The sequence below is a fragment of the Eublepharis macularius genome, chromosome 5 (genome assembly GCF_028583425.1).
Source record: "Eublepharis macularius isolate TG4126 chromosome 5, MPM_Emac_v1.0, whole genome shotgun sequence".
NCBI classification, from domain to species: Eukaryota; Metazoa; Chordata; class Lepidosauria; order Squamata; family Eublepharidae; genus Eublepharis; species Eublepharis macularius.
The window spans coordinates 153283541-153344488 of NC_072794.1; the positions used below are offsets into that span (position 1 = coordinate 153283541).

At 43.4% G+C, this 60948-nt stretch overlaps 1 protein-coding gene across 1 annotated transcript; it reads right to left on the reverse strand.

Moving 5' to 3' along the window:
* Positions 1–24374: 24374 nt before the first annotated feature.
* On the reverse strand, positions 24375–58378 carry CBLN4 (cerebellin 4 precursor). Its single transcript, XM_054981465.1, has 3 exons — positions 58088–58378; positions 49304–49420; positions 24375–24572 (listed from the first exon to the last, which is right to left on the reverse strand). Exons 1-3 carry the CDS (start codon positions 58376–58378, stop codon positions 24375–24377), a joined length of 606 nt encoding a protein of 201 aa, XP_054837440.1.
* Positions 58379–60948: the final 2570 nt, after the last annotated feature.

Genomic DNA, 60948 nt, shown 5'->3' on the forward strand with positions numbered 1-60948 from the left:
AATGGTTCTCCTCTCCTCCATTTATAACAATCTTCTGAGGTAAATTAAGCCAAGACAGGATGGCTGGCCTAAGGTCCACAACTGAACTTTATGGCTGAGTGGGGATTTGTACAACTATAGCCAATCCTTTGTCTGAGCAACACCACATCTTCAGATGGCCAACTACCACTCAACATGAACACCACTGCACTGCTAATCTGATAAGAGCGATGGGATTCAGTATGAGAAGAGGAAGTTCCTGCACGCCAGCCCATAGGACATAGGCAGTAGAGGTAAAGCAACACTTTGTGGGAATTTGGACTGGGATGCCCTGGAGTTTACTTACCTGGTACAAAGTTTCTTCTCCCTATCCATATGCAGGAATGTTGATAAGTAACTTGTTTTTGAGGGTGAATGATGAAGGATGGATTCCTGGTCAACCTGGCCATTTGATGGCCATTTGTATGGACCGGGTTGGCATCTGTTCATTTCCCTAGGACTCAAGATAGACTTTAAAATGTTTACTCCTCATCAAATATCCTCCTAGAGGTTACATACTAAAGAAAAATAATGGAGTCAGTTTAAGTTCATTCCAATGCAAAACATGGTATTTATAAAATATGCGGTAAACAAATAACTCAGATTCTATCCATCTGTTAATTATACCGGAAGTTGGAGATGCTCTGCTTTTGTTTCCTTGTATTTATACAGAAACACACACACAAACATGCACAGAGAATACTCTTAATCTCAGTTTTAACCTCATTTTAAGATAAGAAGTTGGGAACTTTATTCTGACCTGAAGACAACAAGCTACACTTCTTTCTTCTTAGGAACATGCAATCAAACAATAATTTTCATATGCTTAAGTGTCTCCAGGAAAAAAAAAAAGAAGAATTCACTTGGAGTTATATTTGTGAGACTGATTGGTTAATATACAAAATGTATACACTGCCTGTTCCAAGAATCTTCTTGAGGCAACTCATAAAGTCAAACATGATAAAATAATGAAACAGCATAAACATCGTGAAAATTAACAACTATTAAAAACCCATCCATGCATAAAAAGATCAGAAAACAGTAGTCTAAAATGATCTTCATTAAGCAGTCCCTAAGCTAAAAACAGACAATAGATTCAATTTAGTTGCCTGGTAGTAACAAATTGACCAGACCTTTAGATCAAAACAACGATGAGGGGAGGAGCTGTGGCTCATGGCAGAGCATCTGGTTGGCAGACAGAAGGTCCCAAATTCAATCCCTGGTGTCTCCAGTTAAAAGGACCAGGGAGTCGGTGATGTGAAAGACCTCTGCCTGAGATCCTGGACAGCCACGCCCAGTCTGAGTAGACAATACTCACCTTGATGGACCGAAGGTCTGATTCAGTATAAGGCAGTTTCTTGTGTATGTGTATGTTCTAACTAAGGTAGCTAATCCTTCTCCTTTGATATCAATGTAATTTGATTTAGCAGCAGATTCTGCAATGGCAGATGGAAGATTATTCTTGAAGAATGGGCAAGGAGGGGAAAGTCATCTGTGATGATGAGTAGTTGACTGCTCTGCGCTGACATTCAGAGTGAAGTGGGAAAGATGCCAGGTTCCATTTAACTGCCTTGTGTTTAACTATACAGAAAAGTGCAGGTGCGTTTTCCTTTTTTAAAAATTTTTTTGCAGCCCTCGTGCTGTTTAATTGCATGTTCCTAAGATGAAAGAAATGTAGCTTTGCTGTTTACCGAAAGCACTGCTGCACAAAAATTTATTTTAAGGACAATTGCTTGCTATATGCATCAATAGATATAGGTTTGTGTGTGTGTGTGTAATGTATGTAACTCGTTGGCTGTAATGTCTTATAGGTTTATTATAAATAGATGGCCATTAGAAAACTGATAAAGAAGTGTCCTAAGCAAAGCCATAACCGTTATTTAAGGCATAATGCTGGAATATTAACATATAAATGGGTAGAAGTCGAAGTTGTGTTTATAGAGTCAGTATTTTTGATCAAACTTAGAAACAGACCCAAACTCTCTCTCTCTCTCTCTCTCTCTGTCTCTCTCTCTCTCTCTCTCTCTCTCTCTGTCAGCCAGTTCCCCAAGTCTCATCATATTTCAGTGTGATCAAGAACCATAATTAAAGAAGGGGATGTGCAAATGAATGCAGATAAAAATCAGGCTTGATTCTCAATGGATGAGTTCAGCAAGGGCAGGATGCAGGTGTAGCTACTGTCCCACCCCAAAAAAGTGTCTCTTCTATGCTACTTTTACCTTCTCCAGTGTATTTGAATGAGGGGAAATAGACACCCCTGAGAATGAGTGGTGCAACCCCCCCCCCAACACCCTGGGATGATGCATTGAGAGAACATCTACTTTGCATGCAGAAGACCACAGCAGTGGTGGACTGGCCATTGAACTTACAGGGAAAATTCTTGATAGGTCACTACTTTAGAGAGGTGCTGGTAGCCAGGAGCAAGGAGAGCTGAACCTCAGGAGCCTGCCTCATGCCCCCGTCAGCCATGGCAGTTGGTGTCACCTCACCAATTGTTTCCAGTTTTGAGGATGATCCGGTGGATGAGCTAGGGTTTCCAGGTCCCTGTATCCTCCTGGCAGGAGTGGGGGGATGTGGCACTTACCTCATGCCTCATCTGTGCTCTTTTTCATGCAAGCTTGCTCCTGGCACTTGCATGATGATGTCACTTCTGGGAAGTGCTGTCATCATGCCAGACACAAGAGTGCTCCCATGCTTTGTGCAGGGCGAATTCTGCCCCATTTGGTGTCAAAATTTGTCCCAACGAAGTGTGGGAGCAACCTCATGGCCAGCATGACAACGTCACTTCAGGAAGTGATGTCATTGTGCCCCCCCCCAAATGTGTACACCACATGTGTTCCCAGGTGCCTACTGGTGGCGGGCAGGCTTTGAGTGGCCCAAAGCCTCCTGCCAGTCACCAGCTACTGGCAGGCAAACAGGCAAACTGCCATGAGATTGCCTGCCACCAGCGGGCACCTGAGATACCTAGGGTGAGCTAATGCCCATTTTGGGGCCCCCGAACTGAGTGGCCATCTGGCTTGTAGTCTGGCAGTTGTGACTCAGCTTGACTTGCTCCAGGGGTGTTTTCAATTCCCACTCCTCTTCTGGGCCCCAGGTTCTTTTTTTATTTTTTTTTTATTTTTATTGTAGAAAAGTTTTTAAAAAAGAGCAAAAGAAAGTAAAACATAACAAAAACACAACTACAAAGAGCTACCAATGGCCTACATACCTATCTACAAAGTAAAAAAACAATTAAAAGCATAATGAACATATTATTAATCCATTACAGTTTTTTGCCTACAACACTTCCTCCTATGTTATCAATCAGCTTGTGGTCTAATTAATATCTTTTTTTCCCTGTATCTTATCTTCTTGATATCCCAGATCTTATTCTTAAAAATCGAAACCACAAATCATTAATTCATTTTTCTTCATCTCTTGCAGATAGTCCATAAAGGGTTTCCAATTTGCCATGAATATAGAGAGCGTTTTGTCTCTGATTAACAGTGTTTGGCCATCTCAGCTAAGCCCATCATCTTTCCAGTCCAATCTTCCAATGAAAGCAGATCTTTGCACTTCTATTTTTGAGCATATAAGAGCCACGCCACTGTTACCATATATAAAATTAAAATACCATACTCTTTTTCCAGTTTGCTATCCATAATTCCCAACAAATAGAACTCTGGTTTAAGCTGTAGAATAACCTTTAAGTTTCTCTGCATTAACATATGTACTTGTAACCATTTTTTTTGCTTTGTTGCAAGTCCACCAAAGATTATAAAATGTTCCTTCCGGTTATTCACATTTCCAACATTTATTTGAGACGCCTTTGGCCATTTTCACAATTTTGTCTGGAGATATATACTACTGGTACATCATTTTGTAAAAATTCTCCTTGAGAGTGGAACACAGAGTAAATTTGAGGCCCTTAACTCACATATTTTCCCATTGATCCATGTTTATGTATGTGTCATGCCCTCAAGACATAGCTGACTTATGGTAACCTCTGGTGGGGTTTTCATGGCAAAAGACTATCAGAGGTGGTTTACCATTTCCTGCCTCTGCAACCCTGGTCTTTGCTGGAGGTCTCCCTTCCAATTACTAACCAAGGCTGATCCTGCTTAGCTTCTGAAATCTGACAAGATCAGGCTCTCATAGGCTATCCAGGTCAGGGCATCCATTTGTATAATATACCCAAAATTCTTTGCCCATTTTGTTATACATTCCTTTTTCACTTTGTTTCCTGGCTCCCAGGTTCAATCCCCGGCATCTCAAATAAAAAAGGGTTGACTAGTAATGAATTGAAAGACCTCTGCCTGAGATCCTGGAGAAATGCTGCAGCCCAGAGCAGACAATACTGACCTTGGTAGAACAATGTTCTGATTCAGGATAAGGCAACTTAATCTGCACAGAGGGCGGAAGGTGTCTCTGAGTGCCAAAGTCTCAGAAATGGCCTTCCAGAGCACCTTGCAATGCACAAGCTCTTTACTCTTTCTCTCTCTTTCACACCTGTAACAGCAAGTCAGCTAGAATATAAATATTATACAATCCACGCTGAATCTTCTTGAGAAAGGCAGGGTATCAATGCTGTAAAAATAAACAAACATCATTGTAAAAGTAGATAGAAAAATACATTTCATTGGTATATATTGAGAACATAAGAAAAGCCCGACTGGGTCAGGCCAATGAGCCATCTAATGAAACTTCCCACAGTGCCCAGACTGATGCCCTAGAGAGTCAACAAACAAGGACACAGATGTCAAAGCTTGCACCTGTTGTTCCCCATACAACAACTAGCATTCAAAGCTATACTGCCCCTGAACACGGAGGTTCTATTTGAGTATTTCATTGACAGATCTGTCCTCCACAAATTTGATTCATTCCCCTTTAATAACAGCATAAGAAGAGTCTTGCTGGTTCAAATTTATGGTCTCTCTCTAGGCCAGCATCAATTTTCTTGTTGTCACGAAACTGGACCTTTTGCTGTCACTAAGAATGGAAGAGGGCTGGCTGAAACTTCTCCGAGTTTAATCTCATGGCTCTTCCAACCTGGGCAACTGCAAATTTTTCATTAGTTTGTGTTGACATTTTGTCAGAATCTGCAACAGCTGGGGGAAGGGCTGAAAGGATGTGAAACAGCTTCAAAGCAACAAATGTTTGTTGAAGTGAGTATATTTCCTCTGTAAATGTTTCCGCTGCTTTGAATCTGCTGCTGTTAAATGCCCATGTTGACATCATTCAGGGCAACCTTATGCAAAATCTTAATTCAAAGTTGTTTAAATACCACATCTGGCCACATCATCCTTGCTACCAAATAGTTTACTGTACCCTGCAAGGAGAAAGACCTTAAAAAGATGAATGATCGGAAGGACTGTAGAAAGAAAGACATTTAGAAAAATATCTTCCGTCTGTTGCAAGGTCTGTTTTACTCTGCTGATTGGAAAAGTCCCCTGACAGTTTCATTCTTTCCTCCCTCTGGAGGCCTTACTATATTTTACGAGGTCATGTCTGGTTCCAACACATATACTAGGAACTGAAATCCTAGGTATCAAGAACCCAATTTTGGTCAAGATCATGGCAAAGGAAAAAAAAGAGTTATATTCAAATATACTCCCCCTATGCATTTTGCTGGCACTTCTTTAGAGGAATCTGTATAAATGTTCCCACAGCATGTTTCTCCAACAGACTCTCTGAAATGCATAGGTGCCATATATTTGAATAAAACACCTCCTTTTCCTACGGCATCATCAATTTTTTTTGTTCTTTGCGCCTTCCTTGGTGCAGCCCTCTTCTCGGGCAAACATGAAGAGGGTTCTTGTGCCTTGCCTTTTAGGGTTACCAACTCTGGGCTGGGAAATTCCTGGAGATTTGGGGGTAAAGTTTGAAGAGGGGAGGGACATGAGCAGGGCATAATGCCATAGGGTCAAACCACATGAGACAAAATACACTTGAATTACACTCAAATACACTTGAATTACAAAATACACTTGAATTGCCCATGTAATTCGAGTGTATTTTGCCTCATGTGGTGGGACCCATAGAGTCTACCCTCCAATGCAACTATTTTTCTCTTGGGGAACTGATCTCTGTAGCCTAGAGATCAGATGTGATTCTCCATGTTGCACCTGGAGGTTGGCAATCATAGCCTTTTTTGCAACCTAAGACAACTTGGGCGTTATATACCCCATTGGGGAAACCCTAACTCTATATGTGGAACCTCAAGCATGGCAAATAGGGCTTCCAGAATCATTCAGGTAGGGCATAGGTATTCCGGCCTTGCTCACTATAGTCCAAATCTGAGCTGTGCCCTATCCACCCATTCACAGCTGGGAACTGAGTTCCCAACAGGAAACTCAAAACTGATGTCTCATTGAAAGTCCTCGTGGAAGAACTTGGACATGGCCTGAGAACTTTGTATAGTGTACTTAAACCCCTGATCTGATCTCACTGAACCAGACAGCCACCATTATTAACTGATAGTTGTGAATGCCACTTCCAATTAATTCTCACTATAATAATGGCAATAACAAATAGAACTTTTTCGTTTCAAGTTTATTAGTCCATAAATGAATGCACATTACTGAGAGTGATATAGCTTCTAGAGCTAACTCAATAGGATAGCAGCAGTCCTATGTTTTAGAACAGAATAGTAAAGAGTCCAGCAGCATCTTTAAGACTAACCAACTTTACTGCAGCATAAACTTTCAAGAATCACATTTCTCTCCATCAGATGACGAAGAGAACTGTGTTTCTCGAAAGCTTATGCTACAGTAAAGTTGGTTAGTCTTAAAGGTGCTTCTGGATTCTTTACTATTTTGCTACTACAGACTAACATGGCTAACTCCTCTGGATCTATGTTTTAGAACAAGGCTCACTGCTGAACAGACTGGGGGGGGGGCATTTTTCTATGGAGAAAAAAAGGGAAAGAGGGCCATACTCAACCTTTTCCTGTGGCCAAGTCACTCTTTCTCAGCTAGCATTGCCCACTCTGTGTTTAGAAATTGCTGGAGATTTGAGGATGGAGCCTGGGGACAAAGGAGTTGGGGAAAGGAGAGAGCTCAGCAGGATTGTGGTGCCCTAAAGTCTACCCTCCAAAGCAGCCATTTTCTTCAGAGGAACTGATATCTGTAGTTGGGAGATCAGCTGTAATCCCCAGCATTTAAAAAAAGCTCCACCCACAAATCTCCAAGAATTTCCCAAAACAGAGTTAGCAACCCTACTATCATCATAGATCCAGAGGAGTTAGCCATGTTAGTCTGTAGTAGCAAAATCGAAAAGAGTCCTGTAGCACCTTTAAGACTAACCAACTTTACTGTAGCATGAGCTACAGTATTCTGTAGCTTATTCTCGAAAGCTCATGCTACAGTAAAGTTGGTTAGTCTTAACGGTGCTGCTGGACTCTTTTCGATTTTGCAATTCTACTATGGTATGTATCCAACCATCTACAGACTTCGTGGGGCAAGACTCCTCCACTTCTCCCTCCTGCTATAGCCTGCAGATCCCTACCCCCAAAATGTTTTTCAGCTGACTCTAAGAACTGGTAATGTTTTAATTATTATTGTAAGCCATCTTGAGCCAAAAGAAAAGGCGGAGTATATATATTTTAATGACATAATAATAAGAACATTCAGTTTATAAACTGCCATTCAGGACAACTTAATGCCCACTCAGAATGGTTTACAAAGTGTGTTATTGTTATCCTCACAACAATCACCCTATGAAGTGGGTGGGGCTGAGAGAACTCTAAGAAGCTGTGATTGACCCAAGGTCACCCAGCTGACTTCAAGTGGAGTTGGGAATCAAACCCGGCTCTCCAGATTAGAGTCCTGCTGCTCTTAACTACTACACCCAAGTGGTGTTTTGATTAATACATAAGAAATAGCATAGGGGAGAAGTGGGGGTATGCAGTGGGAGCAGGAAATTGGTACAAATTGTCACTCCCCTTCTGCTAAAGGAAATGTCTTTCCATCAGAGGAATTGCATGGTTAGATTCAGGCCAGTCAAATTTTCCAACATGATATCCACATAGGGAAGAGTGTTCTTCATAGTCTGTGAAGCATTATAAGAATTTCCTTCTTACCCCATGTACAGTAAGCAACCATCCATTGCTCAGACCAGCAATATGAATACTGTGTTTCTAGCACAGACTGCACTCCAATCAACACAGTGCTCTTTTGCTATCTAGTACCTTTTTATCCCATTCTTCCTCCAAGGCAGTGGACGTGGCTCTCCCTTCCCCATTTTATCCTCACAACAATCCTGCAAGGTAGAATAGGCTCATGGTCAATGCTGGGAATTGGACCTGGGACCATCTGGAGGCCAAGCAAATGCTCCATCAATGAGCCACAGCCTCAGAAAGAGAGCAAGAGAAACAGCAGGCATGCCAGAATGGAGCTGCCCTCCATTCTAAAGAATGGAGCTGCTCTCCATTCTAAAAAAGAAAGACTTAGTGCCAATGAAAGTGACATGTACATAAATGTCTCTGGTTTTATATTTACTTGCAGAAGATTATAAATCCCTTTAAATGATTGGTTCACCTCTTTAAAAGAAAGTTTAGCTACTTTTAAAAAAAAGCCCTGCTGGATCAGACCAATAAGAGTCCATCTTGCCAGCGTCTGGACGTGAACCAGTTGCCTTGGAGGGCCAAGCAAATGGGGCACAGAGAGACTCCTCTCTGCTGCTGCCTCCCAATCCAAGGATTCAAAGGCCTTCTGAGTGGGGCATTGCCGGGGACTCTCAACAGTATAGCTATTCCTTAACGGTGGAGGGCCTGAGCTGGTGATCTTCTCCTTCTCTCCTCCCCAGCTAGGCTTTCTGGCTCCTGAGGAATCCTCCTTCTGCTCTCTCATGTGAATCACAGCGAGCCTGCAGTACTCCCTGCCACTGGATGTGGTGATGGCATACAAAGAGGGTGAAGCGACTTCCTGAAGAAGAGGCCCTCCAGGACACCCGGGTGTCTCCTATCTTGGAGGCAGCAATGACTGCTTGAGGGCCTCTGGGGAAGCCTCTTGAGATGCCACTGGGAAAGAGGCACCCAGGGGGGACCCTGCAGGACTCTTCCACTTTCCCTGGGGGAGGGGAAGAGTAGGTTACAGTGATGGTGCATATGCTAATGCTTGTGGGAATGCACTCCCCCCACTCCTGTGGCAAGGTGAGGGCAGCAGCAACACCAGCATAAGGTTTCCAGTTCCCTATACTCCTCCCAGTGGGAGAGGAGTGGACCAGGCATTTACCTTGTGCCTTCCACCTCTGTATGTGTCAGGCAATCTCCGGGAGGCCAACAAACAAACAGGTAAACTGCCGGGAGATTGCCCACCACCATCAGGCACCTGGGATCTCTACTGACCAGGCAACATCTGCATCTCGCCCTCCTCTGTGCTCATTCTTGCATCATGCCTACTAATGATGCCAGCAGATACAATGGAGAAACTATATTGGCTGCTGCAGGCAGACACAGGCCTCTGGCCCACCTGCTACCTTTTCCTTCACCAGCCTCTGGACTGCAGTCCAACCTCCCTCACCTCCTCTGACCAAGGAGGTGCCAATATGCTATGATGGTGCATACTGGTACAAAAAAAGCTTTGCTTCTCCATCAAAAGAAGAAGAAGAAGAAGAAGAAGAAGAAGAAGCACTTTATGCACTTTTGGAAAAAAACATTTTCTGGAGATTTACTTTGATTTATGAGTCCGTCTTTTTTTTTACACTCAGCTGAACCACATAGGGAATACGGCCCCTCCCAGCCTGCAGCTCAAAGCTGCGTAGGATGGGGGCCGCATTTGCAGCCCTGGAGGGAGAAAGCGGCTGCTCTTGGGAGGGAAGAAAACGCAGGCTTTCTAAGGGGCGGAGCCAAGCCTTGCTAGGCGGCTCCGCTCTCTCTGCCCTGCAGTCGGCTTCGCGCGCTCGGCCCACCCACCCTCCCTTTACCAGTGCAGGAGAGCCGGTCGCTGTTTATCAGGGCCAGGTAGGAATTTTTTCTCCCTTCCCCTAATTGGCGAAGGGGAGGGGAGTTTTTCGCCTACCTTGCACTGGGTATTTGGTTGTGTGGACTTGTAAATAGGTTTGTCATTTGGCAGGATAGAGTTGGGAAAAAGGGAGCGGGCCGGCGAGCACCCTTGGCATATCCCCAATAAGGGGGATTGGAGTCTGTCTGATTGGCTGGTGGGCTTCATGGCGACCAGCTAAGAGGGCAGATTGCCTCTGGCACTCACCCTGTAAATGTCCTTCACTCGGGCTGTATGGCGGAGTGGTTGGAGCTTCGGGGTGTGGTAACCATTTGCCTGGCCAGACGGGTTGCAGCCATGCATGTGGATGGCTTACACCCGGGGCAGTGGGGCTCACCCAGACAGGTCAGGACGGTAGTCCTGGCGCGGACACCGTGCCTGACCTGTACCGCAGTTAGATCCCTTGCCGTATTTATATTTTGTTAAAGTTAAAATAAAGTGGCCCATTAATATCCAAAATGCTTTGTGTCTGCCTCTTTATTCCAGACTGCGGGGGCAAAGAAACACAAGGCAAAGGTAAACAATGTAACCGGCTTTTCCTTCCCCCAAATTGTGAAGACAGAGATAGCTTTCATCAATGTGGCATTCCCAGCTAGCAGCTTGCTGCTTAAAGCTGGGGGCCGTTATTTGCCGCGCCGACGGATGAGGCCAACGCCGGCTTTCCCGGGCATCCGGGTAGTGGGGAGAGGCGGAGCCAAGGTTGCTTGTCCGGCTCCGCCTTGTTCCCTCCGTGCAGTTGCCTTTGCTCAGGGTAGAAGCAACAGCTTTCTCCCTGAGTTCATGGGCAAAGGGGCTGCAGCGGCGCGGCGGAGGCGTTTGGCGCGGCGGACGGGTTGCGGCGGCGGCAAGGAGCCGACGGAGGCACTTCCTTTGGCCGACGGGCATTTTGGGGCGCTCTGAACGGCGACCCTGCAGCGGAGCCCGCGGCGGCTGGAGGCGCGGCTCGGCGATAGTGGAGTTCGCCGCGGCTGGAGGCGCTTCCATAGCCCTCGATAAGGCCGCGGCGCCGCATCCCTTGTCTTGGCTTCCCTTCCGAGTGGTTTGTTGCGCTGTTTGCAGCGCGGTTTGGGAGGCACTTGGGAGGCGGGGAGGCTGCGGTTCGAGCCGAGTGTTGGCTGCATTGCCGCTGTAGGTGTGGTGCCTGGCTGAGGGCAAGAACCCAGGGACTCATCATAGAGGAGTGTGGGGGGAGCAGCTTTGGCAGTCTAACTGCCTATTACCCCCCCCACATTATTCTACAGTAGCCTGCTTCGTTGGCTGTTTTTTTCTGCCCCTACATAGCTTGCCCCCCCCCATCTTCCTTGTACCTGCTGCGGCGGCCATTTTGAATTCCACTGCCTGTATTTCTGGGCAGCTATTCTGAACATTCACTTTGCTAAGAGTGCAGCAGTTGGGGTCAAGTATGCCACCAAAGAAAGGTGGGGGTAAATCGAAAGGCAAACAGCCTGCCAAACGGCCTGTTCAGCAACAGCCAGTGCCTGCTTCCTCGGATGAGGATGACATGGCTGGCATGCAGGAAATTTTAGACCGCATTGCTGTTTTGGAACAGGCCAGAGGGTCTCAAGGGCAAGGAGGTAGTAAGGCTAAGAGGCAAAAGGCGGTCAAGGCCATGTCGGCAGCGACCTTTAGGCGTGAGATTTTGACCCGTCTTTCTGCCTTGGAAGGTGCACCTAGTACTAGTGGTTCCGGTGGTGGTACAACGCTGGCGGCCGAGAACGAGGACACCGGTGGTAGAGCCGAGGAGCCGAGTGGGCTGCTGGAAGACAACGCTTTGGCTGTGGTCGGCCCTGTTGCGATAGCGGTGGATCCCGTTGAGGCAGAAGGTAAGCCTAGTGCCACACCTCAACACACTTACCCTTGGCCATGGGGGCCTTGGGGTCCTGCTCCTTCACCAGGTGTTGGGGCTCCTTCATATGCGCTTGGTAGCCAGCCTGGGACATCTCAGGGCGGTGGCCAGCCAGCTGCTTGGCAGTCTTGGCCCCAGCAAGCGGTACAAACTCCATATGCAGGGCTGGGGCAGGGATCCCCTAGTGTTCCTTGGCACCCCGTTACTGGTTCTCCATGGTTTCCCTCTATGGGCGGGCCTTCGTTCTATGGTTCTGTCCCCTTCACTGCTTTACCTTTTGGGGATGTAGCACTTCCTTTGGGTGATCACCTCACCCAGGCCACGAGGGACAAGATCCTTAGGGGGGAGAATATAGACGTCTTTACCCTTCTCTTCAGGGAGCTGGAGAAGAAGGACAAAGACGATCTTGATGATAGAGACAAAGAAAGGCTTAAACGCCGTAGAGTTGATAGAATGTGGGCAAACTGGCTTCCAGGTTTTCTCATCTATGCTGGGGTTATTGCTAGAGCGCAATCTTGGAGGGCTCCTTCCCTGTTCCAATATTTGGACATTATCTATAAGGGGTATAATGACTTTACTGGAGGTGCATGGCTCCAGTATGATGAAGAATTTCGGATGAGGGCAGCCATTAATCCTGGGATGCCGTGGGACAGGATACACCAGCAATTGTGGCTGCAGGTGATGTCCCCGGCTAAGCCAAATATGGGGGACCGCTCGGACAGCGGCCACCTGGTGCACCACATGACGTCCAATCCCACGGCCCGCACCTCTGCGGGGCAGTCGGTTCAACCCCGGCTGCTCTGTTGGGAGTTTTCCTCCCAGGGTGTGTGCAATAGAAAGTTTTGTAAATTTGGGCACGAATGCCCAATCTGTGGCGGCCCCCATGCCTTTACGGCCTGTAGGCGTCAGAAGCCGACATGGAAGCGTGGTAACAGGGCCGGGGGCGGCTCACAGCAGCCGCCTGCGGGAAAAGGGGCCCAGCCCCATAAATCTGAAAGTGCTTAGGCGGCTTTTAGCACCCTACCCTCGGCGGGAGGATGCCCGTTATCTGATGGAGGGGTTTATGTTTGGGTTTCGTATCCCTTTTCAGGGTCCACGTACCCCTTTCATGTCAGCCAACTTGCGATCAGTGGTTGGCATGGAAGGGGTGGTAAGGGACAAAATTGCTAAGGAATGTTCTGAGGGGCGAGTTTTGGGACCGTTTTTGTCCCCCCCTATTCACAGTTTACGCGTTTCACCATTGGGCGTGGTGCCCAAAAAGACACCTGGCGAGTTTAGGATTATACATCATTTATCCTACCCGCGGGGGGGCTCGGTAAACGATGCCATCCCTGATCATTTGTGTTCTGTTCGATACACTTCGTTTGACCAGGCAGTACTGATGGTCCGACGTTGTGGAGTTTCTGCAGAGATGGCGAAATGTGACATCAAGTCTGCCTTTCGCCTTCTCCCAGTTCATCCAGACGATTTTGAATTGCTAGGGTTCACTTTTGAAGGGCAGTATTATATGGATAGGGCCCTTCCCATGGGCTGTTCTATTTCGTGTGCTGCCTTCGAACGCTTCAGTTCTTTTCTTGAATGGGCTTTGTCTCACCGGCTGGGTAGCCGCGACATGGCTCATTATTTGGATGACTTTATTTTTTCTGGGGCTGCAGGATCTGGACAGTGTGCCAGGCTCCTTGCTGGGTTTGTTGGCCTTACGGGGGAACTTGGTGTCCCATTGGCTCACGAAAAAACTGAAGGCCCAACCACTAGGTTGACTTTTCTTGGCATTGAGCTGGACACTGTACAGCAGGTGTCCCGTTTGCCTATGGAAAAGGTTAGGGACCTTAGGGCCCGCCTGGACTTGGTGAAAGACCAGGACAAGATTTCCCTTGTGGAGCTGCAGAAACTTGTTGGCCATTTGAATTTCGCGTGCCGGGTAGTTGCTCCCGGGAGGGCCTTTTTGCGTCGATTATGTGACGCTCTTGGTACCCTCCGACTCCCTCATCATCGCATGAGAATTAATAGGGGTATGAGGGAAGATTTACAAGTTTGGAAGCAGTTTCTTGACTCGTTTAATGGGGTAACATTCTGGAGAGGCGACTTGTTGTTGGAGGCAGACCTGCAGGTGACTACGGATGCTTCTGGGTCTTTGGGTTTCGGAGCCTATTTTAGGGGCCATTGGTGCGCTGAGCAATGGCCTGCCGACTGGTTTGATAGGGGTCTTAACAGGGACCTAACATTTCTTGAGTTATTCCCAATTCTGGTGGCGGTCCACCTTTGGGGAAAGGAGCTAGCAAATCACACAGTTCATTTCTGGTGTGATAACCTAGCAGTAGTGCAGGTGTTGAATTCTCTTACATCTAAGTCTACTGCGGTTATGAAGCTAGATAGGCCGTTCACCCTTCTCTGCTTGCAGTTAAACATTTTGTTCAGGGCCAGGCATGTCCCGGGTTTGGACAATGGGGTGGCTGATGCCCTGTCTCGCTTGCAGATGGAGCGTTTTCGGCAGCTTGCCCCCGCGGCCGATTTATTTCCGGCCCGGATGCCCCAGGAGCTGTGGGAACTTGGACGATGGAGGCATGTAGGGCAATGCGTCTAGCTATGGCACCTAGCACGATGAGGGCTTACGACCGGTCGGTACACCAGTTTGCAGGGTTTAGGCGTGAAGCGGGGCTGCACCAGGTATGGCCGGTTCCTGTGGAACACCTGATGCAGTTTTGCGTTGCTCAACGAGGTAAGGGTTTAGCCGTAAAGTCTATCAAAGCACAGTTGTCAGCCCTGGCTTTTGCCAGTAAGGCCCGGGGCCTTTGTGAGGCCACGGGCGATTTTAGAATTCGGAAAATGCTGGAAGGGTGGTCCCGTGAAGCAGGGCGACGGAAGGATGATAGGCAGCCCATTTCACCTGAGGTTTTAATGGGACTGAGCTCAATTTGGGGTTGTATTTGTAATTCTAGTTTTGAGCAAAAGCTGTTTCATGCAGCGTCGTTGACTGCCTTTTTTGGTGCCTTGAGGGTGAATGAGTTAGTGGCGGCATCCCTTAAGGATGAATCTGGGCGGGCATTGTCAATTCGGGATGTCAGTTTTTCTGGTGACAGCGTCACAATTTCTGTGCGTACCTCCAAGACTGATCAGTCACGGAAGGGAGCCTCTATTCTTCTCGGTGCTTGTGGCACCAAGGAGATTTGTCCTGTCACTGCCTTGCGGCAGTACGTATTGGTTAGGGGACATGAGGCCGGGGTGTTGTTTCGTCATCATGACGGAAAGCCCCTTACAAAGTATCAGTTCTGGGCAGTGACTGGGCGCGCGCTGGATAGGTTAGGTTTGTCGGGGGTCAGGTTCGGAACCCATTCGTTTAGAATTGGAGCGGCCTCTACGGCCGCAGCTATGGGTTACCCTGTCTCAACAATTAAAAAGGTGGGCAGATGGCGATCGTCTGCTTACCGCGCTTATATTCGCCCTCTTAGTCAAATATAATTTTGTATTGTTTTCCTTCCAGGTGCTGTGTTGTCTCGCGGGAGGCTGAGGATCCTCATTGTCGGGCACAGCATGGTGTTCTGGGCCGCCCACCAGGCCAAAAGGACGTCGGTGGGGACCCAGCTGGGTTTGAGCGATCGGGCTACGGTGGAATGGCAGGGTCGCCGTGGCCTTAGATGGCCCGGTTTGCTTCCACTACTGTTTGAGGGGCGGTCTTGTCCCCCTCCCCACGTTTTAGTTATTCATTTGGGCGGGAACGACCTTGGTCTTATGGAAGGCAGAGCCCTATCGGTCCAAGCCGAGGCAGATTTACGTGTGGTTAGCCAACGCTGGCCAGGAGTGTTGATAGTGTGGTCTGCCATGCTCCCACGTCGTGTTTGGCGGGAAGCTTGGGACCCGAGAGCAATCGAGAGGGCACGGCGAAAAGCTAATCGAGCCCTATTTAGAGCTCTGGAAGGTGGTTTGGGGATTTATATACCTCACCCACAAATTCGGTCGGAATTTGTTGACCTCTACCGTGGGGATGGGGTTCACCTTTCTGTAAAGGGCAACAGCATTTTTCTTAATGACTTGCGGCAAGGGCTTAGGTTGGTGGTTGACCACCTGTGGGGCGCAAGGGCATAAGCAGAGGCTTGGCCCTAGCGGTGGCAGGATAGGGGTTGAAAATCAGCGGGACGGTGAGCACCCTTTGGCACTTACCCATTGAAGGGGAAGCGGGGTCTGTCAGGATCTCTGGTATTGTTTGACGGCTGCCAGCAGAGAGGGCAGACTGCCGCGTGGGGCCTCCTGTACAAGTACGGCCCCTCATGTTTGACGGCAGGGGGGTCATAGGCTTGGTGGAGGTTCCACACGCCTGGCCGGCCGGGTGCCAGCCATACCTGTCATGGCTCGCCCTCGGGGCTGAGGGGCTCGCCCAGACAAGTCAGGGCGGAGGTCCATTAGTGACCCCAGGGCCTGACCTGTACCGCTAGTTAGGCCCTTGCCGTTAATTTTGTTCATGCTGTTGTCAATAAAATGACCTTTAGTACCCAATAACTGCGTTTGCCTCTTTATTCCGCCTTGGGTGGCAATGCGGCATTCCCAGCTAGCAGCTTGCTGCTTAAAGCTGGGGGCCGTTATTTGCCGCGCCGACGGATGAGGCCAACGCCGGCTTTCCCGGGCATCCGGGTAGTGGGGAGAGGCGGAGCCAAGGTTGCTTGTCCGGCTCCGCCTTGTTCCCTCCGTGCAGTTGCCTTTGCTCAGCCCACCCGCCCACCCTGTAGCAGTACAGGTTAGCCGGTCGCTGGTTTTCAGGGCCAGGCAGGAATTTTTTCTCCCTTTCTATTTGGCTGTTTGATTGGGAGTTTTTCGCCTACCTTGTACTGCTTGCTGAGGTTGTGGTAATTGGATTTGGTGGAGCTGTAATAGGGTTGCCCCTGGCAGGATAGGGGTTGAAAATCAGCGGGACGGTGAGCACCCTTTGGCACTTACCCATTGAAGGGGAAGCGGGGTCTGTCAGGATCTCTGGTATTGTTTGACGGCTGCCAGCAGAGAGGGCAGACTGCCGCGTGGGGCCTCCTGTACAAGTACGGCCCCTCATGTTTGACGGCAGGGGGGTCATAGGCTTGGTGGAGGTTCCACACGCCTGGCCGGCCGGGTGCCAGCCATACCTGTCATGGCTCGCCCTCGGGGCTGAGGGGCTCGCCCAGACAAGTCAGGGCGGAGGTCCATTAGTGACCCCAGGGCCTGACCTGTACCGCTAGTTAGGCCCTTGCCGTTAATTTTGTTCATGCTGTTGTCAATAAAATGACCTTTAGTACCCAATAACTGCGTTTGCCTCTTTATTCCGCCTTGGGTGGCAAATGCCATAGATCATAGCTTTTGTTAAACAGACTGTTTGGGACACTCGTCCCTTTATTCTCTCCTAACTTATATAACAGCATCTGATTTTATCCTTGCACTTTGTATCTCTTGTCTCGTAGTCCTTAAGGGATAATAGATAAATAACATCTTAGCCTAGTGTCTGAGACAATATGTTTCCTCAGAAGAACTTTCTGTGCCTGGACAACATTGTAGAAAGATGATATTGTCGAAGCACAAATTCTGTTTCATCTCTACTGGGAATCGTATTTACTTGCGCTGCACCTTCTGTTTCAAAGTTCTCTTCAAACCAAATGTCTGAATGTTACAAAGAATTGTAGCTACAAGGCAGGGAGCCATAATAAATTGTGAAGATAAAACAAAACATGCATGATCTCAGCCATTGTGAGAACTTTCAATTTTTAGAGAATTTGTGAGTCAAGCTGCAAGCCAGATAAGGCTGTTTGTGAATCATACTGTTAAATGTCCTCTGAAGAGATGATACGGAAATGTATTTTTTCACAAATAAAACTGAAAAAAAGGATCTCCTTTTGTAGTGACGCTCTTTTGAGAAATGGTTACACATATACGTCCATAGCTCTGATTTGCTCTCCCAGTAAGTTGTCTTTTCATGTCTTCAATGATATCATCACGTAACCACTCTTAGATGGTTGTATATAATATTATTGTGGCGTCATCCAGTTCAATATGTGATCCTTGATTGGCTGGGTATCCCCTGTGACTAGTCTAGGAAATATTTACCTCTCACAAGCGGCCTTCTTTTCAATGACATTATAATATAGATGTATTTGACTGCATAATGCCATCATGTTGCTTCATTCACTGTGTGCTCACCAGGGCTTTTTTTTTCAGCTGGAACACGGTGGAACGGAGTTCTGACACCTCTTGAAAATGGTCACATGGCCGGTGGCCCCGCCCCCTGACCTCCAGACAGAGAGGAGTTTAGATTGCCCTCCATGCCAGTGGCATGGAGGGCAGTCTAAATTCCCCTCTGTCTAGAGATCAGTGGGTGGGGCCACCGGCCATGTGACCATTTTCACTGAGGGTGATTTAAACTTTAAAAAACTCCCCCCTTGTTCCAGCTGACCCAAAGTGATGTCATTGTGCGGTCCTGAGTTCCACTACCTCTTTTCCCAGAAAAAAAGCCCTAGTGCTCACTGATTGATTAAGATCACCTATATGACTGACCCAGAAAGCACAAAAAGAATTAGCCTAGTAGGAGAAAATGGTGATGAAGGAGCAACACTTTGGAGAAAAAGTGGCATTGCATAAAAAATCATTATAAAAGGTGCCTATTTGATCCATCACTTAACCCTGAGGAAACATTTCTATCCCATTGAAAATACTATTTGAGTCTTGAAAATCAAAACTGGAGGCTTTTAGTTGCAGCACTAATGGAAACATAGTGTAAATCAAGTAACACCTAAATTCTGAGTAACATCCAAGTTTGTCACATTATCCCATTTGATGCCTAACTTTTTTGCTTGAAGAATTTGACTTGAGTGTACGCTACCAATGAATCCCACAGTTCATCAACTACCTGTAATAAGAGACATCTTACATTCGGAGGTAGATGGCCATTTAGTTTTGGATTTTTGTATGCAGTTTACAAGAATTTCTTTAGATTCCCCCCCTCCCCAAAATTATTTTCATCTGTTTTATAATATCTATTCTTTCTTCTTTTTCTGATCTCCTTTCGGGCTGTGATGTTCCATAAGGCTGTTCCTGCAGTAGTCAAAAAATTACCATATTTCATTCAATTATGTATTGCAATCCTATTTTAATTAACATATATCTTTTTAGAACTCAGTGATAAAGTCTGATGAGCTGTAATTACAAATGTTTCAGTATATTTCTTTTTGCAAGATGTAAATCACTTCAAATCAACTCAGTTTCTTACCCATCTAGCTGAAGATTTTTGCTGGAAACGAAGCATGGACTTATTTCCCACCTCTGCGAATAAATCTGAATTATACTCTTGTTCAGATGATACAACACAGTGTACAACCAAATACGGATTAGTCAATACATTGGTCAAGCCATACATATATGGTAATTGGGGAGAGAATAGTCAGTATGGGGAATGTTCAATCCAGTTGAAGTGAAGTACGTAGAATTAAGCCTCTGAAGTCAGAGCCCAGCTACAAGTGATGCCTGACACAGGTTGGACACTTGTCAGCATCCCTCAAGTTTTGATGGGAAATGTAGGCATCCTGGTCTTGCAGCTATAATGGAGAGCCAAGCTGTAAAACCAGGATGCCTACATTTCCCATCAAAACTTGAGGGAAGCTGACAAGTGTCCAACCTGTGTAAGGCGTCACTTGTAGCTTGGCTCTTAGATGAAACTGTGCAGAGGTTCTGCTGGGTTCTACTGGTCTTACTGCTGTGATATTGGTATCCTCCCAGCCTCTAAGTTTACATTAATTTTTTCAGAATATTTATTACCAAATTTTCTCCCATGCATCTCAGGATCCAAGGCAGCATACTGATACTGAGCAGTGTCCTAAGAGGCACAAGCATTGCTGCATTCATGGGAGGGACATTTCTTGCTTCACATAGTCTATTCTCACATAGTCTATCCATCTGGGTAGCCATATTAGCCTTCAACAGAAATATTAAACAGTGGCACCTTCAAGATTAAAAAAAAAATGTTCCAGCATAATGCAAAGCACATTCATCCATTAGCATCTATTGAAGTGGACTTTGCCTTCCAAAACCTGGAATAAATTGTATTAGTCTTTAAGCTGCCACTGGACTCCTGTTTTATACTCTATTGTCTTTCTCCTGCCAACCAGAACTCTGCACCTGAGAGTTGGAGGCATTTGAGAACAATGTTAGATGCAGAACAAGGGCTGTATCTGAAGTGGGAAATGTGTGAAAATTGTATACCTGCTTGCACAAGTGGAAGTACCTCCTACTCATGCAAGGACACTTTAAGGTTTAACCCATTGATACCGGTGAACTGAATGTGAGTTCATCCATTAATCTTGCCTTTCTACTGTCCATCTTAGAATTTTTTTAAAGCGGCAGATGCAAATTTATTTGATTATCCAAGTGTCTATTATTGTTTAATGCATGCACAGAGAAAGTTTACAAGGTGAGTGATGTTTCAGGAACTGGCCAGTCAGCACTGCATGCTGCCAGCTTTCACCCAAAATTAATCCCTCGCAGAAAGGTGCAGGAGAGAGGGAAACTACACCTGGAATGAATATAATTTGGTAAGACCACTTCTACACCTGCTCATCACTCCATAAATGTCACATTTGCCTTTATCCTAATCATCATATATCTAATTCTCAAGTGGCCCCGATGAGTGGATACTTAAACCCACCTAGCCAGGCCATTTGGGGACAAAACAGATGTTTCTGCAATCTTAGGGGACCCCACAGCATCGGCCAAAAATCTGAAACCTGGAGAAAATATTAAGGAGGATTGAATTCCCCCCAAAACAAAGTCTGTGCATGCACTTAAGGAAGGCAGGCAAACAGACAGTTCAGGTGGCAGGCAAGGGAAATATAAGGCTACCAAGCGGCAGCAGTTGCCATCCTCTCCCCTCTATGAGTGACTGGAGGACCCCACAAGAACCATATAGTAGCTGGGCATTCGAAATGACCCAGGAATTTTTTTAAAAAAACAGCTGGCTCAGACAGGGCATGCCGCCTTTGCTGCTGGAGAAGTGGGGCCCATCTCCCCAGCGCAGACACTATTGCTCATCTGCCACAGCAGCAAGCTGCCACAGTCCCAGAAGCTGTGCCAGTGAGCCCCTATAGGACTGTCAGCTCATGCCTGGCCACTGCTGCAAGTTACTACTGGTTCACATGCTATTCTGCAAGCCCCTACATACCCAGGCTCGGTGCTACCACTGGTGATGGTTTGAGAGGGGGGCAGGGAGCCTAGCATAGCCCCCTCAAATCCCCCCCCCCGATTTTCACAGCCTCGCATGTTTCAATTTAATCCTGTGAATATGCACCTGTTCTGTATCCCCTGCATGCAAATACCAACTACAGGTTTTGTGAATTTCTGTAGAGAACAGCAACAGTTCAAGGACTGTAAAACCCTAGGACCTGCCCTTCAACTGACTATGCACAGAAAGAACCAATTACTTCTGTATAAGATGCTTAGTGATGCCATTTATAATGCCTAGATGAATACCTAGTTACAGCCTGGATCTGGAAACAGGTATACGTGCAAGCAGCAGCTACATGTGGAATTCCCACCACTCCAGGATGCATCCAGGCTACCCACAGAAAACTCCATTCAAGTATCACCGATCCAAGACTGACATAGTAATTTGCAACATTACACTCTTGTTCTGGAAGGGATATTCTTGTGGACATCTGCTAACATATGCCCCTAAAGCTGGATCAGGGTTCTGGACTTCAATCAGCAGCAATGGTAGTCAAGTGTACCATCAAAGTATTAGACCATCCCATTTGAGTGTTCATACATATGTAAACAGTGCTGCCTGTAGTTCTTTGACTGTATCCATTCAACGGACTGCTGTCTATTTTCTGGCTGAGCAGAATGCAATCAAACATCTCACGGGATTATAGGATAAGCTTTTTGCCATTATCAAGCCCCTCTCTATACTGCCTTGGTCAGGCCGCACCATATTGTGTGTAGTTCTGGAGGCCTCACTTCAAAAAGGATGTGGACAAAATTGAAAGGGTGCAGAGGAGAGCGACGAGGATGATCTGGGGTCTGGAGACTGAGCCCTACGAGGAAAGGCTGAGGGCCTTGGGAATGTTTAGTTTGGAGAAGAGGAGGTTGAGGGGGGACATGATTGCTCTCTTTAAATATTTGAAAGGCTGTCATTTGGAGGAGGGCAAGGAGCTGTTCCAGTTGGCAGCAGAGGGTAGGATGCGAAGCAATGGGCTTAAATTACATGCACAAAGGTACCGGCTGGATATTAGGAAAAACTTTTTCACAGTCAGAGTAGTTCAAAAGTGGAATCAGCTGCCTAGGGAGGTGATGAGCTCCCCCTCATTGGCAGTTTTCAAGAAGAGGCTGGATGAATATTTGTCAGAGATGTTTTAAGCTGATCCTGCACTGGGCAGGGGGTTGGACTAGATGGTCTGTATGGCCCCTTCCAACTCTATGATTCTATGATTCTATTAACCCCTGACTCTGTTTTGTTTGTGTCCATAAATGTTCTGCACCACAAATAGGCTATCCATGATTTATAGGATTGCCATATCCCTGCTTATGGCATCCAATCTCTGGATGATCAGCTCTGTAGCCCACCACTATTCCAAGTGGCAGCAGGAGAATTCTTTTTAAAAAAGAAGTTCCTTTATCTAGGAATCACCAGAAACTCTGTGGTAAACCATAGAGCTTACCATAGTGTTTCTGATGATTCCTAGAACTACTCATTGTCATTTCTGGGTTGTACTTGGAAGTGATGTTGTAACATCAGCAACATTACCAATGTCGCACACTCCTCCACATGCCCTCCCCCAAACCTGACCTGGCAACCTTGATGATTTTCAACATTTCAGTTCAACAGTGTAGTCTTAAACAAAGTTACACCCTTCTTATCCCATTTAATGGAATTAGAAGGGCGTGACTCCACATAGGGTTGCACTGATAGTTTTACTTCTCATTTGGCCTCCTTTTGTCGGTTAGGCCAAGTCACTAGCATTCTGCCTCAGTTTTCTTATATGTAAAATGAGAACAAGAGGGCTGCTACATGAAAAATAGCTATAAAGCAGTCTTTAAATTAAAAAAAAAATAGTGATCCTGTTGATTGTTTACTGGTTGCTTTGTAGTGCTTAACACAGAGAACTAGAGCAAACCCAGCCTGCTTCCTATAGTTGTTATTTAAACTTTAAAAAATTCTGACATCAAATCAAAACCATAAGATTGTTTTTCCCCAGAAGCCCAAAGGTTAAACAAAAGTTTACACTAACATATATTAACTTTTATTATGTAACAGCAACATAATAAATAAATTTATGAATTCATATGGCCTTTACAAAAAGACAGAAAAGATATTGCACCAAGTTCAGGTACCGGCTATTTGGACTGAATATTTGCTAAAATGATGAGGTACAACCCAACCTAAGTTAAGCACCTTTAAAAGTCCCTTTGATCTCAGTGGAAGAATTAAACATCCCTCTTGTTGACCTCATAGGACTTTAAATGCTTAACTTGGTCTGGATTATGCCCACAATATCTATTATCATTATATACATTTGCGGAGTTAAGGCAAAACCAGATGACACCTCAAACACAACAGAAGGCTTGAGAAACGGACATAATTAAAAAGAGGGGAGAGCTTCCTTCTCCAACTAATGAATTTGCTGTGCCTAAGGAATGACTCCCTTCGGTTTTTAATAAAGTGGTTATTATCAATCATGTTAATTAAAGGTGAAGAGCAAGTGTAAAATTTCCTACGGAGCAAGGCTGTTTTGCAGAGGTTTGCCAAAAACGATCCCATTTAACCCAGGTAAGCAATTTTTTTAAGCAGGATAATCTCTTCTCATTATTAGAAAATACTTTCAGTAGAATATAAATCCCCTCCATGTGCAAATAACTTCCAACCGTGACTTATTCACTTTCAGCAGGGTGGTCTTCCTCGAGATTAATTAGTTGAAGAAAACATCTAAGTGAACCATCCCGCACACTGTACAAAGAGAAGTAATGAAGTCAATTGCTTATCAATAATCATTATCTATTCTTTTCCCAAATTAATGGAATGGATTTATGTTAATTTTTTTTAGATCAAGGGGAACAAAGGCATAACATAACTAATATATCAATGAAAGGTTCTTTGGCAGTTATGTATTAATCTTGATTGAAGACTGAACTCAAAGATTTTGAAACTATAGACCTGGTTGCCAGTCTTTTAAAAAAAAAAATTATTGGGGGGGGGGAATAAAAAGAACACCATAATCATCCACTTCTCCCAACAATCCAGTATGTCCAGTAAGGAACTCAAAATAAATCTTGCAGGCTGCTGTATTCTGTAACATTAATCATAGATACTTATTGTCCGATTAAGTCTTATTCCAAATTCACCGTATTCAAACACATAAAATTCGGTGAAATCTCAGAGTAGTTCAGATAGGCCAAATGCCGTAAATAGAATCCATATTCACCCATGAGAAACCGAGAAAGAAAACATCAATCCAAAGGATGAGGAGATGATCTTCAAAGAACAGAAGCAATGACCGGTCCGCACCTGGATTAATGTCACAGGGAAATTGACCTTACAGGGGGAAGACCAGGAAGCCAGAAAATGTTGAATACTGCCATCCACCAACCAGATTACCTTTCTCCAGTTTCAGGTAAACCTTATCTTCCTTGTCTAGATAGAGTAGAACTCCATTTGTTGCAGCTTCACGAGTGACATCTTTGTCCCCAGCAAATGCAGAAATGACCGGTTTCCCATTTAGCATCAAGTTCACCTTCAAGGGAAAAAAAAAGCACTGAAGAAATTCAAGTCAACAGAGTCCCATCTAACTTTAATTAATTCTATGCAAAATGACCACTAGAAGCCACATGTAGCCTGGGGACTATTCACCAATGTTTCAACATCTTTTTCAAAAATAGCACTAATGAATAATCAGCCAATTTGCAAGTGGAGGGAAGAAACAATATAAAATACAGGGCTTTTTTCCAGCTGGAACACGGTGGAACGGAGTCCCGGAACCACTTGAAAATGGTCACATGGCTGGTGGCCCCGCCCCCGAGCTCCAGACAGAGGGGAGTTTAGATTGCCCTCCGTGCCGCTGCGGTGCGGAGGGCAATCTAAACTCCCCTGTGTCTGGAGATCAGGGGGCGGAGCCACCAGCCATGCAACCATTTTCTCTGAAGGCAACCCACTGAGTTCCACCACCTCTTTTCCCAGAAAAAAAGCCCTGATAAAATATATTACTGATGATCGCTGTACATTGGGTTTGTAGTAGTGATAAAAGGCTGTCTTCCATTCAGCTTTTATTTTTGTCTGTGGATTGTTTCTGCCCCAAATTCTGCTTCACCATTAAACTCTGACCACTTATAGCCTTAAATTTAGAAGGCTGTTTATGCTTTCTATTTGTGTCTTTTAAAAAACTGTTTTTCATACACATCAGTCCCTATGTACTATGATTGAATTATGGTGGGAAAGGGAGAGGCTGTGGCTCAGCGGTAGATCATCTGCTGTGCAGAAATAAGCTCCCAGGTTCAATCCACAGCATCTCCAGAGAAAAGGATCAGGTAGTAGTAAGTGGTGTGAAAAACCTCTCCCTGAGACACTGGAAAGCTACTGCCAGCCAGAGTAGATAATTCTGACATTGATAGACCAATAGCCTACCAGTGTAAGGCAGCTTCGTGTGTTAAAACAAAGTTTTTCAGCAACATTTCTTTCATCCTTGTGCTTTAAACTGTTTGTTTGTATTTATTTATTTATTTATTTATTTATTTATTTATTTATTTATTTATTTATTTATTTATTTATTTGGAGAAATTGTATGGCATCTCTCCCGAACCTCTGTGAAGTGGCATATGCATTTGTGAATGTTGGAAGCCAGTAAGGACAGAAACCTGCACAGTTGTCTCAGTACAATAATAATGATGGGGGGGGGGTGAATGAATTGCTAATGCATTAGGAACCACTCAGCAAATAAGATGATTTTGATCCCTAAATTCAGGGCTTTTTTTCTGGGAAAAGAGGTGGTGGAACTCAGTGGGTTGCCAGCACAGGGGGCAACTCTTGGTGGGAGGTAGTGCCCACATGTGCATGCGCAAAGTGCATGCACGCTCCCAGGACCACACAATGACGTCACTTTGGATCAGCTGGGACGGGGGGGGGGAGGTTTTTTTAAGTTTAAATTGCCCTCGGCGAAAAAGGTCACATGGCTGGTGGCCCTGCCCCCTGATCTCCAGGCAGAGGGGAATTTAGATTGCCCTCTGTGCCGCAGCGGCGTGGAGGGCAATCTAAACTCTCCTCTGCCTGGAGATCAGGAGGTGGGGCCACCAGCCATGTGACCATTTTCAAGAGGTGCCAGAATTCCATTCTACCGCGTTCCAGCTGAAAAAAGCCGTGCCTAAATTCATAGAAATTCAAGTGGGAGGAATTTTATAAGCATCCTCAAACCTTCCCCACTTGTGACCCACCAAATCCAGTAAAGATGGTTTTTAAACTATGAGGTTATTGAGTGGAGCAGAACTCTTAAAGAGAGATGCTCTTGTCTCTGCCATCAACTACAGCCCAGGAACCACCACACTGCTGAAATTTGTTACTGCATGAGGGGGCAAACTGAGGGTCTGCCGTAAGAAACTGAGGGTCTGTCATGTAAAGTTCGGCATTCTAGGTAGGATGTGAGGGAGTTGTCTTGGCAGTAGTATTTGTGAAAAGGATCTAGGGGTCTTAGTAGACCATACACTGAACATGAGTCAGCAGTGTGATGTGGTAGCTAAAAAGGCAAATGTAATTTTAGGCTGTATCAACAGAAGTATAGTGTCCAGATAATGTGAAGTGATGGTATCACTCCACTCTTCTCTAGTTATACCTCACCTAGAGTACTATGTTCAGTTTTGGGTACCACAACTTAAGAAGGATATAGACAAGCTGGAACGAGTCCAAAGGAAGGCAATGAAGATGGTGAGGGGTCTGGAGACCAAGTTCTATGAGGAAAAGTTGAAGGAGCTTGGAATGTTTAGCCTAGAGAGGAGATGACTGAGTGGTGATATGATACTTGAAGGGCTGTCCTATAGAGGATGGTGCAGAGTTGTTTTCTGCTGCCCCAGATGTTCAGACCAGAACCAACAGCTTGAAATTAAATCAAAAGAACTTTCAGCTAAACATTAGGAAGAACTTCCTGACAGTTAGAGCGATTCCTCAGTGGAACGGGCTTCCTCAGGAGGTGGTGGGCTCTCCTTCTTTGGAGATTTTTAAGCTGAGGCTAGATGGCCATCTGACAGTAATGCTGATTCTGTGAACCTAGGCAGATCCTGAGAGGGAGGGCAGGAAGGGTTACATCAGTGCTTAGTTCTTGTGGCCACTTCTTACATGCCCAGGGTAATGTGGATTGCCACTTTGGGGTCAGGAAGCAATTTTCCCTAGGCCAGTTTGGCTAGGGATCCTGACAGTGTTTTGCCATCTTCTGGGCATGCAGTAAGGGTCACTAGGTGTGTGTGTGGGAGAAGGGGAGGTAGTTGTGAATTCCCTGCATTGTGCAGAGGGTTGGACTAGATGACCCTGGAGATCCCCTCCAACCCTATGATTCTACGAGGTAGATCAAGATGGGTAGCCATGTTGGTCTTTCTATAACAGTAGAAAAGAGCAATAGTCCAGTTTTTGGTAGGGTATGAGCTTTTGTGAGTCACAGCTCACTTTAAATACCTGAAGAATCTGAAGAAGTGAGCTGGGACTCACAAAAGCTCATACCCTACCACAAATTTTGTTAGTCTTATAGGTGCTACTGGACTCTTGCTCTTTTCTACTGCCATAAGAGAGTCAATTGACAGAAATTGCCTCCCCATCCACCAATAGAAGTGCCCATTCATCTTCACAAGCGATCATAGGATACATACCACCAAAACTATCAATGACAGTGCAGTAGCAGCTACTCCATTTTTTCTGCCATTGTATTTCCTGCTAAAATGGGAATGTGGTCAAACCCCTACAAAGCCACAATAGACGACTCACAGATTAGGATCAGTACTAGTCCAAAGTAGTTCATGGAGTTGCTTAGGCTCACCAAAGTGACTCACCCTAGCCCAGAGGGATTTTTTTAATGTTTGAGCAGCTAACACCCGATCCCGATGCTATAAATCATTTTTGAAACTCCCCTCAGTATAAGTGTATGATTTCATTTCTTGTCATTCAAGTATCACTGGACATGTAACTCAATGGCTCCCTGCTGAATATATGAACTGATTGAGTTGAAAAGAATTATCTTGGAGGCAATGCCAGGCAGTGTTCCCCCACCGCTCATTCAAAATTTCAGGTCACACTTGTTGCTGCAGTCAATGTTGAGCACCCATGTGTGATGCAGCCTAAATGTCAGTGTTGTGCCAGACTTGTTTGAGACATTTGATTCATACTATAAAAAACACCATTTGTGTTCAGCCCTAACATTTATTCATTTACATATTTATATCGGCTTTTCTCCTCAGTAGAGACCTAAAGCTGTTTACAACTTTATTCTCTCCTCCATTTTATCCTCCTAACAACAATTCTGTGAGGTAGGTTAGGCTGAGAGAGAGAGTGACTGGCCCACGGTCACGCAGCAAGCTTCCGTGACAGAGCAGGATTTGAATTTGAATCTCCAGACTGTAGTCCAACACTGTCTCTCTCTTCCCCAGATCTAACACTAACCATTCTAACACCATCTCCTGATTGGCTACTGCTCATGGGATAGGCAAGAAAATTTGCCCCCATTTTGAGCCAGGACAGCCTTTCCTCCTATTTGGTGTGAATACAGTAAGGGAGCATTTTCCCAGTTGCCTTGACACCCAGTACAGTTTCTCTTCTCCCTACAATGTCCGCTTCCTCATGAAGAGTTTCATAATATTTTACAAAGGTTGCCTTTAAAAGATGAAAAGGCGAGGCTAATTTGCAGCTGTGGAAATATTTGCATAACACCCATCATCTCCCATTCCCTTTAGCTTCAGCTTTACAAAATACATCTGCCTAGCGATTGCTCACTGCTGCAAGTTTTCTATTGCGTACCCCAAGATCTAAGCACACGGCAAGCACAGGAAAGCTTCTGAGAGTCAGTCAAAAAAGAAGAAAATGCCATACGGAAAAAAATCCTATGCATTTAAAAAAAAAAGGCATTCAAAGAAGAATATGATATACAAGAGGGGAACCCACAAGAACTTGTGGAGGTCACTTCATTTCCCATATATTCCTTTCCCCCACAGTATTGCTTCCTTCTCTTCTCTTGGTAGCCCCCATATTCTCTCCCCCTTCCCTGCATCCTTCCCTCTCACCCACTCACCCACCAACCTTTCATTTATCTGCTCCCACAGTCTTCAGATTTATTATTTATTTACTTCATTTATACTCCATTTTACCCTCACAGTCACAAGAATGCTGTGAGGTAGATTCGATTGAAAGAGTTATTGGAGCAAGGGACATCTCATTTCCCCTCCCTGTGACAGACAGTTTCAAGTTCTGCCCTCCAGGAACCTAAGCCAATAACTTTCAAAAGGTGGAGTGGGTGCAGAAAGGGGGGGGGGAGTTTGGCAATTTAACTGCTGGCCAACTGACAAAGTTGAGGGTTACTGGATTTGGGCAGGAGAAGGGTTAGGTAGTCTGCTGGTTAAGCAGAAAGTCCATTAGGGACTTCAGGGATATTGAAGATAGATCGGGTTGGGATGCGTTTCCTGTCAAAAATAGCTAAAGGGGTGTGTGGAGGGGCGGGGGAAGCTTTTCTGTTCTATGTTATGTCTGAATTAGTCAGACAAGAAATTTGCTTTGTAACTGTCAATGTTTTTTCTCAGGCCCCAGCTTCCCAGTCACTTGGTTACTCTAATATTGTGAGGGCTGGAGAAAAGGAAAACAAAGAAACAATCAAACAACTGAAACAAACTTCTTTTTTAAGTTGTCTTCATCAAGCGTACTGTATGGTTCCTTCTTGTAATCTCCTTATAACGGGCCAAGTGAATGCTTGGTGACACCCTGAGAACTGTAGGAATTTGCTGGGTGCTTGCAGAGTGAAGGGCTTGATACTTTGTATGGTTTGTTTGTCTGTAGCTCCCTTCTGTGAGTGAAGATTCTGTTCTGTCTGTGTAGGTTGTAAAATGTCTGTTGTTGAAACTGTCTCTATCTCTCCTGTATAAGTGATGAACATGAATGTTTCTCTCAGTTTGTTGTATATATTATCGTAAATAGTTCTTAAATGAAACTCTTCTTTCACTAAACAAACTTATCTGAAATTATATTTCTTCTCACTGGACTTCACTGTGTGCTCTGCCACACACATTCACATGTGTGGAAAGGTGGTATATCCTTCACCAGGTGAGTGAAGGGTCACAGAGATATTGCTCCCCTCTCACAAGTACAAGTACTGCCTTCACTGAGAACCAAAAGACTAAAAGGGGGAGGGGACAAACAAAGAAGTTTGTAGAATGTGAAATTTGAGTCCCTAAATCTGGAGACCTAGTGGGGGAAATACTCATTATTTGCTCTTTTCCTCCTCCTGGCAGCCCCTATAATGTCATCTTCTCCTGCTTTCTTCTTTCCTTCCCACCACCAGCCAACCTACCTTTTATCTGTACCTCCATCTTCAGCTATACTTAGTATTTATTTGCTTTATTTATATCCCTTTCTCTACAACAAGGACCCCAAACAGCTTTCAACATTCTCCTCTCCTCCATTTTATTCTCACAATTCTATGAGGTAAGTTAGGGAGAGAATGTATAACGGGCCCAAGGTAATGCAGTGAGCTTCCTTAGCAGAGTGATGATGATTCAGACATGGGTCTGCCAGATCCTAGTTTGAAACTTTAACCACTACATCACACTGGCTGCCCTATATGCCATCCTGCATATCTGCCATGTATGTATTCTGTGTTATATGCTGATCCTCTGAAAGCATGGGAAGTTTCTTATTGATGCTAAGCTAGTGGGTTATCTTGCAAGTATTTACTTTCTCTTCCACTGCTACTTCAAGCAAGTGTCCTTGAAGGCCAGCTGCAGCCAGCTTGAGATGTATCCTTCTTGGGAACTAAGATGATTTCATTCTTTGCTCTGTCTAACCTAAACCTATTTTCTCCCCTTTGACCCTCCCTGTCTCCTTCACACCAGAACTTTAACGGTCACTGTCCTGAAGGCGGGAATCTCCCCTATGACTAACACTACCAACCCCATTAACGTCACTTCTACCAATTCCGTTGTCTGAGCACCTTGAACTTGATGGATCTCTAATAAAGTTACTTCAACCAATACACCTGTGTGGTTGCTGTGGAGAACTGGTCTACCTGCCAGGGACTGACACTGGCTTTCATAGAGTGGCTTCCATTGAGGAGTGGTGAGCAACTGGACATGGGTGAGTCATGTATGGTAAGTTTAGCAAATAACCCAGTGATTGCTACCAGGCTTGGCCCTGATGAGTTCACCCTCAATGAGCAAAACACCCCACCAACTGCCTTTATTGACAAAAGCTAAGGCTCAAGCTAGCAATATTGTTGTAGTTTCCTAGCAATAGACACTGGAGACATGTGTTTCTTAAGGCTACAAGTCCTGCTTTTACTATTTCAGGAGGAGGGTTAAACCCCTTTATATATTTCAGATTGTCTACAAACCCAGTGCTTTCTCATGTTTGTAGAAAGATGTCTTTGTCTGTTTATGGCTCCAACTGCCAGAGCCACAGATATGACCATGTTGAGAATTAGATATATTGACAGATGTTTACACACAAATGTTAAAAATATAAAAACTATGGTGGGTGAATGAGTGCCTGGTATTAAAAAAGATTACAAGTGAATCAGAAAGTTAATGGACCAGTGAAAACCAACAGAATGCATTTATTGGAAAGACAAGAATAGGTCTTACTGGCATAATGTTCCTCTCTAAATCAAGAAGGTTATCAAGATAGAGTTCTATGCATTCAAAAAATATATTTCACTGCTAACCCCCGCTCACCTGGCAGGTGTGGGGGAGGAATGGGGAGGTAAAGTAGGAGCTGCCAGAGCATGCAGCAAAATGGTGCATGAGCTCCCTGAAGGCCCTGATTATGGTTGAAAACAGAAATCTGTGGGTTCTCAGTGGGGCCAAATCAGACCCAAACCTAACAAAAATGCTGTTTGGGGCTGATTTTGGCCCCTGAAACCGTGTAGCTGCTGGTTTTCAACTGCAAGTGGTGTAATTGGGGCCTCTGGAGATCATGCATGTGAGGTGGCTGGATTGGACCCACTGCCTGCCTCGTGACACCCCCACCCCATCCCCTGCTTTAAAGGTATGGGGCTGGCAACTCTAGAAGTAAGCTATTTCCCGAAACAATGTATTTATTTTATTTATTTATGTCATTTATAGTCCGCCTTTCTCACTGAGACTCAAGGCGGATTACATAGTTTGAGATTAGTACAATCAGTATCAAGAACATTTCCATGCAGTGTCAAGGACATTTCCATAAACAATGTCATAGGGTAAATAGATACAAGTTTACAAAGACATAGCATTAGCAAGGATCCAATACAGAGTTGCTGAAATAGAACATAATCAGTTCTAGGACTAACATTAAACAATATAAAGCCCGGGTAGTATATAGGAATGGATTACATATTTAAAGTAATAGACAATATGTAAGGCAACATAGTGGTAAAGTCTATGGTCCCTAACTCATTAGTGAAGCATCTGAGACCCCCTCCTTACAATACCACCCTCCTATCTGAGCAAAAAGCCTTTTTGAATAATTCTCTTTTGCATTGTTTGCAGAAAGCCAGGAAAGTGGGGGCTCTCCTGACCTTCTCAGGCAGGCTGTTCCACAGGGTAGGGGCCACCACAGAGAAAGCCTGTGTATGGGCTGCTGTTGATTTCACCCACATGCAGGCTGGTAGCTGCAAGAGACCCTGTCTGGATGAGCAAAGCTGCTGTGGAGGGACATAGGGAGGGAGGTGGTCCCATAAGAATGCCGGGCCAAGGCCATGAAGAGCTTTGTATGTAATAATCAATACCTTGAATTGAGCACAGTAACTGGTAGGTAACCAATGGATAGACAAAAGCAACACCATGTTTACAGTGGTTACATTGGTCCAAAGCAAAATCCAAAAACAAAACCTAATAATATATGATAAAATGCAAGCTTTTGAGTTCTCCAGGACTTTTATCATGATGGATAGTTTGTCAACTTTCATCCTGATGAAGAGTTCTGGTGAACTTAAAAACTTAAAAGATGTTTTCTGTTATTTTGATTGGTTAAAGGTACTAACATGACTTTTGTTTTTGGATTTTTCTTTGGAATAATGCAACTTTTGTGAACTTAGCAACTGAACTTTTATGAGAAGAAACCCCAGGCTTAAATCTCATATAATGCTAAGGATTAACACCTCTGAACGAAAGTCTAGTTGAGATCTTGAGATACAGAAAGGAATCGGGCAAAGCAGAAAATATTCTAACAGCTGATGACTTCAGTTGCTTTTAACTTGACTGGCTAAATGAACATTTAGGCACATAAAAAGTCTTTGGAACATTTAACTCTTATGTTGGAGATCGCCCAAGATTTCTCAGTACAATAAATGCTTGTCCTTTCAGAACATTGAGTCAGGGAGCCAGTAACAAAGGAAGAGATTCTCAACTTAATCCTATGTGGTTCCCAGGATCCAAAACAAGATGCAAGCATTGTTGAGCAGCTTAGAAACAGTGATCACAGCACTATTACCAAGTTCATTGTATTATGTAAGTGGAAAATTGCCCAGAAAGTCCAACTGAGTCATAATTCATTTCAAAAGGGGACTTTCCTCCCCCCAAAATGAAAAGATTAGACAGAAAAATAAAAGGTGCATTCAGGAGAGTAAAATCCCCTTAGGGAGCTTGGCATTTTTTTTAAAAAAAACCAATATAATAGGAGTGCAAACAAAATGTGTGCTGCAGATTAGAAATGGCACAAAAGGTTCCAAAGAGACACCAGTGTGGTTAGACAGAAAAGAAAGCAGTAATGTAACCACTTACTTGGAAAAGTGGAAGTCTTGGCTGGTGATACCAATGAAAAGTGCAAAACTCTGGCAAGCCAAATGTAAAGCTATAGTGAGGCAAGCCAAGAAGGAATTGGAGAAGTAAATGGCTAAAGAGAGTGAAACTAAGAGTTCAGTCCTATGCAGAGTGACTCTGGTCTCAGACTATTGACCTGAATCATCTTAAAATGGCGTCACTTTGGGTAGGGTTGTGCTGCAAATTATCTACAGAAAACCAGCCAAATGGGGGCAGTAGAGAGAGTAAAAATGGAAATGAAAGGGATGTTGTACACAAAGAAATTGCAGGAAAGTGTGGGGTGGGTTGTGAAAGTTTCATGCTAGGATTCAGAAGCTCTGGATTCAAATCCCTATTCTGCCTTGAAGCGTACTGGGTGGCCTTTGGCCAGTCACAGTCTCTCAGCCTAAGCTACCCCACAGGGTTGTTATGAGGATAAGATAGAAGGGAGAATAATGTAAGTAAGTAGGTATGTAAGTAAATACGTGAGTGTCCTGATCAGAATAACCCTGGCAATCCCGATCTCAGAAGCTAAGCAGGGTGGGCCTTGGTTAGAAATTGGATAGGAGACCTCCATTGAAGACCAGGGTTGCAGAGGCAGGCAATGGCAAACCACCTCTGTTAGTCTCTTGCCCTGAAAATCCCACTGGAGTCACCATAAGTCAGTTCTGACTTGACGGCACTCTCCGTCAAGTGAGTAAATGAGCCATGAGCTCATTGGAGAAAATGCAGGGTGAAAACATATTAAACTGAGTGACATAAATCCTTTGAATTGCTGACGATGTTGGAGAAATGAGCTCAGTTGAACTGCACTGAATTTTTGGAAGGTTTGAGATTTGCAATTTCAGGGGATGAAAAAAATATTTGCATGAAACAAAAATCAACTTTCACTCCTTTGGATCTTTTTTGTGCCATTCACAGTCATTGTCCCCATGACTGAGCGCTGTTGGGGGAACAGAAGGGCTGTTCCAGTCCCAAGACACTCCATTGCTCTCTCCCATTGGGATGTTCATTCAAAGGTGTGTGCAACTTGCTGAAGGAGACACAGTGCAGAGAGAAGATCTTGGCTCTGGGATGTGCATCCCAGCACAGATATTATTCCTCTGTGATGTAGGGATGTGTATTTAGGATTGTCTTAGCAATAGAAATGGGTTCCCTTCTAACTGTGACCCATGCCCCCTTTGGGTAAAAAGTACACAAAAATTCAGATAGGGGAAGTGCGGATTTCAAAGCAAGAACGTTTGCAATGTATTTTGTTCTCTCCCACACATGTGTGGTGTAGTAGGATCTGAGAGACCCAGGTTCAAATCCTCACTCTGTCATGGAAGTTGGAGGGGGAACTTGGGCAAGTTGCACACTCTTAGCCTACCTTGCCTCACAGGGTCGTTGTGAGAATAAAACAGCAGAAAGGAGAACAAGGTAAGCTGTTTTGGGTCCCCACTGGGTAAGTAAATAAATAAATAAATAAATACAATTTGTCTAAGTGCTGACTTGAGCCATTGATTTCAGGAAGTATATCTGAAAAACTGTATCACGTAAACTTGACCAAGGAGGCAACTGAGGACATGCTGATCATTGGAGGGTGAGTAACACAGGCACTTTGTGGGATTTAGCAAGCTTTAATCTGGCCAGTGCCTGGATGAGACATCCAGGGCATCCTGTAGAAGATGGCATGAGTTCATGAGGGAAGCAAGGTGGGTGGCAATGTTGGCATCTAGGACGGAGACTTGTTTTTATTTTTTTCTCCCACCACCACCTTCACCCTCTCTTATGAGCATCACCAAACATAAACATTGTCATTCCAATAGGCACTTCAGCCAGGATTCATAGTGGCATGACATTTATGTATGACAGAAGGCTAATCTCCCTCCTTCAAGCAGTAGCCCCTCTTTCTTCCTGAAATGTCCTTCTCAACATCAGCATGTGTGTGTAAGGGGGGAGCCCTGTCCACATGTTACCGTGACACTGAACTTATTAAAAGTAACAATTAATAGAACTAACAAAGTGGATAGTGAAATCAAAAAGAGTCCAGTAGCACCTTTAAGACTAACCAATTTTATTGTAGCATAAGCTTTCGAGAATCACAGTTCTCTTCATCAGATGCATGAACTGTGATTCTCGAAAGCTTATGCTACAATAAAATTGGTTAGTCTTAAAGGTGCTACTGGACTCTTTTTGATTTCGCTACTACAGACTAACACGGCTAATTCCTCTGGATCTATGACCAAAGTGGATAGGAAACTGAAGAAAATAAACTAGCTGCCCTGCTGGTTGAGAGGGTTCTTGAGAGTTCTTGAAGAAAGGCCTAAGAAGAGTATTCTGCAGACAGACAAGGAAAAGCCCCTGCAGTCTTGTCTAGCTAGATCTTGTGGCCCCCTAGCAGATAGATCAAGATGGGTAGCCGTATTAGTCTGCCTGTAGTAATAGAAAAGAACAAGAGTCTAGTAGCACCTAAAAGACTAACAAAATTTCTGCCAGGGTATGAGCTTCATGAGTCACAGCTCCCTTCTTCAGATACAGCTAAAATGGCATTGACATCCAATGGGTCCAATGACATTCTAGCTGTATCTGAAGTGAGCTGTGACTCACGAAGCTCATACCCTATCACAAATTTTGGTAGTCTCATAGGTGCTACTGGACTCTTGCTCTTTTCTACTGCCCCCTAGCAGGATCTCCTTCTTTGTACACAAAACATTGCTATACTCCCATACAACCCTTACAACCTGCATGTATTCATGTAGAAGCCATCATCAGAAACTGTGTTCTATAATATGATGTCACATACATTATCCTGAGATGCTGGGCCTTCTAACCTCTCTTTGTAAAAACTCCCTTTCTACTCATTCTGCATTTTTTCAACTTTTGAGTATAAATCTCTCTTGAAATAAGAAGATAGCTTTCTAATGTGGGACTATATAATTCAAAACAGGAAGCAGACACTAGGGATCAGTTTCACAGAGAAAGCCCCATTTTATAACTTGCTTATGGGAAGTAGCTCAATTTACACCAAGGACAACAAATTATTTCGTACAATGTCGTTTCAGTGAAACTGTGAAAAGGTCCAAAGGGTAGCAGGAGACTCAAAACTAACAATGATCAAATGAAATCGAAAGTCTATATACTGGAAATAATATGTCCTGAAACAAAACATTATTAACAGAAATAACATAAAATGAAAAACTCTGAATATCTTTGCTGATGGAAGTCTTTGGGATAGTTAATTAATGGCCGTGTGTGGGTGCATGGTGATTGAATGGAGCGAATAAATTATATTACTAAAAGTTGGTAAAGTTTGCATGTTCACTTTCATTTCTATGTTTGGAAGGTGAGGGTGGGGAGATCAGAAGAATAATAAATGGAAGAAAGTAATGACCTACAGGGAAAGATAGATGATACTACACAATAAATCCTGGCACAGTCCAGATGTAAACATTTAGCAGAATAAGGTGGAAGCATAGACTTAATTAATTAATTTAATTACTTTAACTTAAATTTCTAACCTGCCCTTGCCAAGAATGGGCTCAGAGAGCCAGTTTGGTATAGTGGTTAAGAGTGTGGGACTCTAAACTGGAGAACTGGGTTTGATTCCTCACTCCTCCACTTGCAGTTGGGTGACCTTGGGTCAGTCACAGTTTCTAGGAGCAACCTCATCATCACCCCCCTCACAGAGTGTTTTGTTGTGGGGTAATAATAACATACTTTGTAAACCTCTCTGAGTTGGTGTTAAGTCATCCTGAAGGGCGGAATATAAATCGAATGTTGTTGTTGTTGTTTATTATTCAGAGTAGATAAAACAATATTAAATAAGAACAACAAATACAGTATAAATACAAGTATAAAACTCAGTTTAAAAACTATAAAAACATATTCAACAGCAGCAAAGACGTTAAGACTATACACATCTTCAGCAATCAGATCACAGACTGAGGAAACTCATTTTTGTACACTTCTCGGGTTTAAGCCCTCCTACCCACTAAAAAGAGGACAACAATCAAATGATAGGGTTAAAACTTTTCATCTTGGGCTGCCAGTTTTTTAATTGTGGAGCATTTTTTGAACAAGAAAGTGTTCAATATTACATTCGAATAGTACTTTACCCTCCTTAGCATCTTTTTATCCCGTTCTTCTTCAGGTTTACACTACAATTCTGGCCCTCAAACTTTTCAAGCCAAAATTTAGAGAAATATAGAGCTGGCAAGGAACCCAAGGGTCATCGCGTCCAACCTCCTGCACAACGCAGGAAATTCACAGCTACTTGCCCCCACCTCCTAGTGACCCCTTCTGTATCTGCAGAGAAAGGCAAAAAACTTCCATGGAAGGGGTGAGTTCCAAACATATGTCAATGTAGCTGCAGCTTGTCGGAAATGGGGTGGTTGGAATCACCCGCATTCTTCCCTGATCTGTGTAATGTTTCATGAATTGAAGTTACCATCACGGAACATGGGGGGATGAAAAATCACTTCCATCAAGTTACTACATTGGCGTAACTTCAGATCCAAGGCATCCCCATAGGAGGAGTCAATCAAGAGCTCCGCCTGCTGCATATAGAATCCAAGAACTCCCGTTATGATGGATCAAAGATGAAGCCCCCAACTATTATGAATCAAAGAGGAAGTTCCAAACAGTTCTAAAATGAAATCAGCGGATGGAGGCACATTTTGCAGACATGCTATTCTCTTGGGACATGAACTCCTCTAGTTAATGGATTGTGTGGATAAGCCTATGAAAGGATGTGAAAGATTTCATATATCTCAATCCACATATCACCTTCCTTCCTTCAGTACTCCCATACTGCAGACTCCCCTCACTGACACTTATTTTAGCCTGCTTGTAGCTACTGTCAGTTGCTCTTTCAACACCTTTGTTTTTTAAAAGCCTTCACTTCCCTAGAAACAGTGAGATCCTCAGGCAGCCAATCAGAGTAAGCTTGATGATAATGCCTTGAGGGCAAACTAAGGCTATGAGCCAGGCCCTAGGCCCTCATTCTGAATGCCTCTGTTTGTCCTTAGTTACACTGGCACCAAGCCATATCTGATTAGTTCTATGATGACAACACAGTTTCTAGGAGGAAAAGGGGCAAACTTTGGGAAAATTTACACAGCACTACTTTGAAAGAGAGAGAGAGGGGTGGATTAGGAACAACCTGGGAGTCTGAGGTTCAAATCCATACTCTCCCATGAGGCTCACTTTGGGACAAACATTCTCTCTTAGCCTACCCTACCCCACAGGGTTGTTGTGAGAATAAAATGGCACCTTGAGCTCGTAGAGAGAATATTTGGGATAAAAACAGACAGAGTTCCTAAGCATTGCAAGAACCATTATAGTGAAGTGGTTAAAGTGTTGGACTAGGATCTGGGAAACCCAGTTTCGAATCCCTGCTTGGTCATGGAAGCTCACTGGTTGACCTTGGTCATGGAAGCTCACTGGTTCAGTCTCAACCTTTCAACCTAACCTACCTCGCAGGTTGTAGAGATTGAGCCAGTTTGGTGTAGTGATTAAGAGTGGCAGGACTGTAATCTGGTGAACCGAGTTTGATTCCCCACTCCTCCACTTGAAGCCATCTGGGTGACCTTGGGTCAGTCACGGCTCTCTCCAAGCTCTCTCAGCCTCACCCACCTCACAGGATGATTGTCGTGTGGATAGTAATAACAGACTTTGTAAACTGCTCTGAGTAGCCATTAAGTTGTCCTGAAGGGCGGTATATAAATCAAATGTTGTTGTTAAAATGGAGGACAGGCAAATTATGTAAGCTCTGGGTCCCCATTGGGCAGAAAGGTGGGGGAAAACAAATTAAAGTAAATACCCTCTATCACCTAGCCATGATAACTCCCCTTAAACAATGGGAAAGATCATTTATGCCCACTTATCAACATACAATCCTAACTTATAATGAGTCCATATATCCCAGCATCACCCTGACTGGCAGCATTCTCCGTATTCCTTGGCTCAATCATCAACCAACAGGGAGACTGCAATGAAGAAATCAGAAGAAGATTGAGACTTGGAAGAGCAGCTGTGAAGGAGCTAGATAAGAGCCTTAAAGATAAAGATGTCTCTCTGGGAACCAAGTTCAGGATAATCCAAACTATGATATTCCCCAGTGCCATGTATGGATGTGAAAGTTGGACGGTAAAGAAAGCTGAGAGGAAGAAATTGATTCATTTGAAATGTGGTGCTGGAGGAGAGTTTTGCAGATACCATAGCCAAAAAGACAAATAAATGGGTACTAGATCAAATCAAGCCGGAATTCTCCTTAGAAGCTAAAATGACAAGACTAAGGCTATTGTACTTTGGTCACATCATGAGAAGACAAGATTCTCTGGAAAAGTCAATAATGCTAGGAAAAGTAGAAGGCAGTAGGAAAAGAGGAAGACCTAAAACGAGGTGGCTTGACTCAATGAAAGAAGCCACGTCCTCCAGTTTGCAGGATCTGAGTAGGTCTGTTAGAGATAGAACGTTCTGGAGGTCTTTCATTCTTAGGGTCGCCATAGGTCGGAAACGACTTGACGGCACATAACACACACAATGCTGAGAATGGCCTTTCTTAACACCAGCTACTAAGATCCTCTAACTAAAGAAGCGAGTGATTAAACCTGGGACCAGAAGGGAGAGGGTAGACAACACATCAAGCCCGCTACTTCCTTCCCTGGCGTGCCAGAACTATATCATGTCGCTTTTTATTACTTGCCATCTCTGTAATGAAGTCTGCACCCCTAACAGCATTATAGTAGCGACTACTGACAAAACGCTAGCCTTTTTTTCAAAGCTCAGGATGACCTTCGAAAACAGCTAGTCTCGCATTCAGTCTTTGTGCTGTGGAGAATGAAACAGCTGCCATTCTGTGAGACAAGACTCCTTTTACACGGAGAAGCAACCACAGGTCAAAGAACATGTCAGTCATACGAGAGACCTTTCTTTTACCAAGAAAGAACTATTCCCAGAGAGGTTTGGATGGAAAACAAAATAAAAAACCATCAAAGATCCGGGGGGGGGGGAGTAAATCCACAGTGATTCAGGACTTAAAACATGCTTAGCATAAAATTTTTCAGTTGACTGAAATCACCTCGCAAACGATAAAAATGATAGTGATTTGTACACTTGCAGTTACTTGCAGATAAAAGCTGCAACGTGCAAAGATCTCTACATGAATTACACGCACATAGAATCATAGAATCATAGAGTTGGAAGGGGCCATACAGACCAACTAGCCCAACCTCCTTCCCAGTGCAGGATCAGCCTAAAGCATCCCTGACAAATATTCATCCAGCCTCTTCTCGAAAACTGCCAGTGAGGGGGAGCTCACCACCTCCCTAGGCAGCTGATTCCACTTTTGAACTACTCTGACCGTGAAAAAGTTTTTCCTAATATCCAGCCGGTACCTTTGTGCATGTAATTTAAGCCCATTGCTTCGGGTCCTACCCTCTGCTGCCAACTGGAACAGCTCCTTGCCCTCCTCCATTCTTATATGCATGAAGCTGCCTTATACTGAACCAACCCATTGGTCCATCAAGGTCTGTATTGTCTACTTAGACTGGTAGCAGCTTTCCCAGGTCTCAGAGAGGTCTTTCCCATCACCTACTACCTGGTCCTTTCAAATGGAGATACCTAAGTTTTATCCATGCAAAGCAGAAGCTGTGCCACTGAGCTGTGGCTCCTTCCCATTCCGTTGGGGCCAAGAAAGAAATTTATTCTTGGGAAAGCTGTCGTGGTACCACTGTGTTTAGCCATGAGCTGTCCCCAAGATGAATTTTAAATGTAAATTTCTTCGGTTATCAGATACTCATTTGGAAGAAGCAAAGGACACATTGTATCCTAACTTTAATAGTTCTCTCTGCACTCACACTGAGTGGCAAGCTAAATATTACAGTTTCATATGACTTCCCTTCACTGTTTAAAAAAAAATTATCTTGGGCAGGCTGCCCATCTGAGCACAGGAAAGATGGAAGAGCAGAAACCATTCCGCTGTTTTGCCTTGTTCATTTTTCACGTCAAAATTGCTCCGTCCAATCTGTTTTTCTTCCCACAGAGGAAAAGAGGTCTATGGCTCAGCGTCAGAGCATCTGCTTTGCACGTGGAAGGTCCCAGGTTCAATCCCTGACATAGCTAGCTAAAAGAATAAGATAACAGGTGTTGTGAAAGGCTTTTGTCTGAGACCCTGGAGGTCTGTTTTTGGTAGACAATGATCGGGATAGACAAATGGTCCGATTCAGTACAAGGCAGCTTCATATTTGTAAAAACTTTGTATCTTTTCTGCTGTGGGAAAACATTTTGCACATTCTGTTGAATGATATGAGTGTGGGAGCCTTCCTGACCTTCCCAGACAGGCCATTCCACAAGGAGGGCATTTTTATAAAGGGATTAGAACTATAACAGAATGGAACAGGCCAGGCGGATGCCTTTAAAATGCAGTGGGATTGTATTCTACCTTTTGCACTTTCTACCTTTTGCATTTTCTACCTTTTGTAATTCCACCACACCTGGCCTATGTAATTTGTTGGTTGCACTATCTTCTAAGTCGTACAAAAGGAATTTTGACACTCAAAAGCTTATACCCTGGAAATCTTGTTGGTCTTTAAGGTACTGCTGGACTCAAATCTTACTGTTTTCTAATTCTGTAATCCTAGTCCAATTACATTGTACGTTGGGATGTCTCACGCTATATGGTTGCATTATTATTTTTTTAAAGTTCTGTAATCTGCCTAGAGTCTCAACAAGACAAGTAGGCTATAAAGTAAATCAAGTAAGTATAAAATAAAGCAGTTGGTATAGGGGTGGATTTGAGATGACAACAGGGTTTGAGTGTAAGCTTTCAAGAGTCAGAGATCTCTTCTTTGGACAGGAAGAAGGGAGCGCTAACTCTTGAAAGCTTATAGTCTGAAAATCTTGTTGATCTCTAAGGTGCCACTGGACTCAAATCCTGCCATTCTACTGCAGACCAACAGAGCTACCCACTAAAACTATCCTTTGAGATGCCAAACATCAGGACATTAATAATCATTCCCTGGCACACCTACAGTCTTGTGTGCAGCCTCAAAAGCTTGAAGGAAATAGACATAGAACTCTATTGTACAGCTAATAGTGGAATCCTAAGCAGAGTTACCCCAGTCTAAGCCCATTGACGTCAATGGGCTTAGACTGGAGTAACTCTGCTTAGGATTGCACTGAAAGTCTAGTTTCCATGATACGGGACCACCTCCCTCCCTATGTTCCTCCACGGCAGCTTCGCTCATCTGAACAGGGTCTCCTGCAGGTACCAGGCTGCACACAGGTGAAGTCAGCAGTAGCCTGTACACGGGCTTTCTCTGTGGTGGCCCCTATCATGTGGAATGACCTGCCTGAGGAAGTCAGAAGAGCCCCCACTCTCCTGGCTTTCAGTAAACGATGCAAAACTGAACTATTCAAAAAGGCTTTTTACTCAAATGGGAGGGCTGCATTGTAGGGATGGGGGTCTCAGGTGCTTCACGAACAAGTTGGGGATCATAGACTTCATCACCATTTTTGCCTCATATATTATCTGCTGCTTTAAATATGTACCCCTATGTACAACCATCGCTCCATGCTGTCTAATGTTAGTCCTAGAATTGATTATGTTTTGCTTCAGTATCTCTACTATGTCTTTAAACTTGTATATGTTTACCTTATGGTATTGTATTGAAATGTACTTACTTGATACTGGTTGTATTAACCTCATACTGTGTAATCCACCTTGAGTCTCAGTGAGAAAGGTTGACTATAAATGACGTAAATAAATAAATAAATAAATAAATAAAATATGTTTAAGGGAATGCAGCATTCCTTAGAGATGTGATTCAGCCCCAGTTATCCTGGCAAAGTCTCAATATGGCCAAAGTGTATGATAAAGCCCCATCACATGACCTTAGTAGAGCAGTATGAGGTTGGACTACAGGGAAAGACTTCTCACCTATGCTCACATCTGAACTAGGCAAGCTATAGTTATTGTAAGAGCATAACATACATGACAATGTGGTTTTTTTTTCCTTCTGAGCCTAAACAACAGACTATATCACACTACTATAATAAGATCTAAATTTACTACATTCTTCAAATTGAGTATTCCGAGGACCTGAGTGTGTCCCAGATCTGGTAGCACATTTGCTTTTAACCACAGTGCTGTTGCTCAATAATATGTCATGGCACTCAGGTAGAAGAAGTGGTTGTTTAATCTTACTTCAAAAAAATCCTAAAAGCAGCAGGAAAGCTAGTATTGAGTTCTAACATCACCTCCCCTGGAAAATTTTTGAAATCACCAATAGCCATGGGCCAAAATAAACTCCATTTCATAATCTGGCACTTGATATCATTCTGTCTCCTATAGTTGCCTGAAGGTACTTGATATTACTTGGTTTTCAGGAGGTCCGTCACAGGTGCTATACAAAGAGGTCTTGCATTTGCGTTAATAATACAGAGCTCAGCCGGAAATGCCATGAAAACAAAACATTATATAGCAACAGTTGTTGCCGAGAACATAGGAGCTTTTATCGTCTGCTAGTCCAGCTTCGCAGTTCTGCTACTGACTAGATAGATAAAGCAAGGGATATGAAGGTAACAACTCCCTCTGGCCCCTCAAGTATCTAGTTTTCATGCCTCAGAGTATGTATATAAATAACTGTCATAGCCATTAACCATTCTTAAACCTCCTTGAAGCTCTCTAATCTTTTTTTAAAAACTCTGTGCCAGATCACTACATCTTTGGACAATGAATTCTATCAATTAACTATGCCTTCTTTGAAGAACCACTTTTTTCCCCCTCTTAAGGTACTGTCCATTAGTTTCATTGGGTGACTCCAAATTCTTACGGTATGGGAGAAGAGAATGTTGAGTTGTTATGCTTCAATTCCCAAACATATTTCCTTAAAAGAGTGTCAGGGTATGGGTCTATTTGTGAGAACAAGGTTCAGTATCCATGTTATGCCCCAGGACTTCTGAGCCCTCCAACATCCTTTAGTGGTGGGCATCAGACAGTCATTGAGTGAGGAAGGGGTTCTGTCTCACTCTAGCCCCTCCCACCCCTGCTCCACTCCTCTCCTTTGATTGGGAGAAAGAAGTCTGGCCCATCCTCCTTGACTTCCCTGCTTCCTGTCTTTTAAAAGATTTCCTGTAGGAAGTGCATTAAAAGCCCATAAAAGGGGGTGTGGTCTGGGCTGGGTGTGGGTAACAGAAGGTGGTTGGGTTTCTGTCTAGACCTTACTTTCCTGTACCCCTCTCTGTTATCTTAGAGGTCCTCTTCCCTGGCACACGCTGACATGAAAGAGGGCAATGCTGCCAGCCTTATCAATGGAATCATCTGTGGGTGCGGCTAAGTGGCAGAGCTGTGCCTCATTTCTGTGCTGCGTGGCAGGTACAGCTGGCCCAGGGAGCATCTCATCCAAGCTTCCCTATGCTGTGGTCCCCCAGCCCTTCCTCACCTGGTCTCAGGCAGGGCTTCTACTGGGGCTTGCCAACATTGCTTCACTCATCAGTGGGGCCTGTGCTGCCTGCCCGGGAGCCTCCACCAACCCAAGTAAGTTCAGGAATGGAGCTCTCAACCACAGACAAGCCAAAGATCCCTCACTCTTAATTCTTGTGCCAAAATGGTCTTCTGAAAGGGCCAACAGTTGAGGTAATATTCCAAGACATCATCCCCCAAAATATGCTAGAAAATGGCAGGATAATCTCTCTCCTGTTACATACACAGTCCTGGTTCCCAAGAAATAGTATATTGAACCATCTCCTCCCCTTCCACTGGGCCCCAACCAGGTGTGCTGCCTCTGTCTTGAATGTGTGGCAATGCACCTGACCAATGCAATCCTCTGCAATTCACTCAACCAATCAGCAATGGTTATTCAGCAGCCTCTTACTTGCCAGACCCTTGTGACACACCATGCTTCTCGGGACTGGAGAAAAATCATGCCTGTATGTAAGACACAAGAGAGCCTCACTTTAGCAGCAATGACAAGGTGAGTTGTAGCACCGCTGGTCATGGAGCAGCATCTGCAGCTGAGGGTCAGGGGAATTATGGGGAAGGCTTAGTGCAATGCCTGTGGGGATCCTTTGGGAAGGGGTCCCAAACATGGTGTCCATGGGCACCATTGTGCCCACCAACACCTTTCCTGGTGCCCGCCAAGTATTTTTAGAAAGTGGCTAGGGATAAATGGGGCTTTGCCAAGCATGGATTCTGAGGATTTGATTGGCTGTGCAGATTTTTAAAAGTATTGCCTGGCAGAAGCTGTTTCCATAGCATAAGATTCACCTGTGTATGACTTAAGGTAGCTGTAGCAGAATTTTGAATCTGGCTCCTCCTCCTGCAGCAGCCATTTTGTGGCAGACATTTTGTGGCTGCGCCCACTGCACAGTGTTACAATTCCAAATGTTCTGCAGGCTCAAAACTCCTGGCCTAGGGCTTATACTGGATCAGTCGCTGCTGCTAGAAAAGCAAATCAATGTAACTTCCAAAAAATGCCATCTACAAACTCAGTCTAGCCCAGAAGATGCCCCCCTACCTTGATGTGACCAATCTGGCCACCTGGATCCATGGCAGGGTGACATCAAGACTACTGTGATGCACTCTACATAGGTCTCAACTCAAAATGAACTAGGAGGCTCCAGCTCAATTATTATCAGGAGCGAGGCAGAATATGCATATTACTTCTATTCTGTAGTCACTCCATTCACTACCCATCAGTTACTGTACTCAGTTCAAAGTACTACTGACCATCACACCAAGACCCTTCATGGCCTTGGTCCCTCATATCTATGGGACTGCCTCTCTCCCTATGATCTGCCATGGCAACTTAACTCATCTGAACAGGACCTTCTGCAGATGCCACCCTGCAAATGGGCAAAATCAACAGCTGCCTGTACATAGGCATTCCTGTAGTAGCCTTCACTTTGTGGAACACTCTCTTGGAGGACATCAGAAAAGCTCCCACGCACCTGGCTTTCTGCAAATTATGCAAAATTGAGCTATTCAGGAGGGTTTCTTACACAGGTAATAGTGCTATGCAGTAAGGAAATGGTTCAGAGATACTTTAATAAAGTGATAGAACCCGTAGACTATACAACTGTGCACTGTGTGTTACTGCAAGTATTTTCCTGCTAGGTCATTCCATGTTGTTTAATATATCGTGCCAAACTGCTTATGTTTTTTCAGCTCTGTATGAGACTTCTGTTTGTTTTCAAATTTCTGCAGTCTATTGTTGCTGTTGTTAACAACAACAATAATAATATCATTTGATCTATATACCAACCTTCAGGACAACACCTACTCAGAGCAGTTTATAAACTGTATTATTATCCTCATGACAATCACCCTGTGAGGTGGGTGGGCCTGAGAAAGCTCTGAGAGAGCTGTGGCTGACCCAGTTGGCTTCAAGTGGAAGAGTAGGGAATCAAACCCGCTTCTCCAGATTAGAGTCCTGCTGCTCTTAACCACTACACCAAACAGGTTTATTGAATGTCCCTGCTATTGATAAAATTAAATTACACTGTGTAATTGTCCTCAGTGTCAGTAATAAAGGTGGATATTAAACAAACAATATTGTCAAGGCTGTCCCTCATCAACCTCTCCATCTTTGGGGTGGAACCTGGATCCATTGTTTACCATGAACCTTGGTGACCTGGAGAGAGCCAGGAGACATCTAGAACAGCACTGGCAGAGAACTCATACTTAAATCTGACAGCATGTGCTATAGAACCTACTGGAAGACATATGAAGCGGTGGTGACAGCAAGGCAGAAATGTTCCTTCTCTGCTACCATTGCATCAGCTAATTCATAACCATCCCATTTGTTTAAGGTATCTTGACACCTGCTGACTCCTAAATCTGAGCCTTTATTGACTCAGGAACAAACAACTAGTTGTAATACTTTTGCCACTTTTATGCTGATAAAATATTGTACATACATGCTGATCTGGAAGCTGGTCATATAACATAGGACAGTAAGAAGAAATATATAATACATTGTCTGGTCTGTGCATAGACCATTTGATTTAATTATCATGATCGGTGCTGACAGGCTCCTGGGATCGGAAAGGCCATTACTTGTGGTCTAGATCCTTGACCATCCTGGCAGCTACATCATGGGAGAACCACATCAACGGATCCTTGGTGCCCATCACAGATCAATCACTATGTCAGGGCACCTTTCCTCAGCCACTCAAAGAGGCATCGATGGATCAATTTCTTTAAAAATCATCCTTAGACTACTGTAAAGCACTCTACATAGGTCTCCCCTCAAAGTAATCATTTGGACACTACGGTTGGTGCAGAACGCCACAGCTACCTTATTACCAGGAGCAAAGCAGTCTGTGCATATTAGTCACATCCTGCAGACAGTTCATGGGCTGCCCATCATTTACCGGATTCAATTCAAGGTATTGTCTATCACATACAAGGCATTTTATCACCTGGGACTCTGATAACTCTGGGACCACTTCTCCCTCTATGCTCTGCTACAACAAACAGCTTTGCACATCTTAGCAGGGTGTTCTGCAGGGGCCACCCAGGAAACTGGCAAAATCGACAACTGCCCTTGCGTGTACATTCTCTGTTGTGGCCCCTACCTTACAGAATTGCCTGCCTGATGACGTTAGGAAAACTTCCGCTCTCCTGTCATTTTTCCAGCTATGCCAGACTTAATTATTCAGGACAGCATTTTTACCAAGGTAATAGAGCTTTGTTATAATGGAATGGTTTGAGAAGAATACTTTGATAACGGGGGACTGTGGACTATATTACTGTTTATAGGACATATTACCTGTCGCTTATATATTATCCTATTGTGTAAATCCTGCATCGTTTAATATGCCATGTTAACACTTATGCTTTGTTTCAGCTTGTTCTGTCTTTTCACTTGGTTATAACTTCCACATTCCTAAGCCTATTCCTTTGCTTACTGGATGTCCCATCCTATTGACTGCATTGACTTACATGATGTAATCCACCTTGAGTCTCAGTGAGAAAGTTGGACTATAAATAACATAAATAAAACAAAAAAACCAATAACAATAACATTATTGATTAACAATATGCCTGAACACATAGAGTCAACATTTTTAAGCCACTGATTCCAATAGAAGCATTAGGCATGTGCTTAAAACTTTCCTATTAAAGTCAACAGCACTTCAAAAGTGCTTACATTTTGTCTGGATCGTGCTGCTAAGCATTTATTACAAACTTCTAACACTCTCCGATGAGAAAGTGACAGAAAAGTGCGGCATGAATTCAGAAGGCAAGATTTCTTTTTGTTTTAATCCCTTCCAGAAACTCTTTGAGACAGTTATTTCAAAGATTCATGAAAATTTGTTTACACTGGCCAAGCCGAGCTCTGAGAATTTCTGCACTTTCTTATCAAGGTATTTCTTCAGATATTTAACATGATTCCTAAGTATCCCAGTTTCATATGAACTGTTTCTATGTACAAAAATTAAGTTTCAAACATCATCCAATTATTATTACAAGTTTGTGAAGAAAGGAACGACGGACATATTGACAGTCCCATGGATTTTTGAATCTACATACCTGGATTGTTTGGCTCTGATAGACTTTAATTACATGAAAATTAAAACTGTAAATTCCTTTTCTTGGTGCTACGAAGACAGACTCCAACGTAAAGAAATTCCCCACGTTTACTAGGATCTACAAATCAAAACAAAACCAAGAATTAATGTAAGCATTCAGTGTGCTGGAACAGAATATAATTAATTTGCAATAGATGCAAGAATCATTACCGCAGCTAAATTTCAGCTGGTTCCTTATTTCATTTCAATATCTGCTTTCCCTAATATATGGCACATAAAATTATTATTTGCATACATGGAAAAGATTTATTTACAGCAAGATATAACTTCCCAGAAATTGCTTTCTAATGATGAAATTGTATGCAGATTTACTTTGGAGAAAGAGTCAGTTGAACTTATTTTTGTGTATGCATGCCTAGGATCAGGTTGCAAATGCTTAGTAAGTAGTATTGGATAAGAAGCCTCCTTGTTCCCTTTGTTTTAAGCTCATGAGGAGTCCTATCAAAGTCAGTGTGATTAATGCGCATATCCAGCTCTCCAGTCTGAGTTCTGTAGGGATGTAAACTCTACCAAGTAGTCAGCCCAATAAAGATGGAACATATTGAACACTAACAGCTGCATCGGGAACACATGAACAACACAAAAGCATATTGTTACAACAGCATCACAGTGCTGTGAGGCAATACATCTGACACTGCAAGGAGGAGCTATGCTAGCTAGAGCCCAGTGCACATATTTAAGACAGGGACCTGAGATGCCTCAAAACAGTGTCCTCAAATGCTAATCAGTCCCTAAACAGGCAGGCTTCTTGATCTCAAGAAGAGAGCATAGATCCAGTTCAGGTGATCATAAGAACATAAGAAGATCTCTGCTGGATCAGACCAACAGTCCAACTAGTCCAGAAAGAACATCATGAACATATTGGAACATGGAGATTGTCTGCAGCAGTAGATAAAAGCAAGAGGCCAGTAGCACCTATAAGACTAACAAAATTTGTGGTAGGAAAGGAGCTTTAATGAAGTGAGCTTTAGTGAAGTGAGCTTTTGTGAAGTTAACTGTGACTTATGAAAGCTCATACCCTACCACAATTTTTGTCAGTCTTATAGGTGCTGCTATAAGACTGCTCTTTTCTAATGTTGGAACATGCAAAAGGTTTCTGGCTTAAAATGATTGATTACCACTGAGAGAAGTGCAGCTTGAACCAAGTAGATTTCTGCTTGTTTTAGGGTCCTTGCACAAGCAGAGTTGTGGGAAATAAACCTCACACTGAATTGATTTTCTGTGTGTGCAATGCATTGTGCAAGTAATTTCTGGGCAGATACAAGAAAGAAAGTGTTAGGCATTGCACAAGATCTTCCACAAGTCAAGGTGCGTTAAGTCTGTTTCCATTTCTACAGGCATACGGTCGGTGCTAAGCGGTGCCGCCCCGGTCAGGTGAGTATAGTACATGCCCTCCCTACAAATGACACTCTCCATCTCTCACATATTCTCTGCCACAGTGTTTTTGAGATTGTTAAAGGGTGGTCGGCTAGATCATTGTGCCGCTGTATGTATGTGTGTGTGTATATATATGTATATGTATATGTATTTTAGCTATGATATTTTGAATGTTTTATGGTTTTAAATTGTATAAAGTGTTTAATGTAATTTTAAATGGTGTGTTAGGTATAATCCGCCCTGAGCCTGCTGATGTCGGAGGGCAGAAAATAAATTGGATAAAATAAATACATACATACATACATACATACATACATACATACATACATACATACATACATACATACATACATACATACTTGTGCATCACTAGATCTAAGCCTGGGAGTTCAGCCAACTATAGATAGGTGAGATCCTCTAGAATCTCTTACTGAAATATATCTTGGCTTTTCTATAGATGGGGGGAAAATACAAAAAAAGGCTACCCACCCATTCCAGTGGACTTGTAACAAATGGAAGCAATCCAAATAAAGAGGAAGTTTAATTAATGTAAGTTATTCTTTAATGCTAAATAAGTCTTTCTAAAAAATGGTCTCTCGTGTGAGAGATAGGATGGTGGACAAGCTGGACCTTTGGTGTGATCCAGCCTGGGAGAACAGCCAGCTATAGATAGGTGATCAAAAAAAATGCCCCTTGGAAACTTAAAAGCAGGGCAATTGCTCTCCTCTGTTATTGAAGAATTGTATGACTTCTGAGCATGGTGGTGGTGGAAAGGGCTATCAAGCCATAGCTGATTTATGGCGAACCCTGGTGGGGTTTTCATGGCAAGAGACTAACAGAGGTGGTTTCCTTTTTTTTTTTTTAGAAAATTTTATTGGTGAGTATACTTTTCAAATTCAATACGTACATTCCCTCAATATCTAATTGACCCTATCCCCCACCCTTTTCCTCCCCCCTCTCTATCGACTTCCAACAGCTTTCCAACCCTTACCCCCTCTTATTATTTGATAATTCCCTTAGTCTAAGCACATTCTAATTTTTTTCCAGGTATTCTATCATATATATCAAATACCCTATCAATATAGCATGCTTCTATCAATTATACTATCAAATATTCTATCAGTATAATATACATCTAACAATTATACTATCAATATAGTATAAATCTTATACTCCTCAATATAGACCAGTATAATATATTATAATATAATATAATATAATATAATATAATATAATATAATATAATATAATATAATATAATATAATATAATATAATATAATATAATATAATATAATATATAACAAAAGTCTTAGTTTAAACATATTCTATTTCTTTTAAACAGAGGTGGCTTGCCATTGCCTCTGCAACTCTGGTCTTCACTGGAGGTCTCCTGTCCAATTACTAACCAAGGCTGACCCTGCTTAGCTTCTGAGACCTGACAAAATCAGGCTTGCCTGAGCTATCCAAGTCAGGGCCACTGCTTCTGAGTTCTCTGCTTGAGGTTCAGTTTAATCATTATGGCTAATACTGATAGGTCTGTCCTCCCTAGATGCATCTAATTCCCTTTTAATGCCAAATAAACAAATGACTGTAACTACGTCATGTGGCTGTGAATGTCATACATTTATCACATCATCTGTGATTTGATACTTCACAGTATTGACTCGGATGTTGAAAACCTACGATGCTCAGCTTCTCCATAGATTAAGGAATGTTTCCTGCCCTTGTTTTCCTTCCCATGCTCTTAGACCAATGGATCTCAAACTTTTTGAAGAGGAACCCATTTCTGAGCAGACTCTTGTTTTTCTAGATCCACTTAGAATATGATTTCACACTACCTCCCTCCTTCAAAACATAAAATACAAGAATCTCAAATCAGTTAGTACTAAGAAGGGTTTTTTTTATTTTTAGTATTTATAAATATTTAACGTTATTGAGCAACCAACTGTGGTTTATAGCCATTTTGCTTACTAACAAGGGAAATAGACAGGCATGAAGGGAGGCACAGCAAAAGTGGAGAAATATTGAATAAATCCAACTGATCTCCCCCAAATGTAATGAAAATTACACAAACAGAAAAAATTGATATATTGTCAAAAAATATGTATTGTGAGAAAAAAATTGCATTACATCCAATATCTCATGAGTCATACAATGTATCAACAAAATAATAACTGTTCTTATATACCACTGTTTTGGACAGATTAGTGCCCCACTCAGAATGGTGAAAAAAGTCAGTGTTATTATTATCCCCACAATACAGCTGGGGAGCTGGGGCTGAGAGGAGTGGCTTACTCAAGGCCATCTGCAGAGCTCATGGCAGTAGTGGAATTTGAACCAGCGGAGTGATGATTTGCAACCTAAACACTTAACCACAGTGGAAGGAGTGGAACAATGATTGAACAGGATGATGTCTACTAGCAAGTCGTTTCGATATACAATCATCCTCAGATCCAAACATGTTCCTCTCTTTTTTCTGCCTCCTCATTATTACTAACCCTTGTGTATAAGGACTGATAGATCTTCATTCTTACTTGAATCTGATGAAGTGAGCTTTGATGCATGAAAACCTATAGTCTGGAAAATTTTGTTGGTCTCTAAGGTGTGACTGTACTTAAATTTTGTTCAGTATCAGCTGAGAGAATTTTCTGAGCACAAAGGACTTCTGTTCATTTTCATAGGCTTTTTCCATTTCCATAGCCAGCTGAGAACCTGCATAAGCAAATTGCTTTATCTTTAGGACTAGGGAGTTTTATTGAGGCAAAAGTTCTAGGATTGCCATGAACTTCAGGCAAGGACTTGCCAGATCAATTCAAAATATTCAGATGCTTCAAAAACTGAATCTCAGGTTCAGAGATTCTTTCAAATATTTCAAGCAACCTATTTATGGATTATATTAACTTTTGGCAATCCATGTCTTTCTCAAAGTGCATTCTCACATAACTACCAATCAGAAAAGCTATGATTTAATCCTACTGTAGCATAATGGTTAAGTGGTTGGGATGCAAATCAGCACTCTGCTGGTTTGAATCCCACTACTGCCAGAAGTCCAGCAGGCAGACTTGGGTAAGCCACTCCTCTCAGCCCCAGCTCCCCAACTGTAGTGTGGTGATAATAACACTGATTTTCAGTGCAATTTTATGGAGAGTTACTCCAGTCTAAGGCTATTGACTTCAATGGGCTTAGACTGGAGTAACTCTGCATAGGATTGCACTGTTTGTTTACCTCTCTGAGTGGGGCACTGATCAGTCTAGAAGAGTGGTATATAAGCACAGTTATTTTTTATTTATTTATTTATTTATTTATTTATTTATTTATTTATTTTGTCATGGTTAAACACTATCTGCATAAAGCATATAATTTAGAATATTGGGACCAAGTTGTATATGGAAGACCTATGAAAATTTTAGTCATCGTTATTAGAATCCAATTCCATTAAAACCAAGGCAAGTTTGATCACTGGCTTCAAGGGCATCATGTAACACTCTAACACCATAAACTGTCATCAGCTGGATAAACATCTGCTTCAGTACTCCTGTTTTATGATAATACTGGGCTGCAGAACTCATCCTTAGCTTTTAGCCATAAGTCTTTCTCTATTATCTCTCTCTGACACCCATCCTTATACCCTCAGCATTATCTCTAATTAAAAATATCTCTCTAAAAAGAGCTGGTCTTTGCAACAAAAGATAGGTGATTCAAGTGAAAATGTGAAATACGTGCACAGAGAATCAGTGTGGTACAGTGGCTAGAGCATTGGTCTAGTATTGGCCAGACCAGGCTATTCACTCCATCAAACCTGTCTCATAGGTTTCCTAGAAGGCAAGGAAATCATGTATATAGCCCTGACCATCTCAATGTGCTAAAAATGTAATAGATGCATCTCCAATTGCACACAAGTCCCTTTTTTTCCAAAGAAAGTTTTCTCTACATATACTTTAAAGTCAGTCCCATTGTATTCAATTGTGTGTGTTCCTAAGTAAGCACATACAGGATTAAAGCCCATCGGTGCAATGTTAAACAGAGTTACTCCTCTGACAGTGCCATCCTAAGCAGTTACACTCTTATAAACCTGTTGTAGTTAATGGACTTACAAGGGTGTAACTCTGCTTAGGACTACATCTTCATTTGGAAACTAATTAAAGAGGCAATGACGATAACTCTAGTTTGGTAAGTCCAATGTTATTGAGCAATTGTGGTTAAGCAAGTCATTTATGGGACAGACCATAGTTGAGGGATGAAGGTTCCTGAAATTCCCTTCCAGGTTTCCTAATTAGGGCTACCTCTGTCTCTTCCTACGATGTCTTCCTCAAACTTTTTCCCAAGATACTTACGGTTTACTGTGCCATCCTAATCAGAGTTACACCCTTCTAAGAACGTTGAATTCACTGGTCTTAGAAGGGTGTAACACATTTTAGGATGGTACTGTTAACTTCATCCCCATCTGAAATGAAGCCTAAGTATATATAGATGAACTTTTTCCAAATTCTTTCCATTGTTACTTCAACCTTTTCCTTCCTTTCCTCTCTCAGTTGTCTCCTCCAGCTATAATTGTAAGTATTTTAGGAGACACTGCATGCAAAGCACATGGAAGGAATAATAATAGTTAATAAGATGATGATTATGATGCACATATATACTTGATCTATATGGATATTTTCAGAAGGACTAAGAACAGCCCTTGCCCTGGCAATTGCTGGCAATGTGGGTAGACATACTAAGCTAAATAGTCCATACATGTGTAATAACTCAAAGCAGCTTTATCATACTGCTTACTTTACAAAACTCAAGAGGAAGTCAGATTTCACCTTGAGCGTTCTTGGAAGGCAACACACACACTATTTGCATACCTTGCCATCTGCAGCACTATATTGGTGAAAGTGATTTTTTTTAAGTCACCTCTATTACAACCTCACTCCTAAACACATTTACATGACTTCGATTGAAATTACATTCAAATTTATTTGGTTAGCATTTGCAACTTTGACTTAAGATCAATACGACTTTCTTCCCAATCAATCTACTTTCAGGTCTGAGCAGATCGACTTTTCTTGCCATGGCAATTGGGAGGAAAAAAGCACTAATTATCTTTACATACAACAAGCAACATATGTTGGCTTCTTTTCCAGTCTTGTTTGGAATAAGAGTGAAGAGTAAAATATGAGCATAGGTGAGTGGGTTGTTTCTCATAGGCAAGCAGGAACTCAAGAACATGGTAGGAAGATGAGTAATTAATTATATGGTACTTAGGTAACACAAAAACTGTAGGGGAGAAACACTTACAATTCAAGGCTTGTCACCTGAGGCAGGACAAAAAAATCCCATGGCTTGCCTCCTCCTTCTCCTCCTCCTCCATCAAGATAGGCAGCTGTCTGATATTTGAACCACATCTAAGTCTATTACATATCCACCTGTCTCCAGGTCCCTTGAAAAGGTTAATGACAGTGTGACTGAGTAAGGTACAAGATTCCGAGTTTGCAGTCATGGGAGAGGCTGGAGATCCATCACTCTCTCTGAGATTATGCTCAGGAAGAGAAACTTGGGGGGCTTAATTAGACCATTGGGCTAATATTTGCAAAGGCACGCTCCTGCTATTGCACATAATGAGAAGAGGATAAAGAAGGAAATAGCTGATAGTAGTATATTAGACAAATCCCAAGAAAAGGCATGAATTTCAGGCTGGAGCTGACTCAACATAATTGGAACTCCTCTCTCTTTTCTCTCTCCATAAGCCTGATTCAGCCAAAATTAAGACCTTTTAAATTCCATTGTTTTTGGTGGGAGAGATGGAAGCACGTACTTGATTTCCCTTTTTGAAGTAGATGGATTTTAAAATATTCTAAAGTATAATACTTTTGCGGGTCAATAGAAAGATACTGTTTCGTGACTTAAAGTACCATCCTAATCTTATACATTGGGAGAAGAAGGAATAAATACATTTCTTTGGTACTGTTTGGACATATAGTTTAATTTTTTTAAGCCTGTGATTAGGACAGATTGAGATAGAAAGGAAAGGGAAAAGGTGTATGGAAAGCCTTCTTAGCATTGCTAGATTCTGCAGTGATTCAACTAAGGTGCGGTGAACCTTACAAAGGACTGTCTGTGTATTTCTCACAGTGTTACCTGCCTCTGTTTGACTGCAAACATCTGCTTCCAGTCTAAGGAGTGCTGTATTCTTTCTGATGTGATTGCTTCAGAATAAACAGTTTGTGGGTTGCAAGCTGCATCTAAATTCCACGTAGAGATTTTAACACCTTATAAAGTGATAAAAGGTTTGCACGGCTGGGAGACTTGGGTGTAAATCAAGGAATCATTGGACATTTTCATCACGCCTCCCTCACCAAACCTTACCAAAAATTCTTTCCCTGTACATTTCATCCAGATACCAAATCATGCAATCTGTGAAACTGTGGTCCAGTGTATATTTACCAGGAAGTAAGCCTCACTGAATTCCATGGGATTTACTTCCAAGAAAACAGGTGTAATATTAGGCTTCTGAAGTGCAGACAAAAACTGTGTGACCTCTGCATTCTGCTCTTCCTTCAGATAACTTACAATTACCTTAAAACTGGCTGTGTGGGTGACCTGTCTGGTCTTCATTCATTAATCTTACCAAGAACAGAGAACATTTTTTCAAACATTATTGGAACATAAGCTTTTGAGTGATAGGTAGCTCTAATTGTGAATGCTTAATAGTTGGTACTAACGTAACCCCTTGGGAGCTCTTGATGTATAGGGGAGTATGAATCAAAATCAATAAATCATAAAAAGTAGTTAAATTTTCAGTTCTGGGCAGCCCTGTTACAACCTTATGATTAATTCAGTCAATAGACTTTGAATGTGTAAATGCAGCCTGAGTTGGTTCAGTGAAATGGTTATAACTTCATAGGAGGAGCAAAAAAAAAACCTATTGGCTGCTGCAGGAGGGAAGGAGTGATTGCCCATGAGTTTTTCCTCTCACTTTGTAAGTTTCAGCCCATCGTTATCCAGGGAGCATTATAAAGAGTTCACGGATCAACTCTCACCTGTTGATCGCCACCTCTTCTCCCTGTACAGATCTCTTCCCAGTTTAAGGAGGTAATGCCATCCTCTCCCAACCACACGTATACACCTCTTATCTCGTCCCATTCTCAAGAGAGAATTGCATTTTTTAAAAAAATATTTCATCCTTAGTCAAAATTCAGATCCAAAACCCATTCATTTTTTTAAACCTGCTTCTTAAATCCCCCACAAAAATCACAAGAATGCTCCCCCACTTCTCTCCCCCAACACACACACACACCTTTTAATAAGAAGCACAACAACAGTCAACGTTTGTTTCTTTCTGGGTTTTGTTTGTTTGTTTACCTGGTCGAAGTAAATTATCCTGGTTTTGTTGCTCATCTCGGAAGGTTCATGGTTGGTACTTCTGACTGCCGAAAAAGCAACCTTAGAATTAGCAGCCCGTACGGAGATCCCCAGAGGAGAAGAGGATGAACCTTTGGAATCGGTGGCCGGGTTGGAATCGCAAACTACCAAACATTTCCCTTCCAGCACGATGGGCTCCGTGTCGTTCTGCGCCCACACCGGGAAAGCAGGGAGAGCCAAAGCCAGGAGGACGGTCGGCACCATGGACAGCGCCCTGCTTGAAGCTCCCATGTTCAGCACCATGGACAGCGAAACCTTGCTCGGAGCGCCCCGACACCGCTCTCCTTCCACCTCTCTCCACTCTTGCACACACCGCAAAGCCAGCAATCGCAGCCCTACCAGCAGCGGGGAGAAGGCAAAACACACGCACTCACACGCCACTAGCAGCGCATCAGCAGCGATAGCTTCCCCTGCACACTTCCAGCAATTCCAGGGGAAAGTCCGTGTTTCTTCTTGCCTCTTTTTGCTATCACTGGTTCCCTTTCCAGAGCGCTGGACAGCGCGGAGACAAAAGCTGCGCTTCCCAGCGCCCCGTTCTTTGCCGTCCAACCCCCCCTCCACATCCAGGAGGAGAAGAGAGGGGGGGGAAGCCCTAAGGTGAATTATTGATGCAAGAGAGAGAGATCAGGAAGAAATAAAAATATTTGACGTAGCCGTCATTCTTTCCATCGCGATCCTTTCCCTCGCTGTCCTGCAGGAATCTAGCGGGCGCGCCCAACTACGGAGGGCAGGAGCTCGTCCGCCAAACTGGCTCCCAGACTGTGGCTGAGCTCATTTAACAGGATGCTTTGCAAAAGCGGAGTTCCCTCGCTCTTTACCACAGTCCTCCCCACCCCAGCGTCATGGCACATTGAAGCACGCCCAACCCTCTCCGTGCACTACCATCGCCTTTGCAGGTACAGGAGTACAGGAGCCCTTCTGGGTATTACCTCCCTAGGTCCCGGGCATAACTTTTAAATTAATGGCGGGGGCGGGTCATAAAATTGGAATATTTGCCCCATTTCTGGGCGTTGAATGACTGAACCAGATGTATTCGTGTGTGGTTAAATATTGACCCAATGGCCAATACAATCGTTAAAGGAACACAACAGGCAAAAGATTTTAACCCTTTAAAAACTGCAGAATTATGGGAAGGGCGGGAGATTTTTAAACTGGGATGTTCTCCTGTACGTAAACGGATAAGAAACATGCTGGTACACCCCATTTACATTATTCTGCTTCTTGATGGAGCAACCCAGAGGTAGCGAGTTCCAAATAACAGAAAGACAGCTTCCCAGTCCCCCCACCCACCCACTCCACTTTCAAGATGGGCTTGGTCGGGTTTTGCTCTATAGCGCTAACTAGTGGCTCCTTCGGAAATGTTACCAGTTGATACCAAAATTCATTTCCTTATTAGGCGGGATGCAAAAGGAAAACTACATATTCAGGGGAGATCAGCAAACGGCATCTTAGTCGATTTCAAGGTTGTTCCCTTCTGCCTCTGTTACTGTTCTTTCCTTCAATAATATGCATCAATTAAAAACTAAAGAGAATTCTTGTGACACTTCAAAGACAAAGAAAATAATGGTTACTCATTAAGGGGCCACAAAACTGTTTCTTTTTGCTGCAACCAACTTACCCAGTTACCCCTCCTGAATAAATAAAGTAACTAAGTTTAAGACTTTGAAATTATTATTATTTAATTTCATTTCTTTACTGCCCATAGACAAAGCTCTCTGTATGCCATTAAAGGTATTTGAATTGAATTGAATTGAATTGATAAATCTCTCTGGGCAGTTTACAACAAGTATAAAACAATAAAATACAATAAATAGACATTAAAATTAAAAATTAACATAAAATAACATAAGAAGATTAAAACAGTAGAAATAATAAAGAATCATTGATAGAGACACCAAGCTAATGTTGTAATCCTCCCTGAGCCCTTCGTGGGGAGGGCGGAATAGAACTCCAAAGAAAATAAACAGATCTTTAAAAGCCTCTGTAAAGAGGGCTGTCTTAACCTGGCGCCATAAAGATGGCAGATAAGGTGCCAGGTGGACCACAGCAGGGAGGTTTTCCAAAGGCAGGGGCTACCACCAAAAAAGGCTCTCCCCTTCATTGCCACCCTCCAAGCATCTCAAAGAGATGGCAGTTAGAGGAAGACCCCAGAGGCTGAGAACAGTGTCTAGGTAGATTGAGGCCAAGAGAGGTGCTCCAACAGGTATTGTGATCCCAAACCATATAGGGCTTTGTAGGTTAAAACCAGCACCTTGAATTGGGACCAGAAACATACAGGCAGTCAATGCAGGCAGACCAGAATTGGACTTGTGTGTTTGGACCTCTCGGTCCCAGTTATTGATCTGGCTGCCACATTCTGCACCAGCTGCAGCTTTTGGACTGTCTTCAAGGGCAGCCCCACATCGAGTATGTTGCAGTAATCCAATCTGGAGATTACCAGAGCATAAATTACTGAAGCCAGGCTATCCGTGTCCAGACAGGGGATGCAACTGGGCCACCAGACGAAGCTGATAGAAAGCACTTCAAGCCACCGATGCCACCTGAGCCTCAAGTGACAGAGATGGTTCAAGAAGCACCCCCAAGCTATGAACCTGATCCTTCAGGAAGAGTGTTTAGTGACTAATACTTGAGAATAAAGACAAGCGGGCCTTTTCTATATTGAGCGATGTTTGGTTGCAGTGCAGTGCACCAACAATTGATACCTGATTTCATCTCGATACTTCACTGGACAAAACTACCATAGAAAGTACTGTAACCTGGAACAATGTGAGAATGCATAAGAACTGTATAAGAATATGGGA

Coding starts and splice junctions, on each gene's coding strand:
- CBLN4 (XM_054981465.1), bottom strand. CDS start 58,378: ATGGGAGCTTCAAGCAGGGCGCTGTCCATGGTGCCGACCGTCCTCCTG. Junction 49,421..58,087: donor GGATAATTTACTTCGACCAG/GTAAACAAACAA, acceptor TTTGATTTGTAG/ATCCTAGTAAACGTGGGGAA. Junction 24,573..49,303: donor ATCAGAGCCAAACAATCCAG/GTATGTAGATTC, acceptor TTTCCCTTGAAG/GTGAACTTGATGCTAAATGG.